The 53,512-nt window shown below is 45.0% G+C and overlaps 4 protein-coding genes across 4 annotated transcripts; 1 reads left to right on the top strand and 3 right to left on the bottom strand.

The window, feature by feature from the left end:
- Window positions 1-8,060: 8,060 nt before the first annotated feature.
- On the bottom strand, window positions 8,061-10,492 carry LOC125535165 (extensin-like). Its single transcript, XM_048698211.1, has 2 exons — window positions 10,200-10,492; window positions 8,061-8,985 (listed from the first exon to the last, which is right to left on the bottom strand). Exons 1-2 carry the CDS (start codon window positions 10,490-10,492, stop codon window positions 8,295-8,297), a joined length of 984 nt encoding a protein of 327 aa, XP_048554168.1. The 3' UTR covers window positions 8,061-8,294.
- A 7,041-nt stretch (window positions 10,493-17,533) lies between these two features.
- LOC125535944 lies at window positions 17,534-19,571 on the bottom strand. The gene is made up of 2 exons (XM_048699025.1): window positions 18,822-19,571; window positions 17,534-18,277 (listed from the first exon to the last, which is right to left on the bottom strand). The coding sequence occupies exons 1-2, from the start codon at window positions 18,915-18,917 to the stop codon at window positions 17,723-17,725; spliced, it is 651 nt and encodes a 216-aa protein (XP_048554982.1). The 5' UTR covers window positions 18,918-19,571; the 3' UTR covers window positions 17,534-17,722.
- Window positions 19,572-19,661: 90 nt separating this feature from the next.
- On the top strand, window positions 19,662-20,665 carry LOC125535943 (photosynthetic NDH subunit of lumenal location 3, chloroplastic-like). Its single transcript, XM_048699024.1, has 2 exons — window positions 19,662-20,001; window positions 20,120-20,665. Exons 1-2 carry the CDS (start codon window positions 19,713-19,715, stop codon window positions 20,512-20,514), a joined length of 684 nt encoding a protein of 227 aa, XP_048554981.1. The 5' UTR covers window positions 19,662-19,712; the 3' UTR covers window positions 20,515-20,665.
- A 10-nt stretch (window positions 20,666-20,675) lies between these two features.
- On the bottom strand, window positions 20,676-25,719 carry LOC125535942 (kinesin-like protein KIN-14N). Its single transcript, XM_048699022.1, has 16 exons — window positions 25,295-25,719; window positions 24,692-24,836; window positions 24,503-24,612; window positions 24,303-24,422; window positions 24,016-24,219; window positions 23,704-23,913; window positions 23,556-23,630; window positions 23,162-23,308; window positions 22,964-23,087; window positions 22,764-22,873; window positions 22,357-22,518; window positions 22,068-22,267; window positions 21,652-21,733; window positions 21,471-21,575; window positions 21,284-21,388; window positions 20,676-21,195 (listed from the first exon to the last, which is right to left on the bottom strand). Exons 1-16 carry the CDS (start codon window positions 25,544-25,546, stop codon window positions 21,028-21,030), a joined length of 2,319 nt encoding a protein of 772 aa, XP_048554979.1. The 5' UTR covers window positions 25,547-25,719; the 3' UTR covers window positions 20,676-21,027.
- Window positions 25,720-53,512: the final 27,793 nt, after the last annotated feature.

Raw genomic sequence — 53,512 nt, 5'->3', positions numbered from 1 at the left:
CCCGGTACTCCGGTAAAATCCCGATTTCACCTGGAACGTTTCCGATATCCAAATATAGGCTTCCAATATATCAATCTTTATGTCTCGACCATTTCGAGACTCCTCATCATGTCCGTGATCACATCCGAGACACCGAACAACCTTCGGTTCATCAAAACACAAAAACCCTAATTACGATCATCACCGAACTTTAATCGTGCGGACCCTATGAGTTCGAGAACTATGTAGACATGACCGAGACACGTCTCTGGTCAATAACCAATAGCGGGACATGGATGCATATATTGGCTCCTACATATTCTACGAAGATCTTTATCGGTGAGACCGCATAACAACATACGTTGTTCCCTTTGTCATCGGTATGTTACTTGCCCGATATTCGATCGGCGGTATCTCAATACCTAGTTCAATATCGTTACCGGCAAGTCTCTTTACTTGTTCCGTAATACATCATCCCGCAACTAACTCATTAGTTGCAATGCTTGCAAGGCTTGAGTGATGTGCATTACCGAGTGGGCCCAGAGATACCTCTCCGACAATCGGAGTGACAAATCCTAATCTCGAAATACGCCAACCCAACAAATACCTTCAGAGACACCTGTCGAGCACCTTTATAATCACCCAGTTACGTTGTGACATTTGGTAGCACACAAAGTGTTCCTCCGGTAAACGGGAGTTGCATAATCTCATAGTCATAGGAACATGTATAAGTCATGAAGAAAACAATAGCAACAAACTAAACGATCAAGTGCTAAGCTAACAGAATGGGTCAAGTCAATCACATCATTCTCCTAATGATGTGATCCCGTTAATCAAATGACAACTCATGTCTATGGTTAGGAAACTTAACCATCTTTGATCAACGAGCTAGTCAAGTAGAGGCATACTAGTGACACTCTGTTTGTCTATGTATTCGCACATGTATTATGTTTCCGGTTAATACAATTCTAGCATGAATAATAAACATTTATCATGATATAAGGAAATAAATAATAACTTTATTATTGCCTCTAGGGCATATTTCCTTCAATTTTTTCTAAGATGTTCCGTGGAGTTTCAGGTCATTCCGAGAATATTTGTTTTCTGCACATAAAACAACACCATGGAAATTCTGCTGAAAACAGCGTCAGTCCAGGTTAGTTCCATTCAAATCATACAAGTTAGAGTCCAAAACAAGGGCAAAAGTGTTTGGAAAAGTAGATACGACGGAGACGTATCACCTCTCTGGTCAATAACCAATAGCGGGACATGGATGCCCACATTGGCTCCTACATATTCTACGAAGATCTTTATCGGTGAGACCGCATAACAACATACGTTGTTCCCTTTGTCATCGGTATGTTACTTGCCCGAGATTCGATCGGCGGTATCTCAATACCTATTTCAATATCGTTACCGGCAAGTCTCTTTACTCGTTCCGTAATACATCATCCCGCAACTAACTCATTAGTTGTAATGCTTGCAAGGCTTATAGTGATGTGCATTACCGAGTGGGCCCAAAGATACCTCTCCGACAATCAGAGTGACAAATCCTAATCTCGAAATACGCCAACCCAACAAGTACCTTCAGAGACACCTGTAGAGCACCTTTATAATCACCCAGTTATGTTGTGACGTTTGGTGGCACACAAAGTGTTCCTCCGGTAAACGGGAGTTGCATAATCTCATAGTCATAGGAACATGTATAAGTCATGAAGAAAGCAATAGCAACAAACTAAATGATCAAGTGCTAAGCTAACAGAATGGGTCAAGTCAATCACATCATTCTCCTAATGATGTGATCCCGTTAATCAAATGACAACTCATGTCTATGGTTAGGAAACTTAACCATCTTTGATCAACGAGCTAGTCAAGTAGAGGCATACTAGTGACACTCTGTTTGTCTATGTATTCACACATGTATTATGTTTCCGGTTAATACAATTCTAGCATGAATAATAAACATTTATCATGAAATAAGGAAATAAATAATAACTTTATTATTGCCTCTAGGGCATATTTCCTTCAATAGCTACCTCATCTAATCAGGAGATGCCTAGTTCATCGAATCAGGAACCAGTTACAATTACTAAACTTGCCATTTCGATGGAACACTTTGAAAATCTTGTGGAGGAGAACAATGAAGTTCCTACTAGGAGCAAGAGACAGAGGACTGCAAAGTCCTTTGGTGATGATTTTCTTGTGTATCTCATAGATGACACTTCCAATTCTATTTCAGAGGGCTATGCATCTGAAGATGCTGACTACTGGAAGGAAGCGGTCCGTAGTGAGATGGATTCCATCTTGGCAAATGAAACTTGGGAGATAACTGATCGTCCTTATGGGTGCAAACCTAAAGGGTGCAAATGGGTATTAAAGAAGAAGCTTAGGCCTGATGGTACTATCGAAAAGTACAAGGCACGACTCGTGGCTAAGGGTTATACCCAAAAGGAAGGTGAAGACTTCTTTGATACTTACTCACCTGTGGCGCGACTGGCCACTATTCGAGTACTACTTTCACTAGCTGCCTCACATGGTCTTCACGTTCATCAAATGGATGTTAAGACTGCTTTTCTAAATGGAGAGTTGGAAGAGGAAATTTATATGGAACAACCAGATGGGTTTGTAGTAGATGGTCAGGAAGGAAAATTGTGCAAGTTGTCGAAGTCTTTGTATGGACTTAAGCAAGCACCCAAGCAGCGGCATGAGAAGTTTGAAAGAACTTTAACAGCCGCATGCTTTGTTGTAAACGAAGCTGATAAATGTGTCTATTATCGCCATCGTGGGGGCGAGGGAGTTATCCTTTGCTTGTATGTTGATGACATACTGATTTTCGGAACAAATCTGAAGGTTATTAAGGAGGTCAAGGATTTCCTATCTCGTTGCTTTGAGATGAAGGATTTAGGAGTGGCTGATGTCATTCTGAACATCAAGTTGTTGAGAGACGATGATGGTGGGATTACATTGCTTCAATCTCACTATGTGGAAAAGATCTTGAGTCGCTTTGGCTATAGTGACTGCAAGCCCTCTCCAACACCATATGATGCTAGTGTGTTGCTTCAAAAGAATCCAAGAATTGCTAGAGACCAATTGAAATATTCTCAGATTATTGGCTCGCTTATGTATTTAAGTAGTGCTACAAGACCTGACATCTCTTTTGTTGTCAGCAAACTGAGCCGGTTTGTCTCAAAACCAGGAGATGTGCATTGGAAAGCTTTAGAGAGAGTTTTGTGTTATTTGAAAGGCACTGCGAATTATGGAATTCACTACACTGGGCACCCAAAGGTGCTTGAAGGGTATAGTGACTCAAACCTGATCTCAGATGCTGATGAGATAAAGGCCACGAGCGGATATGTATTCACTCATGGAGGTGGCGCTGTTTCTTGGAAGTCTTGCAAACAGACCATCTTAACGAGGCCAACAATGGAAGCAGAACTCACAACACTAGATACAGCTATGGTCGAAGCAGATTGGCTTCGCCATCTCTTGAATGATTTGCCGATTGATGAGAAACCTGTACCGGGTATCCTTATGAACTGCGATAATCAAACTGTGATCACGAAAGTGAGCATCTCAAAGGATAACATGAAGTCATCAAGACACGTTTAGAGAAGGTTAAAGTCTGTCAGGAATATGAGAAACTTCGGAGTTATTGCATTTGATTATATCCGAACATCTAAAAATCCGGCAGATCCTTTTACTAAGGGTCTATCATGTAATGTGATAGATAATGCATCGTGTGAGATGGGTATGAGACCCACAATATGAGTTGTTCACAGTGGTAACCTATTCTTTGTGATCGGAGATCCCGTGAATTAGATGTGGAAGACAAGTTGTTGGTCAACTGAGAGGAGAGTATCCTTATTATTAACAATACCACTCCATGAAGATGCAATACTCTCCTAATTTGCATGGCAGGTGATGTATATCTTAATGTGTTCTAAGTGGCTCTTTTAAGCAGAGATGTTGTCCTGCAGAACATCTTTTGGAGAACACACCTATATGAGTCTGATTGTTAAACGTCGCAATCTATGAGAGTAGGGTTCTCTCTAGTAAACTCATGAAAGGCCCTGGAGTATGACGCATAAGCTTCACCCGCGGGGAAGACCCATGGTAGCCCAGTATCGGTCAAGGCTTTGTGTGAAGCTAGATTCGCAGAAAACTTGTAGTTCAAGGTCCAGTCCATTGTTCAAGTTGCTTACTAGTGTAGCATAAAGTTTTAGGCGGAATTTCAACTTAACAGTCTCCACTGCAATACCGGAATATAAAACAGTGTTTTGGAATCAAAGGCAATTCTTGTGTGCCTCTGGGATCTGGTGAGGGATTGCTGGAATTTAATCTATTTTGGGACAGCCCAATAACTATTTCAGAAATTCCTAATAAATCCTATAGGCCCACTTAGCCCATTCGTGCAAGGCAAGGGATACTACTAAAGTTTAGTCCCACATTACTAGTTTAGTGGGAGTTGGACCTCCTTACAAGGGAGGTTCTTTCCCTACTTTTATGAGTATGAGAATAAGAGGGACATCCACGCGCGCTCCTCCTCCGCCGCCCGCCTCGCCTCGCCACCACGAGCCGAGACGAGCCGATGTCTAAATTTTTGCCACGCACGACGGGTATACGAAAGGTCACACGCAGGCTGAAAAGATTTTTGCATGGTGGAGTTTGAATGCGAACGGTGCAGCCCTTCGGTTGCTGGCTGTTCGCTTCATCCCCGTCTCTTCGTTTCACCTTCCGTCGCCGCCCTCTCGCCTCTCTCTCCTGTGCCTATAAAAGGGAGGTCGCTCCTCTCCAGATATGCACACCAGAAGATCCTCTTCCTCTCGCCACAAAGTTTCTGAGCATTGCTGCTACGATCTTCCCCATCCCGGCTTGCGGCATGCACCGCAGGTCGGGACAGTAGGCCTCTGAAACTCCACCTCTTTGAGTCCTGCACGGGAGAAGGGTGATAAGGTTTTTGGCGAGCGCTCAGCGCGACTACTGACTTCTTCGTCATGGACGCCCCGAACTCCGACGATGACAACCTCGTCGAGGACATGGATGGCGAGGACACCGACCCCAAGACCGGTGCTCCTGCTCCCGTTCCGTACGTTCTCATACTCTTTATGTTAGAGGTTCTACCACAACTTCTTGCTCTAGTGTCTATTCTAGATGTGTTCCGTTTTAGTTTATATATGCTGATGTTATTTACCTTCTCTCTGTCAGTTTGCATGACTTACTTTATCTCTGTTATATTAGTCATGCGTTATCTAGTACTCCCTCCGGTCCTTTTACTCTGCATATAAGAATTGTCTGAAGTCAAACTTTACAAAGTTTGACCATATTTATATGAAAAAATATCAACATCTACCATGATAAAGTTATACAACATGAAACTTTAAGTCATGACGCATCTACTAGTATTGATTTCACATTGTGAATGTTGGTATTTTTTTCTATAAAGTTGGTCAAACTTTACGAGCCTTGACTTCAGACAAATCTAATATGCGAACTAAAAAGGACCGGAGGGAGTATTTTTGTTAATAAAATTATTCAGTAAATTGCTCATATTTCCAACATTTCATACAGCTAGCACATCATCATTATTAAAAAAGATATAGCTAGGAGATAGGGAACCATTTCCCTCTAGCAGACGGGCTAGAATTTCGGCCGGTCGGCTCGCTCGCGCACATGTTTCTGTTAGGGCATGTACAATGATTGATAAGACAGTCTTATCTTAAGTCTTGCATGTGATTTAGAGATGACAAAAAAGTATGTCTACAATGGATTATATCTTAGCTTTATCTTCAATAACTAGCAATTCCTTAAAACATGGTGAGACAAATTGTGCTAAGAGATCATCTCTTGTCTTATCTTAAATATCTCTCCTCCACCTCATCATTTATCCTACGTGGCACTCCTAAGATAGCACCATTGTACATGCCCTTAGCACCCACACAAACTGCCCCGATTGTTCTATCATATCTTTTCTTCATCTACGCTGGCCATCTGCAGTGTGCACGGGGCCGCGCGTCCCAGTCTCCCACCCTCCTCCTTCCCCCGTGCTACAACCACGCCGCCTAGTACTGAAACCGAGGCCACCAAAGCTACCATGGCTGGTCGTGCGACGCGCTGTGATGATTTTGCTGGAACGCCCAGAGCTGAAGCTGGAACCATCACTTTTGTTTGTTGCAACCGACTGAGGCCGGAGCTGGAACCAGCAGCTGGTTTTGCTACAACTGGCCAGAACTCGAGCCGGAACCTGCAAGTTTTTTTGGTGCAATCGATTTTGGTGATTTTGCGGCAATGATGGGCGGAGTCCTGATTTTGTTGCAACCAGCAACCTGCAAAGCTTCCACCGGCGAGTTGTTTTGTTACGACAGCGACGAGTGAAAGTGGCGACTAGGAGACGACGGCGCCAACGAGTGCATGCAGCCGGCAGCGAGCGTCGTTGGCAAGGGCAGCGGGGTGGCGCAGCTGCTGCTGCAACCATGGGGTGGGGAGCCGCAACAGTTGCCAGCCGGTGTGCTACGAGTAGTGTTGTTGGAGTGGCGACCCCGTCCATGGCAATTGATGCGGCGATGGCGAGGGATGAAAAAAAAGCAAGGTTTTCTTTTTCTTTTCTTTTTTTCATTTCTGAGGCGCAAGCCCGTGAATGAATTTGTTCTGGATATGGAGAAAGGGGATGGTGGTGTTTGCTCGTCGGGAACCCGTGTTGTACATGTCAAACATGAGAGCGTGTGAGTGCAGCTATGCAGAAGAACCACCTGAACAAACAAACAAACAAACCATTAGAAAAGAGACAATGTATCTCCTATAAAGCACCGATACGTCGAAAGTTGGCGTGTCCGCGTACCGCACGTCGCTGATACGGCGATACGCACGATACAGCCGCGATACTCATATCACAGGCGTATCAGGATTTCCGATCAAAAAGAAAAGGAAAAAAATGACGATACGCTGGGGACACGCTCGGGATACGGGCAGGACACGGCCGCGCAGCCTCGAGCTCATTAAAGGCCCACGTCTAAGTCTAACCTAAGTGCTCTCTCGCTCTCTGTTCGACTTCACGATTGGATCCAGGGCGACGAGCACGCCGCCGGTGCCGTCGCCAGGACTGACTCGTCGCCGCCGCACTGTCAACTCGCCAAGTGACCTCTTCTCCGCCGCTATGGCAAGAGTGAGGTAATTGATTCTTGTTGTGTGTGTTTGACGTATGTGCTTGGCTGCTTGCTGGCATGTGTGTGTGTGCGCGCGCGCTTGCCGTATGTGCTTGGTGCTTGCTGATGTTCCTGCTACTGTCTACTGGTACAGAGGGAAATACTCAAATCACCATGTAATCTGCGGGAGATGGCATGACAGCAAGTTAATGGACGAGGATCGAGGACATCGATGACCATTCACGACATGAAAAGATGCATGAGGCAACCAATGGGCATCATTTTGTTCTCATCTCACGCATTATATTAGTATGTTCTATCTTTATTACATGCCATTTTATTAATTATGTATATATACTCGCCGTATCGCATATTGCTGTTTCTAGAAATTGCCGTATCCCGTATCGCCGTATCGGTGCAACGTAGTGTATCTCTATGGACAAATGATTCCATCCTAACATGTGTGCGCTGGCTGCTTATTTGTTCGTAGTGCAAGGTGAAGGGAGTCAGATGCAGGCCTCTGGATAAAAAGAACCTGCCAGGGTCCAATGATGTTATGTGCAAATTGCAAAACAACTGCAGTGCAAATGGGCAATACCTTAGTCTTTTAATTACTTGTCTTGTCAAGACAAGTAATTTGAGACGGAGGTAATATATTTTTTTCTGTTGGACAGCAAGAGAGTAGAGTGGAGAAGGATCAGATGTTTGTTGAATGCACTAATTTTCTCTCATAGCAATATCTGACCGACCGTCCTCTTGTAATGCAATGACTTCTAACAGTGATGCCCAACATGAGAAATGGTCAACGTGAGTCATCATAGACCAGTCCTTGTCTCGGTGACCAACTCCAAGGCGGCCAATTCAATTGGCACCCAAATACAAGAGCCCTGATTCCATCAAGAAACGCTATTCTAAGATTTTGTCTTAAATGATTTGTACGGAGGAGCACGAGACTGTCAGCATAGAGTAAACAAGAATCAGAATTACAAATATAACAAGATGCGACTTGAATCGGTGAAATCTCGATGTGCGATAGGGGGGTGATGAAGGATTTAATCCGGCAATTGAAAAGAAAAGACAGCAGACTAATTCCATGTCCTGAACCTGAATCAGTGCGCTACAACCTGAACCTGCTCTGAGATCGAGTCATCAATAGTCAATAACCGGCGACATGCGTCAGGACGCCGTCGGGCTCGGCGCATCCGGGGCCGGCGGTGGCGGCACCAGCGCGACCGGCGGCGGCTGTGACGCGGATGCCGGCGGCGGCACCAACGCAGCCGGAGGCGGCTGTGACGCAGATTCCGGCGCCGGTGGCGGCGGCACCAGCGCAGCCGGAGGCGGCTGTGACGCGAATTCTGGCGCCAGTGGCGCGATTGCTGGTGGTGGCGGCACCAGCACGTCCGGAGGCGGCGGGGACGCAAATGTGGCCGGCGAGGGCGACGCAATTGGTGCTGGCGGCGGCTGCAGAGGGGGTTGAGGCGGCGGGAAGGGGGTTTCCGGGGCAGGAAAGGTGGGATTCGGCGGCGGCGGCGGGGCGGTGACCGCGGTGGAAGGCATGGATGGCTGTTGGCTGACGGTCCCGGGCGGGACTGGCTGACACCCGCCGGCGGCGGTGGCGCAGGCGGCGCCGGAGTTGCGATGGGACTTGGCGCGGTGGATGACGGCGCCGACGGCAACGATGAGACCGACGACGGCGAGCCCGGCCACGACGGCGAAGAAGATCTTGGTCGCCTTCCCCACGTAGCACCACCGCATGGCTGCTTCTCCCCCCCCTCTCCGGGTGGCTGGCACTGTAGTCTGTAGTGGAATGTGTGCTGGCAGTACTAAACAGCAGCAGCTGAGGTCCTCTGCTCTATGTATTGGAGAGCTCGTTTAGCTCAGACAACGGACACCGCCCGATCGAACAAGAGAACGGTCCAGATTTTACCCAGCGGTGAAACAGTGGAGCAGATCGGCTGGAGATGGTGCCTTGGCTATATGGCCTATGGTTGACACCTGCAGGGTGGGTGCACCTCTCAAGGAACCACCCCCATCCATGATCCGTCGTCCATCCGTCCGTCTCCTTTGGAACAAGCACGGCAGTAAATGAGGTGAAAACTTGGGTTCACGGCAGTGCCATTCTCTCGCTAAGCATTCCACTTTCTCCTACTGCCATGAGCACTCACCTACTAGCATTTTCCTTTTTCTGGGGATGGAGTACATGTAGATTTTTTTTTTTTAGAAAACGAACCCGTGGAGAAAATGGGTGGACAGTACTTCTTTTTAGGAAAAAAAATAAGAGTATTGAAAGGAAAGAATGGGTGCCTTGTGGAGTAAGAGCAGCTCTAGGCGGTCCCTAAAAAATCATGGTATCAGCCGAGTAAAGCTTACTGAAGTATTTTTATTCAACTATTTTTTGACCGGATCTAACTGATCTTCTATATTGTTTAGTGGAGCAATACTTACAATTAGCTTATGCATTCCATCAAACATTTGCTATGTGCCAGCGACGATGGTGACCATGTCGTCGCCGTTGTGGCCTCTTTCACTCCTCCTACTCCAACTCCTACATGGACACCGCAACGACACGGCCGCCCCCGCCTTACCAAATTCGATCAAGCCAAACCCGTGATGTCGCCCTCGAGGCCGAGAATGCGCTCGACGACTTTCTCCATTGGGGTGGCCTGGCCTCGCCGCTCCCCGAAGCGGGTGCGCGCTGCTCCGGATGGCGCTGGAGCTTGCACGGACCTGCAAGTACGTTGGGGCCACGGGCATATCGCGCAGCACATCGAGCACGTGCCCTTCCCACCTGGATCGCCTCCTCCGCCACCACCTTGGTACGCACACGTCACCCAGGAGTCCATGTCGGAGTCGAAGATGTTGTCGCCACCGTCGACAAGGGAGCTTCACGTGAGTCGCCGGCCGGCTACAAGGAGGCATTTGCCTGAAGAGAACTTTTACTTGGCCATTTCTAGGACGAGTAAATTTAGGAGTCAGATAGACACCCGACCCCCAAGCCGCTCCCGTGAGCGTCCTCGGGGGAAACCCTAGCCGCCGCCCCTTGTCCTTCCTCGTCGATCTCTCCCCCCGCCGCCACCGCACAGCGCCGCCGGGCAAAGACCAGCCAGCGTTGGTGGCGGCGGGGATCTTGCCCCTCTTCTCGCGGTTGGCGTCCGGCGCGGGACGGCGCGGCGCGAGACGGCGCTGGGCTGGCGGGGCCCAACGGCGCGGCTGAGGGCGTGTTGGGTGGCGGCGCCCCTGCCTGGCGGTGGTGCAGTTGCGGCTTGAGGCCTCTCCAACGCGCGGCGGCTGCGGCTTCTCTGGCGGAGGCGCGAGTTATCCCGGCGGCAGCTTGGCGGCGTGGCGTGGCGGCGGGCTAGAGGGCTAGGCACCATCCAGTGGTGCTGCCTCCACGGCGGTTGCGGCTTGGGGCCCTGGACCCCGATCCGATCTGGATCTAGTGGTGCGGGGTCTGGGCCATGGCGGCTGGCGAGGCATGGGATTCGTCGGGGCTTGTCGCTCTCTAGGCACCATGGGGGTGCCGGCGGCGACGCGTGCCCGGCGTGGTGACACTGGTGGACGTGGTGGCCATCTTCTTCCCGAGATGGCCGGCCAGAGGCTTGGTGATCGGATCTCGAGATCCATCATCTTGTCCCGGCTGCGAGTAGGGGAGACATGGTTGCCGGTGAAAACCGAACCGACGGCAGGCGATGGCGGCATTCTCGCCATTACCTTGATGAAGGTATCGTCGTGTAACTATTGTCGACCCACTCGTGCTGCTCCGGGGGAAACCCTAGGATCTGGTGTTCCAGATCGGACGATGGCGGCACTGCAGTGTCGTTTCTCTCTTGGGAGCATCGTTTGCGGAGCAGCGCTGGATGTCAGAGGCAGGAGGTGGAGCGGCTTCGTCTTGCACGGAGCTTCGGTGGTGATGTCAAGTCATGCCTGACCAACAGGTGCTACGCTTTGTCATGCCTGGTCGGCAGGTGCTACGCACGACAGATCTTCCAAGGACTTCAAGTTGTGTCGGCTGGTGATACCTGGCAGCATGGCGCTGAGGTGTATCAGTGCCGACCGCGACGTGCTTAGCTGTTTGCGCGCAGAGAGGAGGTGCCGTTTGGCGCCGTGGTGGCGTCGACGATAGCTAGACCGAGCAAGGTTGATGCAGCAGTACAGTTCTGAAGATGGAGCGGTGGCAGTTGGCGGCGGCGGCATCTGAGTGCACGCCGGACCGGTGAGACCCATGCCCGGCAGGCGTCCTGGATGGGTTCTCAGGTCTTAGATGGGTTTGGCTGCGATGTCTGTTTGGTATTAGGCGCAGGCTATCTGTGCCCCTTCATCAGCTGGATAGAGGTGCTTAGAAGGCGGCTTTAGTCTTACTGTTGTATTACTTTGTAATGTCTTGTGAAAATAATTAATAAAGTGGCCGTATACATCGCCCAGATGCAGAGGCCGGGGGTCATCCTCCTTTTCTAAATAAAAAAGATAGACAGAGGGGTAAAACTTCTACTCTTCTAACCGGTTTAGAAGATTAATTAGATGCCGGTTAGAGAAGTAAAACCAAAATTTTACTCCTCTAGACTCTTAAGGGATCGGTTAGAGTTGCACTAAGCAGAGTTAATTGCACAGAAGTACCATAATTCGGGCATCACATGCAGATTGGTACCATGATTGCTAATTTTTGCGTGTTAGTACCAACATTGGTGTAAGTTTTTGCAAATGAGGCTAAAACGCGTATTTATACGTATTGACGCCCGATCCGACAGCTCGGGCCCACCCGTCAGGTGCCACGCTGGCCAATCGGCGCGTGCCCGCGCGTGCCCGCGTGCTGACTAGGACGAGCCGGTGCGTTGCTGCTCTCCAACCTGGTCCGGTCGCACCAGCTCCAGCCCGGCCGCACCATTCCCCTCCCCTCCTCCTCCTCGCTCGAACCCTAGTCCATGGCGTCGGCGATTCCGCCAGGCAGCGGCGAGGGCGTCCATGGCGGCGGTGAGATGCCGTTCTGGCCTCCTAGCGGAACGGCTGGCGTCGACTGGGCTGGCGGCGACGACTCCAGCTCCGCGTACTCGACCGACGACGAGGAGTCGATGTTACTCACCATGGAGCAGCGGTTGCGGTTGGCGCATCAGTGGGTGGCGAACCCTAGCAGCAGCCATGAGTTGACGCATGGACTTGGCGGCGTGCTGTAAGTACCCTTGTCCTCTTCCTCCTCTGATTTATCCAATTGGGCATTTTTAGGGTTTGTTCATCTTCTGCTTTATCCAGTTGGGGATTAGGTTTTATCCAATTGAAGTGACTAGTATAGGACAATTAAACTAACCTAGTAACATAGCGTATTGCACTCTCAAATTAGTTCAATGACAGTAAAAATTTGGGATTATTGTGGCTCTCCAAATTGTTCTGTACTTTCTGGTACTGTTACTTTAAATTGTTTTGTACTGTACTGTTGCTCTCCAAATTTTGCTATTGTGCTCAATTAGTAAATAATAGACTTACAGGTTACTTTAAATTGCACTGTACTGTACTGTTGCTCTACAAATTAAGAGTAATTATAATGAATACATGAAATTTAATTTGTTCTGTAGTTTGGATGAAGACATTTGGGAAGTAAGGATCCATTTTGATGCAAGAGAGCCATTGGAGATGAAGCTGTGTGGTTCAGATATTACTTATCTGAATTTGGTTGCAGTGATGGAAACCCAAGGATTTAATGCATATGATTGTTTGTTTCACATTGAAAATCCATCTTTAGGAGAGAAAGGGCTGGATTTGGTAGACAGTCATGCAGAATTACAGATGATAAAGAGGAAGATCCAGGACAAATTGGTGCTTAATTTGCTAGTCAGGGCTTGTCCACCCCCTGATACTGATTTTGAGAGGCAGCATTTTGAAAAGCCAGACTTGTCCACTGTGGTGTACCAAGAGCCTCTTGTTTATGATCTGAGTGAGCCTCCTATCTTAGTTGTTGATAAGGAAGGAGTAGTCTTTGACAGTCAATGTAGCACACATCACCCTGCTGGTCCTGCTGGTGTTTGCACACAAGAAAGCAAAAATGCAACAGACAAGTTGAAAGCAGTTTTGGAAGAAGAAGAAGAAGAAGAGGGATATCAAGGATTTGAGGCTTATGAGGACAGTGATGCCTCTGATGAGGATGGTCAAATTGGAAGTGACCCTAATTACATGGTTGATGATGAAGATGTAGAGGTGGAAGAGGGAAAGAGACAGAGAGAGCTAGAAGCACAAGAGGAAGAATCAGATGATGATCAATCAGAAGAGGAAGAAATGCTGCATTATGAGGGTGACACTGAAGTTGAGGACCCATTTGAGGTAGAACAAGATAGGACTTTTGAACAAGAAGAAGAAACTATAGTTGAACCTGTAAAGAAGAAGCAGAAGCTGCTAGTTAGAAGAGGCCCAACCACTAGGTCACATTGTAGTGAGCTACCAGAGGTTGAACCTGATTTCAGACCATCATCAGATGAAGAAGAGAAGGGGTTGTTGAGGGAGAGTGATGATGATGGTTTTGAGCCACTCTCTTTTGTCCTACAAAATAAAAGGAAGAGTAGGGCAAAGAAAAGGCCTGCTAGGAAGTGGTATAATGAGAAATTGGAGCAACCACATGAGCAACTGTGTATGAAGTTGTGTTTTAGGGATCAGCATCAATTCAGAGATGCTTTGTTGAATTTGCACATCACCCAGGCCAGGAATTTCAGGTATCACGGGAATTCAGATCAGAGGATAATTGTTGAGTGTACAGATAAACAATGCCACTTCTTAATGGTGGCAGCAGTTATAAAAGGGGAGAAAACCTTTGTAATTAAGAAGATGAGACTAGAACACACTTGCCCTAGTACCACAGAGACCACCAGGGTTAGTGCTAAGTGGCTAGCACAGAAATATGAGCATCTCTTTAGATCTGATATAACTACTGGTATTCAGACTATAATTGATGCATGCAATGAAAAATATGGTGTAGATGTGCCCAAGTGCATGGCATATAGGGCAAAGAACATAGCTATTGAAGCTGTGTTAGGAGATCACAAGAAGCAATATCCTAGGCTTAAAGACTATGCTCAGACTGTCATGGACACAAACCCTGGGAGCAGAGTAATAGTCACTACTGTTACTCCAACACCAACTGCAAGAATACCCCACCCAGGCCCAAGATTCCATGCCATGTTCTTTTGCATGAATGGAGCAAGGGAGGGGTTTCTTAATGGGTGTAGGCCATTCATTGGTTAGTTCCTAAACCTTGTGCACCATTTACATATTGTAGAGTACTACATTTTGTTTCTCACTTGAATGTATTTAATGTTTGGAAATGTTGATTATGCAGGTGTTGATGGGTGCTTCATTAAGCTCACTACAGGTGCTCAACTCCTTGCTGCCACTGGTAGAGATGGCAACAACAACATATATCCACTGGCATTTGGCATAGTTGGACAAGAGGACAAAGCTAGTTGGTGTTGGTTTCTACACCAACTGAAAATTTGCCTAGGGGGAGAAGTGGGCAAGTTTGGACCTTATACTATAATGTCAGATAGACAAAAGGTATGTGTTTTGCAGAAGTGTTTACATTAGCTTAGAGTTTCATTATGTTTTGCACAAGTGTTTATAGTAGATTAGAATGCATATTTAATTCATTGGTGCATATTTCTTTAGGATGTAGCTTAGACTTGTTATATTGTTTGTGTCAGGGGTTACTATATGCAGTGAATGCTGTGTTTCCAAATTGCAACCAAAGGTTCTGCCTTAGACATATATATGCAAATTTCCAAAATGCTGGGTTTAGGGGTGAAGATCTTAAGAAGTGCATGGATAATGCTAGCTATGCCTACAATGAACACAAATTTAATATTGCAATGAATGATCTTAGAGCTGAAAGTGAGGAAGCTTGGGAGTGGCTTACTGCAATACCAAAAAAGACATGGGCAAGGCATGCATTTGACACAAACTGCAAGACTGACTTGGTAGTGAACAACTTGTCTGAGGTGTTCAACAAGTACATTCTAGATGTTAGGAGAAAACCTATAAGGACAATGTGTGATGGGATAAAAGATAAGCAGATGGTGAGGTGGCACATTAAGAGAGAGAGTGTTAAGGAAGCAAGATGGGAGATAACACCTCATTACAGTGAGAAGCTAGAGGCTGAGAAGGAGAGGGCCAGATACTGCAAGCCAATACAGGCAGGGGTCAACTTATGGCAAGTTACAAGTGGGCAGCAAACACATGCTGTCAACCTGGAACTTCAGACATGTGGATGCAGGAAGTGGGACCTTAGTGGCATACCTTGCAACCATGCCATCTCTGCAATAAACAAGGCTAAAAGGAAACCAGAGGATTATGTCAGCAAATTCTTCAAGAAAGATTTTTATGCTGCAGCTTATGAACCAATGATCTTTCCTGTGCCTGGTGAGCATGATTGGACAAGGACCCCTGGTCCAGACATAGAACCACCTGCATTCAAAATCAAGAGAGGAAGAAGGAAAGAAAAGAGGATCAAGGGCAAATTTGAAGTACCAAAGCCAAAAGAAACTTCAAGAATGGGGACCATAACATGTGGCAATTGTGGTCTCCAAGGGCATAGGTACACAAACTGTCTTAAACAGTTGAAGCCTGAGCTAGCTTTGAGGAAGAATAAGCATGTGGTAATAATTTTTCACCTTGAAATATACTAATGTTTTCTTTCTTGTACATTTCTTTCTAGCATTATTAATTGTTTCCTTTTCTTTGCAAGGCTACTCCAAGTACCTCATAGCCAAGAGCTGCTGGTCCTTCTACTCCACCAACAGCAAGACAGCCAAGACCTGCTGCTTCTGCTCCTACACCACCATCATCTGGAAGAAGAGGAGCTGGCAGAGGAGCTGGTGCTACTTCTACTACAACACCACCATCTGGAAGAGGAAGGGGAGCTGGCAGAGGAGCTGGTGCTACTTCTACTACACCACCACCATCTGGAAGAGGAGCTGGCAGAGGCAGAGGAAGAGCTGGAAGAGGTGCTCCCAGGCAATATGCTGACATTCCTACTGATGGCACACACACTGGATGGATGTCCTACTTCAATGCTAGCATGGGAGGAGGACGAGCCATGTAATGTGAAATACTGTGGTGTTATTTTGGTTGAACTTGATGCTTGAGGTGGAGTACTGGTGGAGTACTCTAGTAATGTTGAACTTGATGCTTGTAATGTTGAACTTGAGGTGGAGTACTGGATATGTATAACTTGCTACTGGATATGTGGTTGAACTTTAGGTGATTATCTGAATGTTGAACTTTACGTGGTTATCTGAATGTTCACCTTTAGGTGGTTTTCTGAATGTTGAACTTTAGGTGGTTTTCTGAACTACCAATATTTGCAAAGCAGTACCACAATTGCAGTTACTTGTGACAAATTAGTACCAATACTGCTGCTATCTGTTGCATGTCAGTACCAATATTGGGGCATCACATAACATGCAGTACCACATTTGGGGATTCTGACATGTGGGACAGATACCTCTTCTACTATTAAATTGACAGCACCAGATCTCAGAGTGGGGAACGAAACTAGGGTTCATCCACGGAGCCACCTAAGCCTAACCATTAGGGTTTATGGTGACTCGGGGTCGACGGAGCCACCTAAGCCTAACCATTAGGGTTTACGGTGACTCGGGGTCGACGGAGCCACCTAAGCCTAACCATTAGGGTTTACGGTGACTCGGGGTCAACGGAGCCACCTAAGCCTAACCATTAGGGTTTACGGTGACTCGGGGTCGAGGAAGCCACCTAAGCCTAACCATTAGGGTTTATGGTGACTCGGGGTCGAGGAAGCCACCTAAGCCTAACCATTAGGGTTTACGATGACTCGGGGTCGAGGAAGCCACCTAAGCCTAACCATTAGGGTTTATGGTGACTCGGGGTCGAGGAAGCCACCTAAGCCTAACCATTAGGGTTTACGGTGACTCGGGGTCAACGGAGCCACCTAAGCCTAACCATTAGGGTTTACGGTGACTCGGGGTCGAGGAAGCCACCTAAGCCTAACCATTAGGGTTTACGGTGACTCGGGGTCGAGGAAGCCACCTAAGCCTAACCATTAGGGTTTACGATGACTCGGGGTCGACAAAGCCACCTAAGCCTAACCATTAGGGTTTATGGTGACTCGGGGTCGACGGAGCCACCTAAACCTAACCATTAGGGTTTACGGTGACTCGGGGTCGACAGAGCCACCTAAACATAGGCTTCCAATGCATGATATAACATAACCATCTAATAATCCAGTGCTAACATAACCATCAAATAGTCTTCCAATGCTAACATAGTCATCAAAACCTAGTGCATGAGAAATCATAATCCGAAGTCTAGCAAACATAACACAGAATATCTGATCCAGCAAACATAACACACATAACACACAATACTTACTACAGTTCAACATATTATAAAGTACACAACCATTGTTCACAATACATAGTGGAGTTTTGATGCATAGTTCATCCTTTTCTCACAAAAGGATGAAAAGCATATCTACTACATACATACACAGCCATAGTTCATCTTAGAGAAGTTCACATTTAGTAGAGCCATACACTACACAACCATCATGCCCAAAAGATCAGCATTGCCCACTACTCTCATATTCATTTTCTTCACTTCTCTAAGATGGCCTGGATCCCCTTGATCTTCTCCTTCAGCTTCTCCTCAGACTTTGTGAGCTCTGCATTCTTCAACTCCAAGTTCATCTTAGCTTCAGTAAGCAATTGCTTATCAGTAATATGCTTCAACTTCAGGTTCTGGATGACTGTAGCTTGAGCTCTTGTCAGGTTCAGTAGCACATCATAATTCTGCTTAAACTTCTCAAACTCTGCATCTTTCTTTGCCATCTGTGCATTCATATCAGCCACCAGTTCACTTCTGCATTCATGCTGATATGTAATGGCAGACTGCAGATGTCTGAAATCCACCACCCTATCCTCCTGGAAGCTCATAAGCTGATGCACATCTTGGACTAGCTTGTCATAGTTGGCCTCCAGGTTGTTCTTCTCTTCTGTCAGATGGTGGATAGTGAAAGAACTTTCAAGATTGTCATTCACCCTAGCACTTTTGGCATCTTCAACCATTGCCCATAGCTTCAACAATGCATTCTGCATTGTTGGGGGCCACTGGTGATCAACCCATTCAACAAAGCCACAATTGCTACCTTCCTGCAAAAACAACAACAACAACAACAACAAAACAGTTCATACATCAAGTAATTACACAAAATCACTGCAGTTGCCAAAAAGAATGTCTAAATTTAGCATCAGACCACTACATTTAACAAGAGGAGCAGCCACTTGAGTAGCTGACTGACTAGTTTAGTTACTGTACTGTTCATATCAAGGAGTGTTCAAATATTTGTAAGCTACTCTACTACCACTATTAACATAAATTACTATGTTAGCACCAGACCATTACATTTAACAAGAGGAGCAGCCACTTGAGTAGCTGACTGACTAGTTTAGTTACTGTACTGTTCATATCAAGGAGTGTTCAAACATTTGTAAGCTACTCTACTACCACTATTAACATAAATTACTATGCCACTGTACTCCAGCAAAATATACTCATGCTTGACCTAAATAAGCTACTCTAACCACTATGAACCAAAATGTTGACAGCAAGCAGAGTACTCCAGCAAACAGAGTTCAATATGGCACTGACCAAGTAAGAAAAAAATCAGTATGCCTACAATCCTACAATCCATACCGGCTGTGCACATGCTAAAAACCTCCTGCCTGTGTCTGTTCCTTCAAAGGCAACAAGCCTCTCAGATGCCATGCCGTGCTTCTCACATGGAGACATCACATCCAGCTCAAGCCCCTTGTAATCTGGATCTTCAATGCTGAAAGGGACCTGCAGAAGCTCGCACAAAGACAATGGCCAAATCAAAACCTAGCGATATTAACCAAATCAAGAAATCCCAAATCTGAAACCCTAACCCTAACCCTGTACTGACCTCGTTGAGACAGTCTGTGGAGGAAGACTGCATGTACGGGAGGCTAGAATGGTCGTCGCTGCTTTCGTCCTCCAAAACCATGGCGTCGGCGGGGCGGTGCGGCGGCCGGCAGTCGGGGCGCGGGCGGCGGCAACGGAGGAAACGAGCGAGGAGGAGGGGAGGGGAATGGTGCGGCCGAGCTGGAGCTGGTGCGACCGGACCAGGTTGGAGAGCAGCAGCGCACCGGCTCGTCCTAGTCAGCATGCGGGCACGCGCCGATTGGCCAGCGTGGCACCTGACGGGTGGGCCTGAGCTGTCGGATCGGGCGTCAATACGTATAAATACGCGTTTTAGCCTAATTTGCAAAAACTTACACCAATGTTGATACTGACACGCAAAAATTAGCAATCATGGTACCAATCTGCATGTGATGCCCGAATTATGGTACTTCTGTGCAATTAACTCCACTAAGCACATCAGCACCATTTGACATGATCCTCTCCGGCGCGTCCAACACAAATCAACGAAAAACACAAAATATAATGCCAAACAATTTCACCACAGTTTTTTTTAAGGGAAATATAATAATTTCAGAGGACTTTCTCATCCTGGTGTAACGCACACCAATCATCTTCCATCTGCCGGCCGTGCTATCCAGTCCCATGGCGCAAATGGCGGGCACCTACCTCTCAAGCTTCCATGCCACTGCCGCCGCAACTAGCGGCGGCGCGTCACCAAGGCCGAGGCCAAGAGTGGTGACATGCCACGCCTCCGAGCCGTCGGGCCGGCGATCAGCCTGCCTCAGTCTAGGCCTCGGCCTTGCCACCGCCGCTGTGCTCCACACAGCGCCCGCCCGCGCCACCGCTGCTGACGCCGACGAGGAGCCGGAGCCGGCCAACAACGGCTGGTGGCTCACCGAGTTCCCTCTGCCGGTGCCCAAGATCCGCAACAGTACTACCGCTACACTTCCCATACATACTATATCACCTCATCCTCATGATGCATTTCATTCCTAGAGAGAGAGGCCTCAACTGCTGAACTGAAACCAGCGCGGATGAATGTGGTGCAGAGGAGATCAACAATGGCGAGACAGGGACGCGATCCTTTGTGAAGAACGGCATCTACATGGCAGACATCGGGCCAAGCTTCGCGGCGCACGCCTACCGGGTGCGCAGCTCCGCATTTGACCTGCTGGCGCTGGAGGACCTGCTCGGCAAGGAGGCCTCCAACTATGTCAACAAGTACCTCCGCCTCAAGGCCACCTTCATATACTACGACTTCGACAAGCTCATCACCACCGCCGACCTCGACGCCAAGCCGCCGCTTCTCGGCCTAGCCAACCGCCTCTTCGACAGCTTCGAGAAGTTGCAGGCGGCTGTCACCACCAAGGATGACGCTGACATAGGATCCTGTTATGCTGACACAAAGCTCATACTGCAGGAAGTCATGACAAGAATGGCCTAACCAGTATCCAGGACAAACAGTTCTGTCATGAACTGTAAATTCTGCCTCAGACTCTATCCAGGATAGCCTCAGTGCGTTATGTAATGTGCATTTGGTGATACTGAGAAATGACACGATTCTAGTCGTGAATGAAGAATTGGTGGAGATAGCACACAAGCAGGTCAATGGAATGCATCTTCCCAGCAATTAGTTATTAATACAAGCCAAGCGATAAAAGGCTGAATGCCAATACACCTACAGAGCTCAACTACTAGTAGTACCATCACTCTACGCTAGAGTAGAGTATCAAAGCCGATACAGATTAGATAACTGAAATGGATAGGTCAGCACGCCACACCTGACTGTTAATATAATCATCAAGAACAAACAACAAAGCAAATGAGAATATACAACCTCTAAATGCGGTGCAAATGATGGATTGCATCCCTCAATTATCAACAAACAAACAACACACCTACATTACTGATGGCCCATGGATGGGATGGGACTTGCCAGTGAATTGACTGCATAGGCTCATCCTTGTGACAAGCTGCGCATTTGAGTCTGACGACGAGGGACGCCGATCTCACAAGAGTTCACCCGAGCAGCAAAACGAAGCGAGCAAATAGACTCGCTTGTAGAAGACACTTCCGGGGACAAGTTCACAAACATTAGCGTTTTAGAGTCTCCACCCAAGCATGGCTGTGTACAAGGAAAACAGTTGTAGGCTGTAAAATGGCACTGAATTATAGTGAGACTGTACACCCTAGTTTTGGTACTGTGAAGTTACCTGGAGTAGATACGTCAGTTTGGAGTTCCTGAATGGAATGTGTTCCTCTTTCTTAGCAATGGAGAAGATAACATCACTCAAGCACGACAAGCTCTTGTTAATAGCCTAAAGAGTTAAAGTTAATACCATACAAGTGCTATGGATGTTACAAATGTACACTTCACAAAACAAAGGGATAGCAAACTACCTGGGTTTCCTTGAGTCTATCCCCAGTGGCACCACTTTTGTTAAGCCGTTCACTGCCTGCAAGATCAATTAAATTGAGAACACCTTGCACTTGTTGATCTGTTCCCTGCACAGAATATAATAACGCAAACATTGAGAAAAGGTTATGCATGAATTGAACTTATCAGTAAAAGATTGCATACCTCATTTACACCAAAAATCCGTAGTGTGAAAACACAGTGACTTCTAGATGATTCTTCATTCATTTGTGTTTTTCCTACTGATCTGCAAACAAGAACGAAAAAACAAATACTAGTTGATTCAGCACATATACATGCAAGTACCAAAAATATTGAGACATTGCAACCAAATTGAACACTCTTTTGGAGAGTTAGTCTGAGTAGCATGACAAAAAACATGGTACTAAGCATTGATTACAAGAGTACAAAATGTATGTTTGGAAAAGTTTTAGTTCAAATCAAGGAAATACTGCTTTTAACTTACTTAGAACTTGCATCCACAATACAAATTTGCTTGTGCTATCGTAACTTATCATTGTTAAACAAAAAATAAGGATTAATGGTAGTTTCACTGAATCTCAAAAGAACTTCGAGTCAACCTGCTTTGTGCAGCCCGTTTGAGCAGAGAAGAAACTTCGTTGATACTCCGTACATCAACGATTGTGAGGTCAGACACCTGGGTATTACCATTCGCATCATGTTTGATATTATATTTTGAAGCGGCACCATCTTGGATAGATGTGCGACTTGTCGCTAACAAGTCACGTATGGTCTCATTGTATATTTCTAGCATTGAAGCCTACAAAAATAAGCTAAATTAGGATTATAGATAGAGAATACATGATAAGTCTTTAGTTCAAGTAAGTAAACAAATCAATTGTAACACACCTGCATCTTATATTTCCAACCTTGTGACATAAGGCATTGACTAGTTTGAAAAATTTGTTCAAGCGATCTAGGTATTAACCCTTTTTGATCATTGAACTCAGGATTTCCCATCATAGTGTGTGTCTTGCCGGAACCAGTTTGCCCATAAGCAAATATGCATACCTACATGATTTGAGATCAGTAAGTTCCATAATAAGTTCCTAATTTGAAAACAAAAACTATTTTTTCCATTATTCAATACAAGAAATAAAAACAGACAAGTACTTGGCTAAAACAATTAGATGAAGTGCACAGTGATTAACAGTGTACTTTTGGAACAGTTAATTTTTCTTAATTTTCTGCCTAATTGAATTTATTATTATTCAGTTCTGAAAATACAATATTAGTTATACCACCACTAAAAGTACCTTATAACCATCAAGTGCACTTTGAACCAACTGAGAAATTTCAGTAAACACATCTTCCTGGGATGCCGAGTGATCAAACACTTTGTCAAACGCAAATGAATACGATTGTGCTGAACAAAAAATGAAAAAAGTTAGTTTACAGAAGTTAGCAAGTATCATACACAAACATATACTAAGCAGTAAAAGTAAATGTAACATACTGTTATGTATCAACTCGACACCACGACCTATATTTTCTCCATTATTTGGATAAGAAACAGCTCCAGATTCATTTGACAATAAAGGTCGGACTCGGCAGAAAACACGAATATTTCCTTTAAGCTCCTGCAACACATTGATCTTATAAACAAACATACTGTATGGGATTAGTACGAGTCTTTAGGAGAATAAATCATTACGAGTATAGTGTTATGTAGTTTTTTCCGCAACTTCTCCCCATCCACAATTTTTTGCTCAGCTTCTGTAAGACGTAATTGTAGGTCCTCCAGCATTCTCTTTTGGCTTTCATACTCACTCATTGTCTCCATAGTTGTCAAATTAGATCTCTGGATAGTAAATTACAACCATTACACAGACGTGCATTTCATATATTGAAAGTATGGTAATTCAATCTAAATGATAATAGGCATGCAAAACTGTTACAAATATTATAATGGACATAATAGTGATACAAATGAACCACAGCTTGCAGCTTGTAGCTATAAATGCTTATTTTGAGGCTAATCATAAATGGCAAGTCAGAAACTATAGATTCTACAAGCTGAAACAAACATCTTCTATAAAAATACACACCTTCAACTTTTCATTAGCCGATGCAAGTTGAATTTGCAGTGTTTTAATCTTCTCAGTTTGGTTTGAACAAGTTTCCTGCATGATTGAAAAAAAATAAGCCAACATAATTGAAATGGTTAGCATTATAATTGAGTGTGTATAATCATACCTCAAGTGCATCACATCGTATCATGACATTCTCTAATTCTGACGAAGACTTTCCTGTCAGTTCCTTGTACACACCCAAGTCACTCAACAACGAATTTATTTCAGCTGATTTATGATCACGGTCATCCCTTACTTGGTGTAATTCAGCTCTGAGAGCTTCAACCTCATTCAATAAGTTATTTTTTTGTTTCAAAGCTTCACTCTGTGAAGACTGCAGAGTAAAAGGCTTAGCTATGAGTATGTAACTTATAAATGTAATAAGAAAGTTGAAGGCATAAAGAATGCAATTAAAAGATGAAAACTAAAATATTACCTTTGCCATATCAAGCTGCAACTTTACTGAGTTAGAATGATCTTTCAAACCATTCATTGTTTCAACCATAGTATTCTTCTCTTTTTGCAGCTTGTCTATTGTTTCAGCATTCTTTGTTGCATCAGCTTGGAGGTTGCAATTATATTGCTGCAAGCTAGTGTTGTATTCCTGAAGCCTCTTATTTGTATCTTGAAGCATCTTGATCTAAATGTAATAGAAATATTGTTAAAACATGAACAATGGTAAATAAACAATTTATTAGAGAAAATATTGAACAACAATAATACCTGATCATTAAGACGCTTCTGCTCCAACTTAACTCTGTTGAGTTCTTCTGAAAGCTCGTTCCTTGAAGATTCTGCAGCAATCCTAGCCTCCTTTTCGTCTCCATAAGATCGAAGGCACTCCTGCACTTTACAAATTTGTGATTACAGATTGCTCCTTGGTCCATAAAAGATAAATTAGCGAAATGCACAAGGTACAACACCATTTGTTCAGCTTCCACTTTCTTTAGGCTCTCTCCTAAAGAGGCATATTGTTTCTGAAGCTCCTCTTTCATTGCCACGGATTCTTGGATTTTGCACTCCAACTGAGACACTGGATGGCAACACACCAATTCAGTCAGTACGGTCAACAATTGCAAAAGTTTTCACACTGTCAGATGAAGAAGTGTTACCAATTTCAGCATGATGTTTGTCTGCAGCATCGATTAGGCCATTGAGTTTTCCGATTTCAGCGAGGTTTGCGTCCTCCCTCTCGAGCAACCATTTGATACAAGCACGCAGCTTCTTGATGTACTCAATCATCTGCTCACTCTTTCCCTGGGGAAGCAATCAAACAATTGATGCTGTTTAGAACACTGCCAAGGACCATAATCATCAGTTCAGAATAGCAGGAAATAGTGACTCATCAGAAAGACATGTTAGAGGCAGGACCAGAACATATAGTTTACCAAAATCTTGGAATTTCACTTATGTATTCATCACACAGCAGAGGCGTGACATGTTAGGGGCGGGACAAACTACAACCTGAGCGCAGATTAGAGAGCCCGGAACTGTTCTAAATTGTTCTTGCAAGCTAAAATCCAGAATTTTTTTGTCTCGGCCTACCCACCAAAAAGGGTCAGACCGAGAGGAGATTTTTCTTTTTTTTTTCTTTTGAGATTTAGACCGAGAGGAGATGGCTACATGAAAACAGTAAACAGGAGGCAAGGTCATTCCACCAAAGCGGGAGAATCCACTAGTAGTATTTCTGTTGTCTGTTGCGAAAAAATCCATACCTTGTAATCCATCTTGTTCTTGCCCTTAATCTTCTCGTTGAGGAGGGCGTCGACGTCCTCCCTCCCGGCGAACTCGATGGGGGCCTCCGCGGGGGGAGGCGCGGCGGCGTTCTGGGGGGCCGTGGAGAGCGGCGGGCGCGGCGCCGGGCCCGCGGCCGTGCGCTGGCGCTTGCCATACTGTGACTGGGACTGGGTGTCGTTCTCCTTGAGGCGGGCCGTCGCCGAGCGGGCAGCGCGGTCGCGCGTGGCCATGGCGGTGGGGGGCGCGGGGAGGAGGAGCGGAGCGGCGGTGGATCTTGGGTTTGGGGCGAGGGGAGGAGGAGCGCACGGGCGGATCTTAGGGGCTTTCGTTTTTGAAATGGAGGATCTTTAGGGTTGGGGCGCGGGGAGGGGGAGCGTAGGGGCGGAGACTGGGCGGTGGGGGTGCGGCGGAGGAGCGGGATTTGGTTTTGAGAAGGTGAGAAGAACGAGCGGGATGTCCAGCAGCAGAAAACTACCGCGAGAGCTATATATCTCGCTCGTAGCGAGCGTAGCTTCCGACTCGCCTTTGTGTCTGCTGTACTGTACTGGGCCGGCCCGTTCTCAGTGCTGGTTCGCTCGCCGCTCGCTCGTAGCTGTGTTGGATACATTTCTTTTATTCCCTCTGTTCTTAAGCATGAGTTCAGAACCATTAAGGTTGAGGCTCACAACCTCGCAAAGCATGTACTCAATTTAGGGTTGGTCATCATGTTTGATTAGGTCAACCCGGCAACCTTACACTCATCCCTGTAAAAATTGTGACGACGTAATAAAAGTGTTGCGAGTTTGTCTAAAAAACAATTGTATTGTATAGTTTTCTATGGTTCCTTAAAAAAGATTTTCTCTGGTTTTCTATTTTTCGTTTATTATCTTGATTTTTTTGTTCTTTCATCAGTTTTCTTCTCTTTTTTTATTTTACCTTCATTTTTTCATTGAGTTTCTACGTTTTATCCCCTTTTTACTGGGTTTTTTTGTTTTCCCCTTTGTTTCTTTCTCGGTTTTACTGTTTTTTCTTTTAGTTTTTCTTTGTTTCTTTCTTGATTTTCATCGATTTTCTTTGTTTCTTTCTCCGCTCTTTGTTTTCATTCTTTTGCATTGCTTTTCTTTGGTTTTATTTTTTGCTTTTATTGTTTGTTCTTATTGGGTTTCTTTATTTTTCTTTAGGGTCGAGACTCAAGCCTAATTATGAACTTCATTTAATAAATGAAGGGTTTTGCATACGGTGGTAGCTAGGCTTGTGCGTGTTGCCGTGGCAATTCATAAAAAAACCCCAATACTAAGACCAGCTAAAACAAGATGATATCCCGAAGGGATAATAAAATAATTAATAAACTGATATGACAACTATAGAGGGTCCAATGCTAGATAAATAAATATCTCCTTGGGATGGCAGTGCATCTTCTTTAGAAAGTAGCTTAGTCCCATCTGCTATAGCTTGAGCATGTTGGTGGCCAACATATTCAGGACCAATACATTGTTGTATCGACACAGCTATGTCTCTTTCTAACCACACAATTACGAGTACCTTTGTTCTTATTCCCAAAAGGAAGGTCAAAATGGGTAGAATCGATATCGGTCCATAGACTTCTTTTAATAATTCTAATTTCAAAAAAGAACTGATAGTTTCTACCTCTACCCTGTCTTTTATGATTTCAACGATAAACTCCCCCCATGATGGTATATATACTACCTAATATTGTCATGATATCAGCCAATTTCATCTTTTTAACTAGTCGAAGAAGAATTTGCAAATTTAAAAAATGGGTGGATGGATTTTCCATCTCCAGGGGAAAAGGCTATCATCTCCTACTAGATAAATCCCTAATTCACCTTTTGGGGCTTCTACTCTTACATAAAGCTCTTGACTTGACAAATTCAAAATTGGGTGAAGGTTTTTGACCAAGAAATTTATACTCAAAATCATTCTATTCCGAATTCTTTTCTTTCTTAAAGCGTCAGACTTCTAAACTCTTGTAAGGTCTGATGTTTGCTTGAACTACGTCGGTATTTCCCCAAAGAGGAGGGGATGATACAGCATAGCAACGGTAGGTATTTCCCTCAGTGATGAGACCAAGGTTATCGAACCAGTAGGAGAACCACGCAATACCACGTAAACAGCTCCTGCACACAAAGAACAAATACTTGCAACCCGACGTAAGAGAAGGGTTGTCAATCCCTCACGGGTAAAAAGATAGGTAAAATCGTAGTAGATTGGATACATAGATCTCACAGGAATGCGAGACAAAATAAATAAATAAGAATTACAACAAGGTATTTTTGTATTTTTGGATTAATAGATCTGAAAATAAAAGCAAATAAAAATAGATCACGGAGGCAAATATAATAAAGAAGAGACTCGGGGGCTGCAGGTTTCACTAGTGGCTTCTCTCGAGAAAAAAGCAAATGGTGGGTAAACAAATTACTGTTGGACAATTGATAGAACTTCAAATAATTATGACGATATCCAGGCAATGATCATTATATATGTATCACGTCCAAGATTAATAGACCGACTCCTGTCTGCATCTACTACTATTACTCCACACATCGACCGCTATCCAGCATGCATCTAGTGTATTAAGTTCATGGAGAAACAAAGTAATGCAATAAGAATGATGACATGATGTAGACAAGATCTATTTATGTAGAAATAGACACCATCTTGCTATCCTTAATAGCAACAATACATACATGTCGGTTCCCCTTCTGTCACTGGGATCAAGCACTGTAAGATCGAACCCATCACAAAGCACCTCTTCCCATTGCAAGATAAATAGATCAAGTTGGCCAAACAAAACCCATATATCGGAGAAGAAATATGAGGCTATAAGTAATCATGCATATAAGAGATCAAAAGACTCAAATAACTCTCATGGATAAAAACATAGATCTGATCATAAACTCAAATTTCATTGGATCCCAACAAACACACCGCAAAGAGAGTTACATCATATGGATCTCTAAGAGACCATTGTATTGAGAATCAAAAGAGCGAGATAAGGCCATCTAGCTACTAACTACGGACCCGAAGGTCTACAAAATACTACTCACGCATCATCGGAGAGGCACCGATGAGGATGATGAACCCCTTCGTGATGGTGTCTAGATTGGATCTGGTGTTTCTGGAACTTGCGGCGGCTGGAATTGATTTTTCGTCGATTCCCTTAGGGTTTCTGGAATATTGGGGTATTTACAGAGCAAAGAGGCGGTGCGGGAGGCCACCGAGGTGGGCACAACTGATATGTCTCCAACGTATCTATAATTTTTTATTGTTCCATGCTATTATATTATCTATCTTGGATGTTTATTATGCATTTGTATGCTATTTTATATGATTTTTGGGACTAACCTACCTAGAGCCCAGTGCCATTTTCTGTTTTTTTTGTTTTTGAGTTTCACAGAAAAGGAATATCAAACGGAGTCCAAATGAGCTGAAAATTTAAGGTGATTTTTAAGGACCAGAAGAAGCCCCCGAAGCAAAGGAGTTGGGCCAAAAGAGCCACGAGGCCTGCACAAGGGTCGAGGGCACGCCCTCCGTCCTTGTGGGCTCCTCATGGACCCCCCTGACGTGAAACTGACGCCAAAAATTCCTATAAATACAGAAACCCTCGAAAACAAATCTAGATTGGGAGTTTCGCCGCTGCAAGCCTCTGTAGCCACCAAAAACCAATCGGGAGCCCGTTCTGGCACCCTGCCGGAGGGGGAAACCATCACCGGTGGCCATATTCATCATCTCGGCGCTCTCCATGACGAGGAGGGAGTAGTTCACCCTCGGGGCTGAGGGTATGTACCAATAGCTATGTGTTTGATCTCTCTCTCTCTCATGTTATTGATTTGGCACGATCTTGATGTACCGCGAGCTTTGCTATTATAGTTGGATTTTATGATGTTTCTCCCCCTCTACCTTCTTGTAATGGATTGAGTTTTCCCTTTAAAGTTATCTTTTCGGATTGAGTCTTTAAGGATTTGAGAACACTTGATGTATGTCTTGCATGTGCTTATCCGTGGTGACAATGGGATATTCACGTGATCTACTTGATGTATGTTTTGGTGATCAACTTGCGGGTTCTGTGACCTTGTGAACTTATGCATAGGGGTTGGCACACGTTTTCGTCTTGACTCTTCGGTAGAAACTTTGGGGCACTCTTTGAAGTTCCTTATGTTGGTTTGAATAGATGAATCTAAGATTGTGTGATGCATATCGTATAATCAAACCCACAGATACTTAAGGTGTTATTTTAGTATGAACTCTAGGGATGTTTGTGACACTTATAGGAATAGCCCAGTAGATCGATCAGAAAGAATAACTTTGAGGTGGATTTGTACCCTACAATAATCTCTTCATTTATTCTCCGCTATTAGTGACTTTGGAGTGACTCTTTGTTGCACGTTGAGGGATTGCCATATGATCTAATTATGTTATCATTGTTAAGAGACCTTGCACTAGTGAAAGTTTGAACCCTAGGCCTTGTTTCCAAGCATTGCAATACCGTTTTCGCTCACTTTTACTACTAGTTACCTTGCTGTTTTTATATTTTCAGATTACAAAAACCTATATCTACCATCCATGTTACACTTGTATCACCATCTCTTCGCCGAACTAGTGCACCTATACAATTTACCATTGTATTGGGTGTGTTGGGGACACAAGAGACTCTTTGTTATTTGGTTGCAGGGTTGTTTGAGAGAGACCATCTTCATCCTATGCCTCCCACGGATTGATGAACCTTAGGTCATCCACTTGAGGGAAATTTGCTATTGTCCTACAAAACTCCATGCTTGGAGGTCCAACGCGAGTCTACAAGAAGAGGGTTGTGTAGCAGACATCAAGCTCTTTTCTGGCACCGTTGCCGGGGAGGTTAGTGCTTGAAGGTATATCTTTAGATCTTGCAATCAAATCTTTTAGTTTCTTATTTTATCACTAGTTTAGTCTATAAAAGAAAATTAAAAAATGGAATTAAGGTTGCCTCATATGCTTCGTCTTTTTAATGTCTTATGTGAGAATAAGGATTCCGATAACTGTGCCAAATTGTTTGAAGAAGAATGCATTAAAATGTTTGGCATGAAATATTTGAATGATGAGCATGATTGCAATCTTGTTAGTATGAATTCTTTGAATATCCATGATGCTAATGATATGCAAAGCTACAAGCTTGGGGACACTATGTTTGATGAAGATGATATTTTTAGTCCCCCAAGTTTTGATGAGCAAATTTATTATGATGATATCATGCCTCCTATTTATGATGATTATATTGATGAAAGTGGGTTTGGAAGAGTGTCAACTTTAGGAAGTAATGATCCCACTCTTTTGGAGGGTGTTAAATCTTATTGTGATACTTATGAAAGTGGAATTGGAGAGGTCATGACTTTATTTAGTGATGAATCCACTATTTCGGAAGAGGTTCCAATTGATTATGAGGACAAAGTTGCTATATATGATGATTATTGTGATGACATGTATGCTATAAAGAGTAATGATAACCATGAAGCTTGCCATCATGATTTTAATTTTCAATTGGATTATGCCTGACGTGATGGTTATTTTGTTGAGTTTGCTCCCACTAATATGAGTGAGAAGAATTTTGCTTATGTGGAGAGTAGTAAAATTTCTATGCTTATAAATCATGAAGAGAATGCTTTATGCGATGGTTATATTGTTGAATTCATTCATGATGCTACTGAAAATTATTATGAGAGAGGAACTTATGCTTCTACGTATCTCAATAATATCAAGTTTCCTCTCTACATGTTGAAAATCTTGAAGTTTTGCTTTCTTTATCTTCCTATGCAAGTTGATTCTTGTTCCAATAAATTGTTTGTTCAGAAAATCCCTATGCATAGAAAGTGGGTTAGGCTTAAATGTGCTAGTCATATGCTTCATGATGCTCTCTTTATGTTTCAATTCTTATCTTCTATGTGAGCATCTTTGAAATCATCATGCCTAGCTAGAAAGGCATTAAAGAAAAGCGCTTGTTGGGAGATAACCCAATATTTACCCCTACTGTTTTTATGTGTTCACATGATTAGGCTACTGTAGTAATTATATTTTATAGCTTTTGTTTCAATAAAGTGACAAGTAAGACCTTTGGGATGGCTTACGGTGATAGTTGATTTGATCTTGCTGAAAAACAGAAACTTTTGCGCTCAGGAAAACAATTCTCATTTTTAACAGAAGTGTGATAAAATACTGATTCTTTTTGCAGTATATTAATAAAAATATTTCTCAGGTTGTCCTAATTTTTAAGAATTTTTGGAGTTACATAAGTATTTGAGAGTTACAGATTACTATAGACTGTCCCGTTTGACAGATTCTGTTTTCGATGCACAGTTTGCTTGTTTTCTAGTTTGTATGGCTTATTGCTGAATATAAATTGTAGAAATGATAGGGTAAAATAGGAATAATGTGAGAAAAAATGTGAATCTTGTCTTGACAGTACCTAAGTGATGATTTGCTTTATTATACTAACGGAGCTTACGAGTTTTTTTGTTAAGTTTGGTGTTGTGAAGTTTTCATGTTTTGGGTAAAGTTTCAATGGACTACGGAATAAGGAGTGGCAAGAGCCTAATCTTGGGGATGCCCAAGGCACCCCAAGGTAATATTCAAGGAATACCCAATCAACTAAGCTTGGGGATGCCCTGGATGGCATCCCCTCTTTCGTCTCCGTTCATTGGTAACTTTACTTGAGGCTATATTTTTATTCACCACATGATATGAGTGTTGGGGAACATAGCATGCAATTTCAAAAAAAATCCTATGATCACACAAGATCTATGTAGGAGATACATAACAACAAGAGGGGGAGAATGTATCCATGTACCCTCGTAGACCGAAAGCGGAAGCGTTAGGTTAACGCGGTTGATGTAGTCGAACGTCTTCGTGATCCAACCGATCAAGTACCAAACGTACGACACCTCCGAGTTCAGCACACGTTCAGCTCGATGACGTCCCTCAAACTCTTGATCCAGCAAAGTGTCGAGGGAGAGTTTCGTCAGCACGACGGCATGGTGACGTTGATGGTGATGTGATCTGCGCAGGGCTTCGCCTAAGTACTACGACAATATGACCGGAGGAGTAAACTATGGAGGGGGGCACCGCACACGGCTAAGAAACAACTGTTGTGCTTTGGGGTTCCCCCTGCCTTTGTATATAAAGGAGGAGGGGAGGAGGCTAGCTCTAGGGGCACGCCCAAGTGGGGGGAAACTAACTAGGACTCCCAATCCTATTCGGCCCCCTTTCCTTTCTTTCGGAGGGGGAAAAGGGAAGGAGAGGGAGAGGGAGAGGGAGAAGGAAAGGGGGCCGCGCCCCCTCCCCCTTGTCCAATTCAGACTCCCATGGGGGGGCGCCACCCTTGCGGGCTCCCCTCTCTCCCCCCTATGACCCATGTAGGCCCATTACTTCCCCGGGGGGGGGGGGTTCGGTAACCTCCCGGTACTCCGAAAAATACCCGAAATGATTCGGAACCATTCCGGTGTCCAAATACCATCGTCCAATATGTCAACCTTTACCTATTGACCATTTCAAGACTCCTCATCATGTCTGCGGTCTCATCCGGGCTCCGAACAAACTTCGGTCACCAAAACACATAACTCATAATACAAATCGTCATCGAACATTAAGCGTGCGGACCCTATGGGTTCGAGAACTATGTAGACATGGACGAGACACATCTCCCATCAATAACCAATAGTGGAACCTGGATGCTCATATTGGTTCCTACATATTCTCCAAAGATCTTTATCGGTCAAACCGCAATGACAACATACGTTATTCCCTTTGTCATCGGTATGTTACTTGCCCGAGATTCGATCGTCGGTATCTTCATACCTAGTTCAATCTTGTTACCGGAAAGTATCTTTACTCGTTCCGTAATGCATCATCCCGCAACTAACTCATTAGTCACATTGCTTGCAAGGCTTATTGTGATGTGCATTACCGAGAGGGCCCAGAGATACCTATCCGATATTCGGAGTGACAAATCCTAATCTCGATCTATGCCAACCCAAAAAATACCTCCAAAGACACCTGTAGAGAATCTTTATAATCACCCAGTTACGTTATGACGTTTTTAGCGCACAAGGTGTTCCTTCGGTATTCGGGAGTTGCATAATCTCATAGTCAAAGGAATATGTACAAGTCATGAAGAAAGAAATAACAATAAAACTTAACGGTCATTATGCTAAGCTAACGGATGGGTATTGTCCATCACATCATTCTCCTAATGATGTGATCCCGTTCATCAAATGACAACACATGTCTATGGTCAGGAAACTTAACCATCTTTGATTAACGAGCTAGTCAAGTAGAGGCATACTAGGGACACTCTGTTTTGTCAATGTATTCACACATGTACCAAGTTTTTGGTTAATACAATTCTAGCATGAATAATAAACATTTATCATGATATATGGAAATATAAATAACAACTTTATTATTGCCTCTAGGGCATATTTCCTCCAGTCTCCCACTTGTAGTAGTCAATAATCTAGATTACACTATAATGATTCTAACACACATGGAGTCTTGGTGTTGATCATGTTTTGCTCATGGAAGAGGCTTAGTCAATGGGTCTGCAACATTCAGATCCGTATGTATTTTGCAAATCTCTATGTCTCCCTCCTTGACTTGATCGTGGATGGAGTTGAAGCGTCTCTTGATGAGTTTGGTTCTCTTGTGAAATCTGGATTCCTTCGCTAAGGCGATTGCTCCAGTATTGTCACAAAAGATTTTCATTGGACCCGATGCACAGGGTATTACACCTAGATCGGATATGAACTCCTTCATCCAGACTCCTTCATTTGCTGCTTCGGAAGCAGCTATGTACTCCGTTTCACACATAGATCCCGCCACGACGCTCTGCTTGGAACTGCACCAACTGACAGCTCCACCATTCAATATAAATATGTATCCGGTTTGCGACTTAGAGTCATCCGGATCAGTGTCAAAGCTAGCGTCGACGTAACCATTTACAACAAGCTCTTTGTCACCTCCATAAATGAGAAACATATCCTTAGTCCTTTTCAGGTCTTTCAGGATGTTCTTGACCGTTGTCCAGTGATCCACTCCTAGATTACTTTGGTACCTCCCTACTAAACTTATAGCAAGGCACACATCTGGTCTAGTACACATCATTTCATACATGATAGAACCTATGGCTGAGGCATAGGGAATGATTTTCATTTTCTCTCTATCTTCTGCAGTGGTCGGGCATTGAGTCTGACTCAACTTTACACCTTGTAACACAGGCAAGAACCCTTTCTTTGACTGGTCCATTTTGAACTTCTTCAAAACTTTATCAAGGTATGTGCTTTGTGAAAGTCCAATTAAGCGTCTTGATCTATCTCTATAGATCTTGATGCCCAATATATAAGCAGCTTCACCGAGCTCTTTCATTAAAAAATTATTATTCAAGTATCCTTTTATGCTATCCAGAAATTCTATATTATTTCCAATCAACAATATGTCATCCACATATAATATTAGAAATGCTATAGAGCTCCCACTCACTTTCTTGTAAATACATGCTTCTCCAAAGTCTGTATAAAACCATATGCTTTGATCACACTATCAAAGCATATATTCCAACTCCGAGAGGCTTGCACTAGTCCATAAATGGATCACTGGAGCTTGCACACTTTGTTAGCACCTTTAGGATCGACAAAACCTTCTGATTGCATCATATACAACTCTTCTTTAAGATATCCATTAAGGAATGCAATTTGGACGCCCATTTGCCAAATTTCATAATCATAAAATGCGGCAATTGCTAACATGATTCGGACAGACTTAAGCATCGCTATGGGTGAGAAGGTCTCATCGTAGTCAACTCCTTAAACTTGTCGAAAACCTTTTGCAACAAGTCGAGCTTTGTAGACAGTAACATTACCATCAGCGCCAGACTTCTTCTTGAAGATCCATTTATTTTCTATGGCTTGCCGATCATCGGGCAAGTCAACCAAAGTCCATACTTTGTTCTCATACATGGATCCCATCTCAGATTTCATGGCCTCAAGCCATTTTGTGGAATCTGGGCTCATCATCGCTTCCTCATAGTTCGTAGGTTCATCATGGTCTAGTAACATGACTTCTAGAACAGGATTACCGTACCACTCTGGTGCGGAACGTACTCTGCTTGACCTACGAAGTTTGGTAGTAACTTGATCTGAAGTTCATGATCATCATCATTAGCTTCCTCACTAATTGGTTTAGGCATCACTGGAATGGATTTCTGTGATGAACCACTTTCCAATTCGAGAGAAGGTACAACTACCTCATCAAGTTCTACTTTCCTCCCACTCACTTCTTTCGAGAGAAACTCCTTCTCTTGAAAGGATCCATTCTTAGAAACAAATATTTTGCCTTCGGATCTATGATAGAAGGTGTACCCAACAGTTCCTTTTGGGTATCCTATGAAGACGCACTTCTTCAATTTGGGTTCGAGCTTATCAGGCTGAAGCTTTTTCACATAAGCATCGCAACCCCAAACTTTAAGAAACGACAACTTTGGTTTCTTGCCAAACCAAACTTCATATGGTGTTGTCTCAACGGATTTAGATGGTGCCCTATTTAACGCGAATGCAACTGTCTCTAATGCATAACCCCAAAACGATAGTGGTAAATCGGTAAGAGACATCATAGATCGCACCATATCTAATAAAGTACCGTTACGACGTTCGGACACACCGTTACGCTGTGGTGTTCCAGGTGGCGTGAGTTGCGAAACTATTCCACATTGTTTTAAATGAAGACCAAACTCGTAACTCAAATATTCGCCTCCGCGATCAGATTGTAGAAATGTTATTTTCTTGTTACGATGATTTTCCACTTCACTCTGAAGTTCTTTGAAATTTTAAAATGTTTCAAACTTATGTTTCATCAAGTAGATATACCCATATCCACTCAAATCATCTATGAAGGTCAGAAAATAACGATACCAGCCGTGACCCTCAACACTCATCGGACCACATACATCAGTATGTATTATTTCCAATAAGTCAGTGGTTCACTCCATTGTTCCGGAGAACGGAGTCTTAGTCATCTTGCCCATGAGACATGGTTCGCAAGCATCAAGTGATTCCAAAAGCCATCAGCATGTTGTTTCTTCATGCGCTTTACACCAATATGACCTAAACAGCAGTGCCACAAATAAGTTGTACTATCATTATTAACTTTGCATCTTTTGGCATCAATATTATGAATATGTGTATCACCACGGTCGAGATTCAACAAGAATAGACCACTCATCAAGGGTGCATGACCATAAAAGATATTACTCATATAAATAGAACAACCATTATTCTCTGATTTAAATGAATAACCGTCTCGCATCAAACAAGAGCCATATACAATGTTCATGCTCAACGCTGGCACCAAATAACAATTATTCAAGTCTAAAACTAATCCCGAAGGTAGATGTAGAGGTAGCATGGTGACGGCGATCATATCAACCTTGGAACCATTTCTGACGCGTATCGTCACCTCGTCCTTAGCCAATCTTCATTTAATCTGTAGCCCCTATTTCGAGTTGCAAATATGAGCAACATAACCAGTATCAAATAACCAGGTGCTACTACGAGCATTAGTAAGGTACACATCAATAACATGTATATCAAATATACATTTCACTTTGCCATCCTTCTTATCCGTCCAATACTTGGGGCAGTTCCGCTTCTAGTGACCAGTCCCTTTGCAGTAGAAGCACTCAGTTTTAGGCTTAGGTCTAGACTTGGGCTTCTTCCGGGGAGTAGAAACTTGCTTGCTATTCTTCTTGAAGTTCCCCTTATTTCCTTTGCCCTTTTTCTTGAAACTAGTGGTCTTGTTAACCATCAACACTTGATGCTCCTTCTTGATTTCTACCTTCGCAACTTTGAGCATTGCGAAGAGCTCGGGAATAGTCTTTTCCATCCCTTGCATATTATAGTTAATCACGAAGCCTTTATAGCTTGGTGGCAGTGATTGAGAACTTTGTCAATGACACTATCATCCGGAAGATTAACTCCCAGCTGAGTCAAGTGGTTATGGTACCTAGACATTCTGAGTATGTGTTCACTGACAGAACTGTTCTCCTCCATTTTGCAGATATAGAACTTGTTGGAGACTTCATATATCTCAACTCGGGCATTTGCTTGAAATATTAACTTCAACTCCTAGAACATCTCATGTGGTCCATGACGTTCAAAACGTCTTTGAAGTCCCGATTCTAAGCCGTAAAGCATGGCATACTGAACTATCGAGTAGTCATCCGATTTAGCTTGCCAGACGTTCATAACGTCCGGAGTTGCTCCTACAATAGGCCTCACACCTAGCGGCGCATCAAGGACATAATTCTTCTGTGCAACAATGAGGATAATCCTCAAGTTACGGACCCAGTCCGTGTAGTTGCTACCATCATCTTTCAACTTAGCTTTCTCTAGGAACGCATTAAAATTCAAGGGAACGGTAGCACGAGCCATTGATCTACAACATAGATATGCAAAAACTATCAGGACTAAGTTCATGATAAATTTAAGTTCAATTAATCATATTACTTAAGAACTCCCACTTAGATAGACATCCCCCGAGTCATCTAAACGATCACGTGATCCATATCAACTAAACCATGTCCGGTCATCACATGAGATGGAGTAGTTTTCAGTGGTGAACATCTCTATGTTGATCATATATAATATATGATTCACATTCGACCTTTCGGTCTCCGTGTTCCGAGGCCATGTCTGTACATGCTAGGCCATGTATGTGAACGTAGGCTTATCACACCCGATAATCACGTGGTGTCTCGGCACGACGAACTATAGCAACGGTGCATACTCAGGGAGAACACTTATACCTTGAAATTTAGTGAGGGGTCATCTTATAATGCTATCGCCGAACTAAGCAAAATAAGATGCATAAAGGATAAACATCACATGCAATCAAAATATGTGACATGATATGGCCATCATCATCTTGTGCCTTTGATCTCCATCTCCGAATCACCGTCATGATTTCCATCGTCACCGGCTTGACACCTTGATCTCCATCGTAGCATCGTTGTCATCTCGCCAACTATTGCTACTATGACTATCACTAACACATAGTGGTAAAGTAAAGCAATTACATGGCGATTGCATACAATAAAACGACAACCATAAGGCTCCTGCCAGTTGCCGATAACTTTTACAAAACATGATCATCTCATACAATAACGTATATAACATCATGTCTTGACCATATCACACCACAACAAGCCCTGCAAAAACAATTTAGACGTCCTCTACTTTGTTATTGCAAGTTTTACGTGGCTGCTACGGGCTTCTAGTAAGAACCGTTCTTACCTACGCATCAAAACCACAATGATTTTTCGTCAAGTGTGTTGTTTTAACCTTCAACAAGGACCGGCCGTAGTCAAATTCGATTCAACTAAAGTTGGAGAAACAGACACCCACCAGCCACCTTTATGAAAAACAAGTTGCATGTCTGTCGGTGGAACCGATCTCATGAACGTGGTCATGTAAGGTTGGTCTGGGCCACTTCATCCAACAATACCGCCGAATCAAAATAAGACGTTGGTGGTAAGCAGTATGACTTTGATCACCCACAACTCTTTGTATTCTACTCGTGCATATCATCTAAGCATAGACCTAGCTCGGATGCCACTATTGGGGAACGTAGCATGCAATTTCAAAAAAATTCCTATGATCGCACAAGATTTATCTAGGATATACATAGAAACGAGAGGGGGAGAGTGTGTCCACGTACCCTTGTAGACTAAAAGCGGAAGCGTTAGGTTAACACGGTTGATGTAGTCGAACGTCTTCGCGATCCAACCGATCAAGTGCCGAACGTACGACACCTCCGAGTTCAGCACATGTTCAACTCGACGACGTCCCTCGAATTCTTGATCTAGCAAAGTGTCAAGGGAGAGTTTCGTCAGCATGATAGCATGGTGACGGTGATGGTGATGTGACCGTGCAGGGCTTCGCCTAAGCACTACGACAATATGACCGGAGGAGTAAACTGTGGAGGGGGGCACCGCACACGGCTAAGAAACAACTGTTGTGTTTTGGGGTGCCCCCTTTCCCCCGTATATAAAGGAGGAGGGGAGGAGGCCGGCCCTAGGGGCGCGCCCAAGTGGGGGGAAACCGACTAGGACTCCCAATCCTAGTCGGCCCCCTTTCCTTTCTTTTGGAGGGGAAAGGGAAGGAGAGGGAGAAGGAAAGGGGGCCGTACCCCCTCCCCCTTGTCCAATTCGGACTCCCATGGGGGTGCCATACTTGCGGGATCCCCTCTCTCTCCCCTATGGCCCATGTAGGCCCATTACTCCCCCCCCGGGGGGGGGGGTTCCGGTAACTTCCCGGTATTCCAAAAATACCTGAAACAATCCGGAACCATTCCGGTGTCTGAATACCATCATCCAATATGTCAATCTTTACCTCTCGACCATTTCGAGACTCCTCGTCATGTCCATGATCTCATCCGGGGCTCCGAACAAACTTCGGTCACCAAAACACATAACTCATAATACAAATCGTCATCGAACATTAGGAGTGCGGACCCTACGGCTTCGAGAACTATGTAGACATGGCCGAGACACATCTCCGGTCAATAACCAACAGCGGAGCCTGGATGCTCATATTGGTTCCTACATATTCTATGAAGATCTTTATCGGTCAAGCCGCAATGACAACATAGTTATTCCCTTTGTCATCGGTATGTTACTTGCCCGAGATTCGATCGTCGGTATCTTCATACCTAGTTCATGAAGGAAATATGCCCTAGAGGCAATAATAAAGTTGTTATTTATATTTCCTTATATCATGATAAATGTTTGTTATTCATGCTAGAATTGTATTAACCGGAAACTTAGTACATGTGTGAATACATAGACAAACAGAGTGTCACTAGTATGCCTCTACTTGACTAGCTCATTGAATCAATGATGGTTATGTTTCCTAACCATGGACATGAGTTGTCATTTGATTAACGGGATCACATCATTAGAGAATGATGTGATTGACTTGACCCATCCGTTAGCTTAGCACGATGATCGTTTAGTTTGTTGCTATTGCTTTCTCCATAACTTATACATGTTCCTATGACTATGAGATCATGCAACTCTCGAATACCAGAGGAACACTTAGTGTACTATCAAACGTCACAACGTAACTGGGTGACTATAAAGATGCTCTACAGGTGTCTCCGATGGTGTTTGTTGAGTTGGCATAGATCGGGATTAGGATTTGTCACTCCGAGTATCGGAGAGGTATCTCTGGGCCCTCTCGGTAATGCACATCACTATAAGCCTTGCAAGCAATGTGACTAATGAGTTAGTTACGGGATGATGCATTACGGAACGAGTAAAGAGACTTGCCGGTAATGAGATTGAACTAGGTATTGAGATACCGACGATCGAATCTCGGGCAAGTAACATACCGATGACAAAGGGAACAACGTATATCGTTATGCAGTTTGACCAATAAAGATCTTCGTAGAATATGTGGGAGCCAATATGAACATCCAGGTTCCGCTATTGGTTATTGACCAGAGATGTGTCTCGGTCATGTCTACATAGTTCTCGAACCTGTAGGGTCCGCACGCTTAAAGTTCGGTGACGATCGGTATTAGAGTTTATGTGTTTTGATGTACTGAAGATAGTTCGGAGTCCCGTATGTGATCACGGACATGACGAGGAGTATCGAAATGGTCGAGACATAAATATTGAAATATGGATGACTATATTCGTACACCGGATGAGTTCCTGGGGTCACCGAATAATTATTGGAGTGTCGGGGGGTTATCGGAACCCCTGGGGGATCTAATGGGCCAACATGGGCCTTGTGTGTGTGAGAGAGAGGAGGGGGCCTTAGGGCTGGCCGCCCCCCCTTGGGAGTCCGAATTGGACAAGGGGGGGGGGCGCCCCCTCTTTCCCTCCCTCTCTCCCTCTCCTTCCTTCCCCCCTTCATCCTCCTAGTTGGACTAGGAAAGGTGGAGTCCTACTCCTACTAGGAGTAGGACTCCTCCCCTCCTTGGCGCGCCACCAAGCCTGGCCGACCTCCCCCCTTGCTCCTTTATATACGGGGGCAGGGGTCACTGTCGGTGTCAAAACCAGCGGATCTCGGGTAGGGGGTCCCGAACTGTGCGTCCAAGGCGGATGGTAACAGGAGGCAGGGGACACAATGTTTACCCAGGTTCAGGCCCTCTCAATGGAGGTAATACCCTATGTCCTGCTTGATTGATCTTGATGATATGAGTATTACAAGAGTTGATCTACCACGAGATCGTAGAGGCTAAACCTTAGAAGCTAGCCTATGATTATAATTGTTGTTGTCCTACGAACTAAACCCTCTGGTTTATATAGACACTGGAGGGGGCTAGGGTTACACAGAGTCGGTTACAAGGGAGGAGATCTACATATCCGAATTGCCAAGCTTGCCTTCCACGCAAAGGAGAGTCCCACCTGGACATGGGACGAAGTCTTCAATCTTGTATCTTCATAATCCAACAGTCCGGCCAAAGGATATAGTCCGACCATCCGAGGACCCCCTAATCCATGACTCCCTCAGTAGCCCCTGAACCAGGCTTCAATGATGATGAGTCTGACACACAGATTGTCTTCGGCATTGCAAGGCGGGTTCCTTCTCCGAATACTCCATAGAAGATTTTGAACACAAGGATCGTGTCCGGCTCTGCAAAACAAATTCCAGATACCACCGTAGAGAGTATGATATTTCCACAAATCTAATCTGCTGACAACTTTTCATAACGTGACATCATGCCATGGCCCGGTCATTATTCGAACCGTTTTTCTCAACCAGCCACTGCACATATTGCGAGGCAGTTTTCTTGGCACGTCTTGTGTCAAAGCAGAGATCGTGTCCCCTTATCACGTGATTCTCATCAATACGGGTGTGGGTAACCCAACCGCGCCATTAATCACGACGCTTGGGGAATAAGCGAGCTTACCAGGCAAGTGGGGAGGCGCATGATCCCTGCTGCCTTTATAAGGGGATAAGGACTCCCTTTCGCACCCACGCCTTCTTCTTCCCGATCCATTCCCCTTCGCCCAAGCTCCAGCGCCCGAGCGTTCGTCTTCTCCGCCCACAAAGGCCTTCCGAAAATGTCCGGATCCGAAGCAGGAGGCAAGTGGATGGCCTCTACCATCCAGGAGAAGCATATCAAAAAGCTTTGGGAGGCCGGGTACCTGGCCAAAAAGATCGGCCACCGTCTCCCGACGGCGGGATAGATCGTTCCTACCCCGGAACCCCAAGAGAGGGTTGTATTCCTCCCTCATTTTGTCTGCGGGCTAGGGTTTCCCCTCCACCCATTTGTTCGCGGCATCATGTATTACTACGGGATCGATTTTCATGATCTATCCCCCAATTCCTTCTTCAACATCTCGACATTCATCATCGTGTGTGAGGCTTTTCTCCGCATCTCGCCACACTTCGGCTTGTGGCTGAAGATCTTCAATGTGAAGCCCAAGGTGGTGAGCGGCGAGCGCGCTGAGTGCGGGGGCACTATGGTGAGCAAGATGCCCAACGTTACATGGCCAACATGTACTTTTAATGATTCCGTCAAAGAATGGCAACAGTAGTGGTTTTACATCACTGAGCCGCGCGACACAGAATGGGCCGTTGCTCCAGAGTTCTGATCCGGAGCCCCTCTGCGGCTTACGTCCTGGCCCAAGAAGTGCCTGAACTGGTCTTCGTCCGACAAACTGTCTATGCTACAGACGCGAGTTAAAGATATGGAAGACAAGAACGTCGAACTTGTCAGTGTAGTCCAGGTGATGTTAGTTCGCCAAATCCTGCCTTGTCAGCACCGGCGAAATGAGTCTGGACATCTGGATGCATAAACACGTTCGGATTTTATATTCACGAATTCACCAGGGGCTGGGCCCTGGGATCCCACGCTGGGCTACTGTCGGTGGCGGCAGTGGACTCTTCCGGAAGAGGAGCTTTTCCCCTTTTAGGCGATTCGGCCTCCAAGTGTATGGAGGCCACCCTCTTCTTTCTTCCCCCGTTGGGGATTCGTCTTCCTCCTCCTCCTCGTCCTCTTCGAAGGCAGAACGGACGTTGGAGCCTTTGGGTATTGTGCACGAAGTGCCGCGGCGATGAAGGCCGCCCTGGGTCTTTTTGGCCTCCTTCTCTGTCTTCTTCTTCGGTGCCTTGTACGGTGCCGGGGCCATCATCTTCGTCAGAAGTGGGCCGGCCGGTTCTTCGGGCAACGAGGCCGGACAGTGGATCCTCCCTGCCTTTTTCGTCCAGCTCTAGGGGAGTTGAGGAAGAAACATTAAGCATTTCCCTTGGGTTATGCGGGTAAAACACATAAAAACTTACCGAGCTTGCAGAGTCCGGCCATGATTTTCCAGACTTAAAAAGCACCTTCCAGATGTCTTCGTGTGAGGAGCCAAAGAGCTTTCGCAGGGTCCCATGGGGGAGAAGATTCCCATGGGAGTCGACGGCAGGAGCCATCTTGAATTCGGCTCCTAGCCGGACGCAGTTCCGAAGACCAATACGACTCCAGAATTAAACAGGCGGCCTCCCTCGGCTGAAGGGGGCGTGCCTGTTCCACCGGCAATCTCTGTCCAGCCAGAGGTGCCGGATGTTTTGTTGGCGGCGCTGAAGAGCGCCTCCATCGTCGATGAACGCCGTGCCCTAATGGGTGCGGTGATTAAGGAGATTCAGTCTGCTGAGAGTGGACTGAATGAAGCCTGTATCAGCCTTATAAGAGGCTTTGAGGTATGTTTTATAAGGTTTCGAAGAGTGTCATAGTATGGATAGTAGCCCCTGATACACTGTTCGGTGCAAGAAAGGACCGGACAGAGGATCGATTTTATGTTCGCAGGAAGGCTCACTTGATGACATCTATCTCTCTTCTTTTATAAGCAGGCATCTGCAGCGGCTGCTGCCTCTCATGTTGCAGAGGTCTCCGAACTGAATCAAAGTCTGGAGCGGGCCGAAGAAGAACTTGGCCAGTTGAAAAGGCAGTTGGAAGATAAACAAGGTATGCGCCAGCCTTATTCGCGTTCAGTGCAAACAAATTCTCAGTATGATAAAATATGTTTCATTATTTGCGCCAGGGGTGATGACCGAAGTCGAGGCTCTGAGGAAGGCTGTTGTCGAGGCCGAGGAAAAGGCAACCGCGGAGTAGGCTCTTCGTGAGAAGCACGAGGCCAGGGTTATTGAAGCTGAGCGGGAGCTTCAAGAGTCCATGAAGAAATGCGAGACCTTGGAGCAGAGTTTAATGGAGAAAGAATCTGAACTTGGCAGGGCTCATCAGGCTGCGCGCGATGCCCAGGGGGAAACCCATGGAACTTTGTAGGAGATCCAAGAGGCGAGGACGATCACGGCGGGTAAGGCTTTTTTTCCATGTAAAGCTAGTATTTGAGGAGAAAATCATGTTTCTAATTTTGAGTTCGGATTTCTCCAGGGGTATTTGCGGAACTGCCCCGCAGTATATCGGATGCCGCCCAATTCTGCCGAGCCGAAGAAGGGAACACTGCGGATAGGATCTTCTGGTCGCAGTATCTGGCACCGAATTATCCGGTGCCTTTCGCCGACCAACTGAAACAGTTGATCGAACTGCATAGGGCGGCCGAACTAGCCATGAAGGATTTGATTATCCGTCTATGGCCTACCGAGCCGATTCCAGGTAGCTACTTCGGGCCCGTGAAGCGGCTTGTAAGTGCCTGCCCTCGACTTGACGTCATCAAGCGGTCGGTCTGTATAGAGGGTGCGTGAATGGCCTTCGCCCGCGCGAAGGTGCACTGGGGGAAGATGGATGCTGAAAAGCTGATGACCGAGGGACCGCCAGAGGGGAAGGAGCACCGCAAGCTCGAATTATATTATGAAAGTGTCCTGAAAGGATCCTGCCTAGCGGCGGAGCAATGCACCAAGGACATTATATTTCCATGAATACAATCATGTTGTCCTTTGTAATGTTGAACAAGGTCATTTCTATTATTTATTGCTTGTTATATAAAAGTTTATCCTCCCGCGCGGCCGTTTTATGTATTAATCCTGAGAGTTGGCCAGTCGTCGGCTTTTGCCCCCACGTAGGAAGTACGGGGGTGTTCGGGATAAACCTCATCACTCTTTATCCCAGTTTTGGGTCCTTCGAAGGAGGTGTTCAGCACAACGAACCAGGCAATCGGAATATAGGGCTTTATCACTCTCACTTAACCATAGGAGCTTTATAAAAGGAAGGTAGGCGCAGCCCCTGGTGTTCGAAAGACCGCACGAGGGGCTATATAAGCACCTTATCGGAAAAAGGCCGATCCATCGCACGATGCATTGGTTATGGCATTATGCGGGAGAAATCCTTAAAGATTTTTTAACCTGTAGAACGGCTGACCAGCTCTCGCCGTATCATGACAGTCAGTTTTCAGCTTTCTCTACTGAGGTGCTCGTCCGGAAGAACCGGGACACAATCGCAGTAGTTCTCCCTGTGTCGCCTTAGCCGATATAGCGGAATGTAAGGCAGCAAAACATGGGAGCTGGGCAAACCCAACATTTGACCCAAGACATGATTCAGAGCTGATGCATATAATGCTATAAGTTCGGGGTGCCGAACTTCCATGAAGGTGTTCAGACTTTATTCCCGTATTATGGGTAAAACGAGGCCCCTGGCATATATAAAGCATATCACGGTGTACGGATGCCACTTGACAAAAGAATTTCAAATAAGAAATAACAACAGATAAGCGTTATATAAATCCACATGTTGTATTTGAATAGTACGTCGATGCGTGTGAGTACATGTAATGTGATAATGTTGGAAATATGCCCTAGAGGCAATAATAAAATGGTTATTATTATATTTCTTTGTTCATGATAATTGTCTATTGTTCATGCTATAATTGTGTTATCCGGGAAATCGTAATACATGTGTGAATACATAGACCACAACACGTCCCTAGTGAGCCTCTAGTTGACTAGCTCGTTGATCAAAAGATAGTCATGGTTTCCTGACTATGGACATTAGATGTCATTGATAACGGGATCACATCATTAGGAGAATGATGTGATGGACAAGACCCAATCCTAAGCTTAGCTCAAAGATCGTGTAGTTCGTTTGCTGTAGCTTTTCTGAATGTCAAGTATCATTTCCTTAGACCATGAGATTGTGCAACTCCCGGATACCGTAGGAGTACCTTGGGTGTGCCAAACGTCACAACATAACTGGGTGACTATAAAGGTACATTACAGGTATCTTCGAAAGTGTCTGTTGGGTTGGCACGAATCGAGTCTGGGATTTGTCACTCCGTATGACGGAGAGGTATCTCTGGGCCCACTCGGTAATGCATCATCATAATGAGCTCAATGTGATCAAGTGGTTGATCGCGGGATCATGCATTACAGTATGAGTAAAGTGACTTGCCGGTAATGAGATTGAACAAGGTATTGGGATACCGACGATCGAGTCTCGGGCAAGTAACGTACCGATTGACAAAGGGAATTGAATACGGGATTGATTAAGTCCTCGACATCGTGGTTCATCCGATGAGATCATCGAGGAGCATGTGGGAGCCAACATGGGTATCCAGATCCCACTGTTGGTTATTGACCGGAGAGGCGTCTCGGTCATGTCTGCGTGTCTCCCGAACCCGTAGGGTCTACACACTTAAGGTTCGGTGACGCTAGGGTTGTAGAGATATTAGTATGTAGTAACCCGAAAGTTGTTCGGAGTCCCGGATGAGATCCCGGACATCACGAGGAGTTCCGGAATGGTCCGGAGGTAAAGATTTATATATAGGAAGTCCAGTTTCGGCCAGCGGGAAGGTTTCGGGGGTTACCGGTATTGTACCGGGACCACCGGAAGGGTCCCGGGGGTCCACCGGATGGGGCCACCTATCCCGGAGGGCCCCATGGGCTGAAGTGGCGTGGGAACCAGCCCCTGATGGGCTGGTGCGCCCCACCCGAGGGCCCAAGGCGCCTAGGGTTGGAAACCCTAGGGGGCCGTTGCCCCCCCGAGGGGGCATGCGCCCCCCTGGTTGGAAACCCTAAGGGGGCCGTTGCCCCCAGGGCCCCCCCTTTTAGATGGGATCTCCAAGGGGGCATGCGCCCCCCTAGCCCCTATATATAGTGGAAGGGAGGGAGGGCAGCCGCACCTTGCTCTTGGCGCCTCCCTCTCCCTCCGTAACACCTCTCCTCCCCGCTTGTGCTTGGCGAAGCCCTGCCGGGATCCTGCTGCATCCACCACCACGCCGTCGTGCTGCTGGATCTTCATCAACCTCTCCTTCCCCCTTGCTGGATCAAGAAGGAGGAGACGTCTTCCCAACCGTACGTGTGTTGAACGCGGAGGTGCTGTCCGTTCGGCACTTGGTCATCGGTGATTTGGATCACGGCGAGTACGACTCCATCATCCCCGTTCACTTGAACGCTTCCTCGCGATCTACAAGGGTATGTAGATGCACTCCTATTCCCCTTGTTGCTAGAATACTCCATAGATTGATCTTGGTGATGCGTAGAAATTTTTTAATTTCTGCTACGATCCCCAATAGTGGTATCAGAGCTAGGTCTATGCGTAGTTACTATGCACGAGTAGAACACAAAGTAGTTGTGGGCATCGATATTGTCAATTTGCTTGCCGTTACTAGTCTTATCTTGATTCGGCGGCATCGTGGGATGAAGCGGCCCGGACCAACCTTACACGTACGCTTACGTGAGACCGGTTCCACCGACTGACATGCACTAGTTGCATAAGGTGGCTGGCGGGTGTCCGTCTCTCCCACTTTAGTCGGATCGGATTCGATGAACAGGGTCCTTATGAAGGGTAAATAGAAATTGGCAATTCACGTTGTGGTTTTGGCGTAGGTAAGAAACGTTCTTGCTAGAAACCTATAGAAGCCACGTAAAAACTTGCAACAACAATTAGAGGACGTCTAACTTGTTTTTGCAGCAAGTGTTTTGTGATGTGATATGGCCAAAGGTTGTGATGAATGATGAATGACATATGTGATGTATGAGATTGATCATGTTCTTGTAATAGGAATCACGACTTGCATGTCGATGAGTATGACAATCGACAGGAGCCATAGGAGTTGTCTTTATTTATTTATGACCTGCGTGTCAACATAAACGTCATGTAATTACTTTACTTTATTGCTAAAGCGTTAGCCATAGTAGTAGAAGTAATAGATGACGAGACAACTTCAAGAAGACACGATGATGGAGATCATGATGATGGAGATCATGGTGTCATGCCGGTGACAACGATGATCATGGAGCCCCGAAGATGGAGATTAAAGGAGCAAATGATATTGGCCATATCATGTCACTATTTGATTGCATGTGATGTTTATCATGTTTTACATCTTATTTGCTTAGAACGACGGTAGCTTAAATAAGATGATCCCTCGTAATAATTTCAAGAAAGTGTTCCCCCTAACTGTGCACCGTTGCGAAGGTTCGTTGTTTCGAAGCACCACGTGATGATCGGGTGTGATAGATTCTAACGTTCGAATACAACGGGTGTAAGACAGATTTACACACGCAATACACTTAGGTTGACTTGAAGAGCCTAGCATGTACATACATGGCCTCGGAACATAGAAGACTGAAAGGTCGAGCATGAGTCGTATAGAAGATACGATCAACATGAAGATGTTCACCGATGTTGACTAGTCCGTCTCACGTGATGATCGGACACGACCTAGTTAACTCGGATCATGTTATACTTAGATGACTGGAGGGATGTCTATCTGAGTGGGAGTTCATTTAATAATTTGATTAGATGAACTTAATTATCATGAACTTAGTCTAAAATCTTTACAATATGTCTTGTAGATCAAATGGCCCACGTTGTCCTCAACTTCAACGCGTTCCTAGAGAAAACCAAGCTGAAAGACGATGGCAGCAACTATACAGACTGGGTCCGGAACCTGAGGATCATCCTCATAGCTGCCAAGAAAGATTATGTCCTAGAAGCACCACTAGGTGACGCACCTGTCCCACAGAACCAAGACGTTATGAACGCTTGGCAGACACGTGCTGATTATTACTCCCTCGTTCAGTGCGGCATGCTTTACAGCTTAGAACCGGGGCTCCAAAAGCGTTTTGAGAGACACGGAGCATATGAAATGTTCGAAGAGCTGAAAATGGTTTTTCAAGCTCATGCCCGGGTCGAGAGATATGAAGTCTCCGACAAGTTCTTCAGCTGTAAGATGGAGGAAAATAGTTCTGTCAGCGAGCACATACTCAAAATGTCTGGGTTGCATAACCGCTTGACTCAGCTGGGAGTTAATCTCCCGGATGACGTGGTCATTGACAGAATCCTTCGGTCGCTTCCATCAAGCTACAAGAGCTTTGTGATGAACTTCAATATGCAGGGGATGGAAAAGACCATTCCTGAAGTATTTGCAATGCTGAAATCAGCAGAGGTAGAAGTCAAAAAGGAACATCAAATGTTGATGGTGAATAAAACCACTAAGTTCAAGAAAGGCAAGGGTAAGAAGAACTTCAAGAAGGACGGCAAGGGAGTTGCCGCGCTCGGTAAGCAAGCTGCCGAGAAGAAGCCAAAGAATGGACCCAAGCCCGAGACTGAGTGTTTTTATTGCAAGGGAAGTGGTCACTGGAAGCGGAACTGCCCCAAATACTTAGCGGACAAGAAGGCCGGCATCACGAAAGGTATATGTGATATACATGTAATTGATGTGTACCTTACCAGTACTCGTAGTAGCTCCTGGGTATTTGATACCGGTGCGGTTGCTCACATTTATAACTCAAAGCAGAAGCTGCAGAATAAGCGGAGACTGGCGAAGGATGAGGTGACGATGCGCTTCGGGAATGGTTCCAAGGTCGACGTGATCGCCGTCGGCACGCTACCTCTACATTTACCTACAGGATTAGTTTCAAACCTCAATAATTGTTATTTAGTGCCAGCTTTGAGCATGAACATTGTATCAGGATCTCGTTTAATTCGAGATGGATACTCATTTAAATCCGAGAATAATGGTTATTCTATTAATATGAGAGATATGTTTTATGGTCATGCTCCGATGGTGAATGGTTTATTCTTAATGAATCTCGAGCGTAATGCTACACATATTCATAGTGTGAATACCAAAAGATGTAAGGTTGATAATGATAGTCCCACATACTTGTGGCACTGCCGCCTTGGTCACATAGGTGTCAAACGCATGAAGAAGATCCATGCAGATGGACTTTTAGAGTCTCTTGATTACGAATCATTTGACACGTGCGAACCATGCCTCATGGGTAAAATGACCAAGACTCTGTTCTCAGGAACAATGGAGCGAGCAACCAACTTATTGGAAATCATACATACTGATGTGTGCGGTCCAATGAGTGTTGAGGCTCACGGTGGCTATCGTTATGTTCTCACCCTCACTGATGACTTGAGTAGATATGGGTATGTCTACTTAATGAAACACAAGTCTGAGACCTTTGAAAAGTTCAAGGAATTTCAGAGTGAGGTTGAGAATCAACGTGACAGGAAAATCAAGTTCTTGCGATCAGATCGTGGGGGAGAATACTTGAGTCACGAATTTGGCACACACTTAAGAAAATGTGGAATAGTTTCACAACTAACGCCGCCTAGAACACCTCAGCGTAATGGTGTGTCCGAACATCGTAATCGCACTCTATTAATATGGTGCGATCTATGATGTCTCTTACCGATTTACCGATATCATTTTGGGGCTATGCTTTAGAGACTGCCGCATTCACTTTAAATAGGGCTCCGTCGAAATCCGTTGAGACGACACCGTATGAATTATGGTTTGGGAAGAAACCTAAGCTGTCGTTTCTAAAAGTTTGGGGATGTGATGCTTATGTCAAGAAACTTCAACCTGAAAAGCTTGAACCCAAGTCGGAAAAATGCGTCTTCATAGGATACCCTAAAGAAACTGTTGGGTATATCTTCTACCTCAGATCCGAAGGCAAGATCTTTGTTGCCAAGAATGGGTCCTTTCTAGAGAAAGAGTTTCTCTCAAAAGAAATAAGTGGGAGGAAGGTAGAACTTGATGAAGTATTACCTCTTGAACCGGTAAGTGGCGCAGCTCAGGAAAATGTTCCTGTGGTGCCTTCACCGATTAGAGAGGAAGTTAATGATGATGATCAAGATACTTCGGATCAAGCTCCTACTGAACTTCGTAGGTCCACAAGGACACGTTCCGCACCAGAGTGGTACTGCAACCCTGTCTTGGAAATCATGTTGTTGGACAACGATGAACCTTCAAACTATGAAGAAGCGATGGCGGGCCCGGATTCCGACAAATGGCTGGAAGCCATGAAATCTGAGATAGGATCCATGTATGAAAACAAAGTATGGACTTTGACTGACTTGCCCGAAGATCGGCGAGCCATAGAAAATAAATGGATCTTTAAGAAGAAGACAAACGCGGATGGTAATGTGACCATCTATAAGGCTCGACTTGTCGCTAAGGGTTATCGACAAGTTCAAGGGGTTGACTACGATGAGACTTTCTCACCCGTAGCGAAGCTGAAGTCCGTCTGAATCATGTTAGCAATTGCCGCATTCTATGATTATGAGATATGGCAAATGGACGTCAAAACGGCATTCCTTAACGGCTTTCTTAAGGAAGAATTGTATATGATGCAGCCGGAAGGTTTTGTCGATCCTAAGAATGCTAACAAGGTGTGCAAGCTCCAACGCTCAATCTATGGGCTGGTGCAAGAATCTCGGAGTTGGAACATTCGCTTTGATGAGATGATCAAAGCGTTTGGGTTTATGCAGACTTATGGAGAAGCCTGCATTTACAAGAAAGTGAGTGGGAGCTCTGTAGCATTTCTCATATTGTATGTGGATGACACACTGTTGATGGGAAATGATATAGAATTCTTGGAAAGCATAAAGGCCTACTTGAACAAGTGTTTTTCAATGAAGGACCTTGGAGAAGCTGCTTATATATTAGGCATCAAGATCTATAGAGATAGATCAAGACGCCTCATTGGTTTTTCACAGAGTACATACCTTGACAAGATATTGAAGAAGTTCAAAATGGACCAGTCAAAGAAGGGGTTCTTGCCTGTATTGCAAGGTACGAGATTGAGCATGGCTCAATGCCCGACCATGGCAGAAGATAGAGAAAATATGAGTGTCGTCCCCTATGCCTCGGCCATAGGGTCTATTATGTATGCCATGCTGTGTACCAGACCTGATGTAAACCTTGCCGTAAGTTTGGTAGGAAGGTACCAAAGTAATCCCGACATGGAACACTGGACAGCGGTCAAGAATATCCTGAAGTACCTGAAGAGGACTATGGATATGTTTCTCGTTTATGGAGGTGACGAAGAGCTCGTCGTAAAGGGTTACGTCGATGCTAGCTTCGACACAGATCTGGATGACTCTAAGTCACAAACCGGATACGTGTATATTTTGAATGGTGGGGCAGTAAGCTGGTGCAGTTGCAAGCAAAGCGTTGTGGCGGGATCTACATGTGAAGCGGAGTACATGGCAGCCTCGGAGGTAGCACAAGAAGCAGTCTAGGTGAAGGAGTTCATTACCGACCTAGGAGTCATACCCAATGCGTCGGGCCCGATGAATCTCTTCTGTGACAACACTGGAGCTATTGCCCTTGCCAAGGAGCCCAGGTTCACAGGAAGACCAGGCATATCAAGCGTCGCTTCAACTCCATTCGTGAAAGTGTTCAAAATGGAGACATAGAAATTTGTAAAGTACATACGGACCTGAATGTAGCAGATCCGTTGACTAAACCTCTCCCTAGAGCAAAACATGATCAACACCAGGACTACATGGGTGTTCGATTCATCACAATGTAACTAGAATATTGACTCTAGTGCAAGTGGGAGACTGTTGGAAATATGCCCTAGAGGCAATAATAAAATGGTTATTATTATATTTCTTTGTTCATGATAATTGTCTATTGTTCATGCTATAATTGTGTTATCCGGGAAATCGTAATACATGTGTGAATACATAGACCACAACACGTCCCTAGTGAGCCTCTAGTTGACTAGCTCGTTGATCAAAAGATAGTCATGGTTTCCTGACTATGGACATTAGATGTCATTGATAACGGGATCACATCATTAGGAGAATGATGTGATGGACAAGACCCAATCCTAAGCTTAGCTCAAAGATCGTGTAGTTCGTTTGCTGTAGCTTTTCTGAATGTCAAGTATCATTTCCTTAGACCATGAGATTGTGCAACTCCCGGATACCGTAGGAGTACCTTGGGTGTGCCAAACGTCACAACATAACTGGGTGACTAT

Source organism: Triticum urartu, chromosome 2 (assembly GCF_003073215.2).
Source record: "Triticum urartu cultivar G1812 chromosome 2, Tu2.1, whole genome shotgun sequence".
In the NCBI taxonomy this organism is placed as follows: Eukaryota; Viridiplantae; Streptophyta; class Magnoliopsida; order Poales; family Poaceae; genus Triticum; species Triticum urartu.
Note: the sequence above shows the minus strand (reverse complement) of the source record. Positions and strands in the feature narration are given on the sequence as shown.

Bases quoted from the DNA above. Each gene is read 5' to 3' on its own strand.
- LOC125535944 (XM_048699025.1), bottom strand. From the start codon at position 18,917: ATGTCTCCATGTGAGAAGCACGGCATGGCATCTGAGAGGCTTGTTGCC. The intron at 18,278-18,821 runs GTATGGATTGTA...TTGTTTTTGCAG, and splicing joins TTTTAGCATGTGCACAGCCG to GAAGGTAGCAATTGTGGCTT.
- LOC125535165 (XM_048698211.1), bottom strand. From the start codon at position 10,492: ATGGTGCCTAGCCCTCTAGCCCGCCGCCACGCCACGCCGCCAAGCTGC. The intron at 8,986-10,199 runs GTGCGGTGGCGG...GAGCTAAACGAG, and splicing joins GGTCTTTGCCCGGCGGCGCT to CTCTCCAATACATAGAGCAG.
- LOC125535943 (XM_048699024.1), top strand. From the start codon at position 19,713: ATGGCGCAAATGGCGGGCACCTACCTCTCAAGCTTCCATGCCACTGCC. The intron at 20,002-20,119 runs GTACTACCGCTA...AATGTGGTGCAG, and splicing joins GGTGCCCAAGATCCGCAACA to AGGAGATCAACAATGGCGAG.
- LOC125535942 (XM_048699022.1), bottom strand. From the start codon at position 25,546: ATGGCCACGCGCGACCGCGCTGCCCGCTCGGCGACGGCCCGCCTCAAG. The intron at 24,837-25,294 runs GTATGGATTTTT...TTGCTTCCCCAG, and splicing joins AGAACAAGATGGATTACAAG to GGAAAGAGTGAGCAGATGAT. The intron at 21,734-22,067 runs GTTGACTCGAAG...TCTTGTTTGCAG, and splicing joins AAACGGGCTGCACAAAGCAG to ATCAGTAGGAAAAACACAAA.